We start from the raw sequence: 68,526 nt of genomic DNA, 5'->3' as shown, positions 1-68,526 counted from the left end.
CCAAGGAAACATTGTCTTCACCCCCACAGAGAAAGATGTTAGAAGGTTAATTGGTTGGGGTGTCACATCCAACACCAGACTGCTGTTGGGACCAGGCCTCCCTGAGCAGCACAGGAGACCCTCAGTGTAATTTGCCATTGCCCTCCCTGTGAGGCACAGCCCCACAGCCACGATGGCCCCTTGCTGCCACAAGCATTGCTTTGTCTTTTCCCAGGAAGGAGGTCCAGCACCTGCCCCTGACAGCCAGGTTGAGGGAGAGGAGCTCGTGTCTCCCTGCCCTGAGCAGCCAGGTCCAGCAGGTCTCTCCTACCCCCAGCACAGAACATCTCCTCCTCACCTGACAGGTTGCCCGACATGGCCGCATCGAGAGTGGACACGTGGAAGAGCCGCAAGGCCTCCTCAACATCTGCCTCGGTGGCAAAGGGCTGAAGCCTCATCTTCGCCAGGGACTCGGCAATGCGCACGATGGCCTCCAGCTGCCTGCAGCCACAGGAAACATTCTCTGCTTTCTACTGCAGCTAGGGCGTTTTCTTCCCCGACTCCTGCCTGCCATGCCCACCTACCCCACTCCAAGCACCTCCTGCCTCCCCCCGCACCACTTGCAGTGTTCAGGGCCACACCCTCCCATACCAGTCCCCTTCCTGGACCAGCCCAGTAAGGCAGCCCTAATCCCAGCGGTTTCGGGGTGCTGCTCACCGGATAGTGATGGGGATGCTGGAGCGGCGGTTGCTCTCCTGCTCGTGCTGGCGGGTACCGCTGCGCATCAGGACGTAGCGGTTCTTCAGCTTCTCCGCCGCCCCTGCCGACAGCCGAGGGCCACACTTCCTGCAAGGGGGGACAGGAGCTGGAGGCAGCGGCACTGGGGACGGTCCCTTGGGCCCCCCTCCCTTCCTTGGGTGCTGCAGCACCAGAGAGAGCCACTCTTGCACCCTTTTTTTCAAAGCAGGAGTTAAGAGAAAGGCCACCCAGAGTGCTGCATGGTTTGCCTCTCACCACTCTGCCCGTGCCTCCCGCTGCGCAGCCTGGGCGCTGCCAGAAAGACACGTGTGCCACTCACGTCCGACAGAAGGAGATGAGCTTCTTCAGCTTGTTCAGCTCGATCTCGCCCTCCACGGCCTGGGTCTGCGTCAAGGCACTCACGTGTAAGGACATCACGTGCTTGGCCAGCGTCTGGGAAAGCAGAGGGCAGTCAGACAGCAGAATGCCCCCACCTCCTCCTCCTCCCAAAGGAAAAGGAAGGGGCACCATGAGTCCCAGCTGCACCCGCGCGGCTCCACGCACCATGTCTCGCTCCTCATTGTGCTCATCCTTAACAATGAAGATCATGTCAAATCGGGACAGGATGGTGGGCATAAAATCAATGTTCTCCTCGCCCTTGGTCTCATCCCAGCGCCCAAAGACTGAGTTGGCAGCTGCCAGAACAGAGCAGCGGGAGTTCAGTGTGGTTGTGATTCCTGCCTGTGGGTGAAGGCAAAAAAAAGGGATGGTGTCAACACTACCTCCATGTCACAGCAGGTCATTAATTCATTGAAAGTTTGAAAGCCATTTCCAAGGACTCACTGTCCTTCATCACTTGCATTTAAATAAATCACTTGCATTTAAATAAAGCCCCATAAGTAGCACCAATTGCTCCATAATTGAGGGGCTGGAAACACATATCCTTTTGGAGTGGGACTGGCTTCAGCTGAAACTTGAGCACTGAGTAATTTCATTTAAAACCTCTTGATAAGGGCAGAGACACAGGAGACCTCACCCCAGGTTTGTGATCTGAGACGTACACTGGGCAGACAGGGCTGAGTCCTCCTGAGCAGCTCTGGCACAAAGCATGGGTTTGCAGGTACAGCCTGACAGCCACCAGCAAAGAGAAGCCATGAAGTTCAAGCTGCCCAAAGCCCCAGGCAGGGCTGACTGATCTCAGACCAGCAACCATCAATACCACTGCCTGGACTCTAAAATGGGCAGTTATGTCAAAAGATGTGTGACCACTGGTTGCTGGGCTCTCAGGTCCCCCCTCAGGGCAGCATGCATCAGTGCACAGCTCACCTTGGCAATGGAGATGGTCTGCTGCTCCATCGCCTCATGGATAGCCACACGGTCATCCTCCCGCATCTTTTCATCCCAGGTGAGAGAAACCAGGCAAGGAGAAAATGTCACCATCAGTCACCTCTGCCACACCTCTGCTACATGCTTACTGAAGTGACCCCCAGCAAAAAGCTCTGTGAAGACCTCTGCCCAAGAGGGCAGGATGTAACTGAATTCCCCTGCAGCCCCATCCCCCTGACCTTCCCTGAAAGAAAGTGAGGGTCTCAGAGGAGTTGCCCTTCCTTCTGCAGCTCTGGGTTCTCCTGGGACATGCTGGCATCCCAAGGGCTCTCCTTCCCTCTCCCACACAGGCAGCCCAAGTGGTACCTTGTCAAACTCATCGATGCACACCACTCCCCCGTCTGCCAGCACCATGGCTCCTCCCTCCATGAAGAAATTCCTGGAGACAGGGTCACGGATCACTGAGGCTGTCAAGCCAGCAGCACTGCTGCCTTTTCCTGAGGTGTACACCTAGTGGCATGCGGGACAAGGAAAGGGACAGCATATCAGCTGCAGCAGCACCCAGGAGCCCAGTGCCCCAGCCGAGAGACAGAACACCCCTAGCACCACAAAATCTAGAGCTCCTGGGGGAAGAACCTCCAGGAAAAGCCCTCAGCACACGTAAAAAGCAGACGTGCTGGGTAAAGAGCAGGACTACTGCCTTGTCCAGAGCCTTGGACTAAGCTTGACACACTGAAGGGCGTGCAGACACAAACACAGATATTAAGTACAGAACGGAGTGATTCATTGTTTGGTAGGCTGCTGCATTAGCTTTGTTTGCCCCTGGAGGGAACAATACAGTCAGAGGCTGAGTTTAATAGAGACTACAAAAAACCACAGCTGAAAACATAATTCTACGCCTGGGCTCAGGCTGGAGGTCCGTGCCTGAGATGCAGTCAACTCAATTTGTCCTGACCAGCCAGCCCCTCTGCTGATCAATTCTCAACAATAAACAACAGCATAAGGCACATCTTTGGACATCTGCGAACAGCCCAGCTCACAGCATAATAAAAAGCATTACCTTCTTCCCCTTCCCATCCTCATTCCCCATCCCTTCTAGGCTAGTACCAAAAATGGCAGTTCATGCCTCTGCCAGCAAGTCTACTTGGGGATGCACAGGCGAGTGTCTGCTGTGACCACAGTCTCATCTCTGGGGCTAGACAAAGAGCAGCAGAGAGAAAAGGGGTGTGCTACAAGTGGTACCTCGAGCCACGTACCCCAATGGGTGAACACTTCTCAACAAACTTCAGCAATTGGGATTTGGCTGTGCCAGGGTCTCCCAGCATCAGCAAGTTGATGTCCCCTCTGCGGGTCAGCCCATCCGGGAGCCTGGAGTGATGGGGTTGGAAAGAAGAGAGGGAGGAGAGATGGTGAGCCTTTATTTTGATAAGAAAGCACTGACTTTGCTAAGAAAGGCTGACTCTTCCCCACCTCTTGCGGGAACCTCCAAATAAGAGGCAGGCGATGGCCTTCTTGATGTCGGTGCTGCCATAGATGGAGGGCGCGATGCTCTTGGCAATGGTCTCGTAGATGTTGGGCGTGGCAGCAAGGCGCCGGAGTTCCTCCTCTTCTTGAGGGGTCACCGAGCCAGTGAAGCTACGTCCTACACAGGGATGAGGGGAGTGATGCAACAGTGAACAAACGGAGGTTTTAAAGGAAATTATATCATCCCACACTACAACCAAAATCCCCTCTTGAAGATCATGCCAAGTGCCACCACGTGGGAAAAGTGGAGAAGGCAAGCATCTGCTAACCCAGCAACGGAGGCTGTCCTTAGAGGCTGGTAAGAAAGAGCCTTGGGCAAAAGGATCTTGGGCAAAGCAGCTCTGCCAGAACCAGAGGGAGAATTACAGTCAGGACCATTGTTTTAAATACAATTTTAACCACGGACTTCAGCTGGGATCCTCAGGGATGGTTTAGCAGATTCTCACTTAAACACCCTGAAGGACTCAGGCTGAGACCTCCTCATTTAATATGACTGAGAAAAAGCCTTACAGGACATGACTATAGAGAGCCCAGGGCAAGTCAGACCCCTGAAATGGTTTGAACCTTCTGTTATATAAACAGCAGAGAAGGACCAACAAGGCTGCGATTTCAAACAGCTCTTGCTGAGGGAGCACATTGTTCAGGAACAGGGTAGGGAGTGTCTCCCAACACCAGGCTACCAGCACAGACCAAATGCACACCAAAAGCTGCCCTCACCTGAGCCCTCTGTGTCCACCTGGATGCCCACCACACGGATGTAAGCGCTCCGGATGCCCACCCCCACATTGTAACGGCTTTTGTTCTTGCTCTGCACAGATTTCTTGATGGAGTAGATCCCCATGATAGTGACCCTGTTCCCTGGGACAACTTTGTCACACAGGTACCTAAGGGGAGACAGGGGAAAGCAGAGGATGGTGGTGGGAAACGATGGCACCAGCAACAGCCAGCAGGGGCAGGGTGGGAAGGCTGTGCCAGTACCTTTCACAGTAGAGCTGCAAGTGCCGGGGCATCTCCCCGTGTGGCACGGCATCCGGTGACTCCTGCAGCTTCAGGACCTGGAAATCCACACACTTGCACTTATCTGGCATGATAAAGTAAGGGTCCAGAGGGCACCTTGGGCGGCCAGCTTGTTCTCTGTGCAGAGAGATCAATCAGGGAAGGCTGTTAGCACTGAGGAGTCACCCCTCAGAGCACACCTGTGGAGGGGATGGCAGGGATAGCAAGGGGCAGCTGCCCCTTCCAAACAGAGCCACATCAGCAGGTAAGGGTAGACATAGGGGGCCAGACCAAAGGCCACCAAGCCCTCTGTCTTGTCTTCAACAAGTGCCAAATGTGTACATGAGAACAAGCCAGAGGGAGGGTGACACTTGTCTGGGCACTCTCCCTGCCTCCCACCCCTCCCCTGCTAGCTATAAGCAGGAAAGTTAATTCATTAATTACACAGAAGGTAGTAGCACAGGCTCCGTGACATGGCAGGGCGTTTTTCCTTACAACCTCATGCACGAAGCAAACGTTAAGTGGTTTCTGGTGAGAAAGCAATTAGCAATGTGACAAGGCTGACATCCACCTCCCAGTCTCTCAAGACATATCTGCCTTGCTAGATTTACAAGCTCTCTGAGACAACGAGCAGCTCCACATTGTGCTGCTGTCTCAGAGCAGCATGACTGATGCCTGACTCCATGCAGGGCTTTCAGGGAGGGCAACACCAGAGTGCAGATGCACTCACGAAGTCAGGGATCAGGAGTGAGGTGCTGTACAGACCACACACAGGAATGATCCCCAGCCAAAACCCCTCTCAAGCTGCATTAGAGGTCAGGTGCAGAAAATAAATACTGGCAGGTATGAGGCCCAAAACCTAACCCATCAGGACTGGCTGCCTCGAGAGCTGAAGCACAGTGGACTCACAGTGAACTCAGTTCTGAGGCACCAAGAGCTGTAAAACAGGATAAAAAGGCTAGCAGAAAAGCATCCCTAAGGAAGGTAACACAAAACAGCCCCCTCAGGAGTGGAAATGTGGAAGGCAAGGAGCTTGTTTGGAAAAGAGAAGAGCAACTTAACACAGCTTTATGAGACAGCTGGAGTCAGGAATGAACCTTTAGGTACAACAGGCAAAACTCCCTATGAATAAAAGGAACTCCCTGGACACGCTCACTCAGCACTGCATGCTGCACTGACCACGCAGAGTCACAACCAGTATGTGCACAGACGGACAGCTAGAACTTGCCAGTCTCAGAATTGCACACTGGCACAGGAGCTGCATGAAGGGTGGAGGCAGAGCAGTGCAGATGCTGCTGCCTTGTGGAACAGGGAGCAGCTTCTGCAACGCACGGGATGTAGCAGGAGCAGGAAGGGGGAATGCAGTCTTTTCTCGCCCTCCAGCCCACTGGTGCACGCCCATGTCCTTACGTGTTGCATTTCCTGGGCAGAGCATAGCCCTCCAAGCCCGGGCGCACCGAGATGTTGCTGATGGTGTTGCGGCAGCTGCGGCACTGGATGGTGATTCTGGTGGCTTTGGCTCTCACAGGGGTTGCTGCAATTACAATCCCAGGGATCTTCACAAGGTGGGACATCTGGTCAGACTGAAAAGGGAAAGGCGAAGGGAAGATGAGAAAGCCATCAATGGAAGTTGGACGGGAAGCTAGAAAGCCTGAGAGCAAAGGACAGAACACTCTCTGCAGAACAGCACTAACAGCAATAATGTCCCTGCAGCAGGAACCCGCAATAACAGCCCTTTGCAGTCAGAGTTAGGCTGCAGAGTAACGCTGCTTGTTAATTAGTGAGTGGCCTGTGTCCTCGGCCATGTGACCAGGTACCAAAAGCTCCCCTGCAATCACACCCACCCAGATGCTGCTGTGCACACCAGCCAATTCACTTCACCTCACCTTCAGGCTGCGGATGTTGGCTGAGTTGGCATCTGACTTCAGCATCACTTGGATGTCTTGGAGAGTCTCCTCCCCTGAGGGACGAGGACGAGTGACCTCATCTGCGACTTCTTTTGCTGCTTCTTCCAACTAGAGAGGGAACAATGGGCTATCAGTGGGTCTGTTACAGCAGGACATCAGAGCTCCTCTCGAGACAATGTTCAAGGTTGCCAGTCTCCACCCTTACCAGCTGCAGGTGCTCTGCTGGTTGCTTGTACAGATAGTCCGCGAGATCTTCATCAAAGCTGGCCAAGTCTTCCATCTCCACCTCCACCCAGTACTGCCCCAGGTTGTAGTGCCGTTTGAGCTCATCCCTGGAAGGCAGGAAGCAGCAAAGGTTTGCAGGGTAGAAAGCACCAGTCACCCACAGTGGCCTCAGAACAAGCAGGGATCAGAAAAGGCAGGTCCTGCAGGGAGTCCTTGGTTTGGAAAGCAAGCAAGGGTGAGTTCCAGAAGTGCAGGGGAACTCAGGCAATCTTTCACCCAAGCCCACTCTGAAAGGTGACATAAGACCAGGGACACCAGTGCTTGCAGTGGCAATGTAAAGTATTTACTGGAGTTACATGACCAGATAAACAATGAGAAAATTTCTACTGTAGGATAATAGTGACTATACATAAGATCTGGTTTAAAACAAAGGAAGTAATAACAGAACAAACAACACCTTCCTTAAAAATGCCAGGATTACTGAAATTCAGAGGTGAAAGACCATTCTAGTCCTTGATTATGATGTATCTCCATGTTTTCTCAACATTGTGTTTCCAAACTTCACAGGCAAAGGGTGGCCAAAGGAATTCCAGACTTAGAAGGCACACGTGAGGAGCAGTGCACTGATTTAATGGATGCAGACAATTCTCCTGACCAGAAAGCACTACAACTTCAAAGACAGACCTTGAATCTCAGACCTAAGTGCAAGCCTGGCAGTGTGGATCTATTGCCACCTTTTCTGCTGGCTGGATGCCTAAAAAACTGTAAGAACACCAGACCTCTGCTTTTCTATCAGGTTAAATACAAACATCTCTTAATACAGAGCTTTTTACGGCCTACAAGAAGAGACAAAGTGGCTATTGTGTATGCGGGGTGTGCACTGCAGGAGGGAGGTTAAGAGCAGACTGGATGTGCAGGTGGGAATGGGTAAGGCTCAGAAGGAGAAAAGGGGCCACAGCAGCACCTGTATTTGAAAGTGAAGCCCGTCCGGTCCGTGCCCACCCGGTACTGCCGCAGGAATTCCTTGAAACGCTTCTGCAGCTGCGACTTCCGAACCTGCCCCTCGTCCACGGACGCGTCTCCCCCGAAACTGTCGCTGTAGTAAATGCCGGGGTCGTCGAAGCCGGACATCGCGGCTGCTGCTCCGCTGCGGGGGCGAGAGCGCTCGGTCAGCCCCAGCCGCCTCCTTCCCCCGCCCCGCACCAAATGCCCCGCGGGCCCGCCCCTCGCCAGCCGCCCCGCACCGCACCCCTCGCACTGGCCGCGCTCTTTCCCCGCAATGCCCCAGGGACATCCCAGCGCCAATCCTGGTGCCAGTCCCGGTACCAGTCCCGCTACCAGTCCCGGTGCCAGTCCCGGTGCCAGTCCCGGTGCCAGTCCCGGTGCCAGTCCCGGTGCCAGTCCCCTGCCGCTCCGCACCTCGCTCCCCGCCGGAACCCGCTGACAACTTTTTCGCGGCAAAAGCGGCGCGCGGCGGAAACCAAACCGGCGCAAGGCGCGCGCGCTGCCCCCGCCGCCGCGCGCTCCGATTGGGCGGCCCGCCGCGCGCCGCCGCCGGTTGGGCTGCGGCCTCCTCCTCGCCCCGCCCCGAGAGGGAGCGCGCGGCGCCGCTGCCGCCGCTGATTGGCCGGGGCGCTCCGCTCCCTGCCCGCCCCCAGCGGTGTGGCGCGAAATCCGGGAGCGAAGGGAGGGGGGAGGCGAAATGGCGGGCGGGCCGCACCATTGAGGCGGGGCGCGGAGGGGGAGCGGGTGGTACCATTGCGGGCGGGGGGAGCGGCCTGGGCGGCGCGGGAATAAATTCAGTTAATTACTGTTGCGAGGGGCAGCTGGGGCTTGTCGCTGCTTCAGGGCCTCAGGATACGAGTTCTCCGGGATGTCTTCCTCCTGGCTATTAGTGAGCTAAGGGGGAAGGCTGGCAGGTCGCTGTGTGCACATTTTGGCCCTTCCAAAGAGTGGAAATGAGCGCCCTAAATGCAGAGTGAGGTGGGAAGCGCAGTGCATGGCAAAGCAGGTTTCATCTGCAGCCCGTGGGAAATAAAGACGGTGTTGTTGATGCAGACAAACGAGATGTGTTCATAAAGATGACAGATGAGTACAGAACCTTAGTCTCCACCTCTGTGGACTCGAGGCTCAGTCTGGAGTGTGTGACAACAATGGCTGTGAGATACCCAAAGCACCATCTCTCTCCTGCAGTGAGCAGGGTGGGTGTGATGCCAGTCAGAACACATATTTTCCAACTTTGAGGTCGCAGTCAGGCTCTCTGAGCAGGGGAGAGGGGCTGAGTGTGGTGCAGTGTGATTCTGAGCTCCTGGGCATTTGTTTGGCTCTTTGGGATCCTAGTTATGTCAGCATGTTTGAATGAACAAAATGGTTTAGTTGGGGTGGTTTAGAGGGACTTAACAGGTAGAATTTAATTCAAATGTGAATGAACAAGTTCTTATATTTAAATAGCTATCAAACCTCATATCCCTGCTTTTCAAACACCCAACTGTCTTTCCCAAGAATTAACTGTTTGTTCTGGCAGGTGGATCCAAAGAGATAATTATTAAAGGGAGCTGGGGAAGGGATGCAGAGTAGAAAAGAGCCTGAGAATGATGACAGTCGTGTTTTCCCACTGCTCATTCTCAGCAGGACCTGCCTTCTGATTCTTGCTCTTTGAGCAGGTTCAGTGCTGGTCATTAAAACAGATCAGTAGGAACACATGTCTTCAGGATTAAGGTCACAGCCAGAACAGGCAGATCATGGGGACAGGTTGATCACAGAGGCTTTCTGGTAGAAAGAGAGGCCTCTGAGGTGGTGGCACGGCAGTTTTGTCAGTATCTGCAGTGCCATACCCAACCTGCAGCCTCTCCCGTGCTGGGAGAGCTCCTGGAGCAGGCAGGGCCTGTGGCTGGGCACAAAGCCAGCCCTCCCGATCTGCCTCAGCAAAAGGCAAGGAAAGCAAGCTGTGTGCATGGGCTGCTCCAGCAGTGCTGTGTGTCTGGAGTGTCTTTAGCAATGCCACGTGTGTGCCGAGTCCTGGGAGTGGGGAGGTTGGTTTGCCACCTGGGTGGGGGCAGTGGTTGTGTGCTTGATGCCTCCCATTCGGCCAACTCGACCAAAACCTGGGATGCCTTCAACTTCTGGGTGGTGAAAACACACTTGCAGTTCTGATTCACGCTGAAGTTCTTGCAAAGGCAGCCTGGTAACGCAGCCCTTTGCTGGCACTTCAGAGATCACCTTTTGCTTCTGATAGAATAGAAACCAGCTCTTATGTACCACTTCCAACCCTTAAAAATACTTTGCACACTGACTGAATTTCAGGCTGTTTCTAGAAATAGAGAGCAGTGTGTAGGAGCAGAAGGAGCCTGCCCCAGCTTATAACAGGTTATTGTTAGCAGTGAGTGGGAGCAGAGTCTGGCTTTGATGATAGCTCCCACTTCTGTCTATTGTCATGTCTGTGCAGGGAGTAGCTCCAAAAGACATAAAACTGGGAGGAAGACACCTCCTTTCTCCCTGGGTAAGGCTTCAATGATAGGAAACACCAGGCCTGAAGATTTTATGTTGAAATTTATTATGTGTATAAATTATACAACCAGACAAGAATGACACTGTATCTTCAATAACTGCCTTGTTTTTCAAAGACCAAAAATTATTGGAAAAAAAAATAACAAAGACCTGCTAGTGTCATGTAAAACCGTCTAGCCCATGGGAGCCATGTGGCTCCACAGAAAAAATGATCACAGTATTATCTAGCAGTATAAAAAATCCAAGCAGAGGAGCTCCGAGGAGCTCTGTCTTTCTGAGGAAAGACAGATGTCAAAGCTGTGTTTCTGATCCTGGGTTTTTGTAGGCACTCTGTAAAGCAACGACAATCCTTGGCCATTGCTTTTAGCCTTTTCTACCCTTGGTTTTTGGTGATAAAGTTAGTCTCTGAGAAGAGCTCACACCAAGCACAGGAGAGACTTTGCCCAAAACCCCTTACAACACTCTGATTTCTGGGGAGAAAAGTCTCCTAGTATTAGTGGCAGAACCAAGATCACAGTACCCAGTCAGGGGTAATTTCTCTCGCAAGGACTGGGAAAGTTGGATTAGTTCAGGGTGAGGGAAGTCACAAAGAGAAGGTGAAGGTCCTGCTTTTTCACATGGCAAATAAGCCCACGGCGACTGTCATGGCGAGGAAGCTGAGCGCCATGATCCACCGCACCAGGGAAGTGGTGGGTGTCGAGTCTGTGCTTCTCATCTTTGTCCTCTCACTTTCTTTCCCAGCTGCTGGACCTAGATCAAATAGGGAGAAAAAGCAAATACAGACGATTGAGAAGAGGTTGTGGCAAGAAGCTGCTAAGGTGCGGTGCTTGCTCTCCCCAGTGCCAGAGCACACCCTGCTGGAGTCATCCAGGGAAGAAGGAGAAAGCCCAGAGCCCAGCTGGGAGAAACCATGGCAGCAGGCTCTGCTCTCCCAGTGGAGAAGGGAAGCAGCAGACTTGACCTGGAAATCACAAAGGCCCACAGCCCCTCTGCCTGTAGGTGACTACCAGCCTCTTCCCTTGTCTCCTTACATGCACCGCCCAGCTCCATCAAACCCCTGATGTGTGCAGAAGACAGGCAAATACTGAAGCTAGAATTTTAAAAGGCATTCTGTCTCCTACTTCTCACTGATTTAATTAGTTAGGCGTCTAAAGACAGTGAGCAGTCTTTAGCACTCCAAGCATTTTTCACAGTACAGGAACTTCAGGATGGGATTCCTCATCCAACACCAATTTTTTCTGAAAATCTTACTTGTATGCATGTATTGGGAAAGGAATGACAAGGTTTCACAGAGAACTTTTAATGCCTCGCCCACAGAAGCTGCTTTGAGCTTCATTATCTAGAGATGCTTAAGGCAAGGTTTGCTTTTCATCTTTGCCATGGAAAAACTGTGGTTCAATCCATTATGCACTGAAAACAAATCTCCATTTTAGTTTCAGAAAGGGTAGGCCATAAGGGTTTTTTTATTTGAATTGCATGTCATCATGGAAACCACTCTGCTCTGTAAACATGTGAGCTCACTCCTCACTCAGGTACAAGCCTGACTTACGAGCTGATTACACTCCACCACCCAGAGCCCTGCTCACTATAAACCCAGCACACTCTCTGGAGAGTTTTCGGTAAATACTTCTGGAAGGCAAGAAAATGATCAGAGGGAGATACAGTCCAAATAGACAGGCTGCTGGATAGGGCTGTGTCCAGAAGAACCTTCTGTCAACATCACAGCACCACGGCTGATCTACAGCACCCAAAATTGATGCCTTTGCTTCTGTGAACTCAAGGTCAGTTTTGTGACCCTGTGGTGAACGAACCTTAGATTTGTTAAGGCCCTAGAGGTGGAGAGAGGAGTCTCTTTTTGTAAAGCTTCCTCACTGACACACTTTCTGGAGAGCCCCCGTGTGTTATCCTTGCTCTGTCATGTCTAGAAGAAGCTTTGCACACAGCAGTGCCTCTCCTTGCCCCACCTGCTGATGGCTGGAGAAGAGATGGGGCAAGCACCCCATGCTTGTTTCCCAATGGCTTTTACAAACAAGGACAGAGGAAGGGAGAAGGAAATGAAGGAGCACTGTGAAGCACCTGCCCTTAGAAGTGTCTTACCGTGCTCATGTGATTTGTTGACGTTCCTCGTGCGAAGAAGCTCTGTCTTTGGCTGCACAGGGTGACCATTCTCCTGGCCCTTGGACACCAGCTCCTGCAGTGCCTCAAACACCTGAGAAGAAGGAACACTGTCTCATTATGTGGCCTCCTCTTGTTCTTTCACTGGACCACTTGCCCCTTCCCCAGGCACTTTAGGAACTAGAGGAAGACATGAGGCTTCAGTCTAAGTCTCCTGGCACATTTTACATAGAACAAAAGCTGGCTGTGAAGTCAAGAGGATGTCTTTCAAACTCCTCATTCACTTTACAGGTTCTCCCTGAAGCTTTCAGCCAAGGAGAAGGCTATTGCCCATCTTCTGATGGGAAGGAAAGCAGGGTACCTGTAACCTAGTCAGAGTGCACAGGAGACCTGTGGAACTTCACCACAGAGGCAGGACAGATACTAGATGGTAATCCCCAGTCCCAGGGTTAACTCAAACACTAAGGGAGGGAGAAGAGCTTTTCAGAGACCATTGTTTTACTCAGCTCCCAGGTTGGAGAAGCATGGCCATCCAACTCCGACCAGCTTGCCCTGATCCACAACTTCTCATAAGTTCCCCAGTGGAAATACTAGCCTTGTATTTCCCCTGTAGCTATTTTCTTGTTTGAGAGAGGATGTGGGCTGGCAGGGCTGGCAGGCTGTTACTCACCTGTATATTTAACAGGAATGCTTTCTTGGCTTCCTCCATGACTCTTTTCTTAGTGGCAGGGTCCATCTCGAGAGCATTCATGCGGGAGCGATAGAGCTGCTTGAACTTGGTGGCATTGGAGACCCCATCAAAGGTGAAGAAAGCCAGCCCTTCCCCAGTGCTGGGCAGCTGGAGAGCCTTCTGGGCAATTTTCTTCAGCACCTGGCCCCCAGACAGGTCTCCCAAATACCGAGTGTAGGCATGGGCCACCAGGAGCTCTGGCTCGTTCTTGCCTATGTAGTGGAGCCTCTCGACATATTTCTGAGTAGCCTCAGGACATGGGATCTCTTCCCTCCAGTTTTGGCCATAGAAGTACTTCAGGTCTTCCTCCAGGGCAGCTTTGCGGTGCAGCTCCGCCGGAAAATACACAGGGGCATAAACTGGATTGTTCTTGTTACGTTCAATCTCTTCCTCCAGAGCAGAGTAGATGAAGTACAGGGATGCTGTAACCAGCTGAAAGAGAAGAAAGAGGATGAGCTACAGGTGCATGTGTTTGTCTTTTCAAGTCTGTGGGACAAATTGTACTAACAAAAAAGGTACTTGTGGGCACACCCACTATGAGTCACAAACATCTGTGATGTTGCAGATTTCCCATGTTGAAAGCAGTGCAAGGTACAGGGAGACACTGTTTAGCCCTTCCCCTTCTGCTTGAGACAGCAGTCAGGTGAGCCCTTTCCAGCAGGTATTGGTCTTACCTGCTCTTAAAGTCACTGCCTTGCCTTCAAGTTAAAGTCTTGCAGCTTGATGTAATGTAAACTGTTTAAGCATTCCTGGTCTCTTCCCATTCCCTCAGTCAATAGAGAGGGTATTCCCAAAGGTATCCTTTCTGGTACATTGTTCAAATTTGAATGCTCCAACATGTGGCTTCTCTTTGTGGGGCCTTGTGAGATGATGACACACCCTGGTTATTTTTCAACATATTCATCCTGTCAGCGTCCCACCATCCTGGGAACTGAGGCACCACCACTCTGCTCACTCAGGCATGCAAGTGGGGTTGCCTCCTCGGTTGCCCCAGGGAGACAAGATAAAAGGGATCTGGAAGCACAGCCTGCCTCTGAAAGATGCCTTTGTGAAGGAGTGCTGTGAGGCTGTGTTCTCCCCTCTATTTTGAAACCATTGTTACTGTTGTTTTTCCCAGCTTATGCGATACTTTCTTCTATCTGCCAGCTTTTCCACGTGGTCTGAGACAATATAGCTGTGTTCCTTCCTTCCCCAGGCATTGTTTTCAGAGGCTGTTACACCTGCACCACCCCTTCTTACCCTGGGACCCTCTGTGAGCAGCAAAAGGTAAAAGACGAAGGTGTTGCAGTAGAGGTGAGTCAGGTTTGGGTAGGGGGGATTATGCTGCTCACAGGATAGAAAGCAGTTTCCTTTCTCACAAAGCAGTCAGTTCTGCAGTGAGAGAGTTCCCATTTCAACCTTTCCCCGCTGTGCCAGCAAGTAGGGCTTTGATAAGCACAGGGGCAGTGACTGGCTGTGGAAACAAATATCAACCATCTGGGGAGTCACGTAGCAGGCCAGATATATAGGTCTGCCAAGAGAGTAAACAAAAACAGAGTTTTTTAAACAGTAACCTGTTACCGGAAAAGAAACAAAATATGGGAACATTGACTTACAAGTTAAGCAAAAATACAGCTCAACTGATGGTTTTCAGAAGCAGGCAGTGGTTTAATGAAAAACATGGCTTTTTAAAACTTGTTAATTATTAAAATTCATGTCCCATCTCATTTGCCTGACAACATGTAAAAAAAAAAACATCTAAGAAACAAAGTTTTGTTCCCGAAGGTCTTTTTACACTCTTGCCTGTCTCAAAGTTCACTGCCTAACCAATGCTGTGTTTCTAACAGCAGGAAGTCAGCACCTGGGATTGAATTTGTGCTTGGCTAAGTATTCTGAATGTCACCTGTCAGAAATAAATAGTCTCTTTCCTACTTTTGTGGATTTATTTGCCAAGGAACAATTCGACAACAAAGTAATTAAGCCACAGGTTGAATTGGTAGCTGTTATTTGCAATGCTGTGCGTCACATCCTATAGCCTCTCAGGAATTTCTGGCCCAGGTGTTTGCTTTGGTTTTGCTCATGGCTTTGTTATGTGGTTGAGATCGCAGGAATTGTATCTAGCCAGGTTAGGCTAATATGTGGAAATGTTGTCCTTTATCTTGAAAAAAGCAACAGGCTCATGCTTGTTAGTAGCAGACACAGATTGCTCAAACTCAGTCTACTTTTGAGTTATTGTTCATGATCTCAGCTGTGGTATAACTCAAGTGACAATGCAATGTTCAGTGCCAGCAATGATCCCATATCCTCACTTTCTCACCATCCCATCATTATTTCTAGCTGCAGCTGCCTAGAGCGTTGTAAATATAGAATTCCCCCTCTTTTGGGCATTTCAGCTGCTCAATATCTGAACATAGTTCTATCTCCATTAACTATGACTGGCAATAATTAACATGCAGGCATTTATAAAGAAAGAGAAAAGCAATAGCATTAGTCCCATCAACCTCTTTGTCCTTCTTCTCCTGTTTCAGCTTGGCTGCCCATCGTGATAGGCACAGTCCTTCCCCACCTTCGGCAAGAGGAGCCAGTAAGACCCCAGGGTGCACGAGTTTGATGTTTTTCATAGGAGATGCTGATACATCATGTCCCCATCCTCCTTACCTGTACTGGCCCCATCCTCCCCCCTTTAGTCCCCTCACAGCCCATCTGATGGAACTGGTGAGGAAATCCCATCCCCGAGCAATGCTGCTCTGAAGTACCTTAAACTCCTGGAGTGACACCTGCCCCTTTTGGAAATTCCTCATGAACGGTGTGTTCTCTGCCTGCTCGTGCACCTCCTTGGTAGCTTCCTTCAGCAGCTCTGACAGGTCTGTGGACATTCTGGGGAAGAACAGTGAAACGGGTGTTAGTGCTGTCTCCTCTGACAAAACACATCTTGGCTCCCTAGGGCAGAAGGGGGAGCCTGGGATGGCAGAAAAAGCAGCTGAGCATTCCCGAGAGATGTGGGTGGGAAGCAGAGAGCACCAGATTTCCAAACAGTGTCCCGAGCAAGGAAGACTGACGGACTCCATCCAGAGGTGGAGGCAGCAGCATACCTTCCCCTGCAGAGCAGGAACAGGAACAGGAACAGCATGCCTAAAAGCGAGGGGAGAAACACAACACTCCTCTGACAAAACGCTTCCCTCTCATTCCCGTCCCGCTCTCACCTCTCGGAGCTGTGTGCCTGGGAAGTTTCCATGTTCCTCCACGTCGTTCCGCTCCTCTGCTTCCCTGCTGTGGCTTCCTTGCTGTCTGTGCTGGCAGCTCGCAGGACAGTGAAGCTGTGAGCGGGGCAGCCCGGCTCCCACATCCAGCTTTATACTGCCAGCCCACGTGAGCGCGAACCGCTGACCTCCGGGCGAGCACACGCTGCTTGCGACACAGCAGCACTTCCCTTCCCAGCTGGGCTCCCTCCTGGCCTGCAGCCCCGAAGAACCAGAAGGAAGTCACCTGATGCATCTTGATAACTAAGCAAAAACAAGAGGATGTCCAGAAACTTCTCTTTTAAGGATGCGTGGCTCTGTAACCCTTTCAGTGCCTTGCCTGTGGCAGGCAGAGCCCGGGTACTGCAAGGGGTGCTCGTTGTCCTGGGACAGAGGGCTTGGACAAGGAGGATGGGTTTACAGGGGCACAGAGAGCAGCCTCCTCGCCCTCTGCCCCAGGCTGTGTGCCTTGCACCCTGCCTGGAGAGCTCACCCAGCACTCACGGTCACCTGTTCTAGCACAGCTCAGGTATAAACATCCCGTCTGCCACGTCTGTGCTCACGCACGCACCAGCTCTGGTCTGCAGGTGCCAGACCTGTCCTTGTGCAGCTGCCCCTTCCCTTGGCAGTGGGCAGCGAACCCTGTCCCTCTGCACAGAGCCAGCACAGGCATGCCAGCACCGATGTGCAGCGAAATCCCTCCCGTGCTTTCTTGCTCGTGGAAACCATGGCATCTGATTTGTTTGACGGCTGGCTCCTGTCGTCACCACAGCAGCGTGCAGGGCAATTTAGGAAAATAGCACACCATCTCCTGGATACCCAGAAGGGTGGGGTAGCTGAAAAGATACCATACAATGATTGGGGGAAACTGAGGAAGTCTGCAGAGACTTTCAAAGGCAAATAATTTCTCTGATTTGGGAAAAGAGCTGGACTTGGTGCTTCTGTCAGTAGCTGTTGCTCTGCTGTTTTTTGGGTTGTTTTTTTTTTTTTTGATAAAGTGGTCAGGGAAGCAGCCAGCAGATGAATCTGAATCTTCCTGCCCACCTGTAGCTATGCTGGAAGCTAGGCTAGCAGGGACAGATGACGCACTGGCTGCCTGTACTTTGGAAAAGCACGTATTTGTGCTCAGCCCAAAAGAGCAAGGCACTTCCAGCCACCATTGCCCTGCTGCTGTGGGTGTGAGAAACTCCTGGTTCACTCGTGCAGTGGGTGGTGGGGAGGCAGAGCCTGGGTGGAAGAAGAAGGACTGTGGCATCTGCTGTCCCTCTGCAGGCAGCCCTCTGTGTGGGTGCTGTCATCCAAGCCAGCAGCTCGCCTGTCCCCCTGTCACTGCACCCACACCAGCCCCAGCAGGGCTGGGGGCTGTAGGTTAAAAAGCTGTTCTGGAAAAAATATGCAGACATCTGGCATGCAGCGTTCAGGAAGGATTACTCAGCGTTTCCATCCTGACTCAGCCAGACTTTTCCTGTCTTGCTTTTGTCTTTTAAAGCAACAGTGCACACATCTGAATCTTGTGTGTGACAAAGCCCCAACCATCTGAGTGCAGAGTGCATGTGTAAAGCAGACAGCCCCATGGCCAGTCCCTCCTGAAAACATTGATACCAGTATGCCACAGGAATGCCCCCAAAATGAATGTTTCCCTCTGCCATAATTCTTTAAAGCTCTTGTTTCCTGTCGTTTTCAGTGAGTCCTATCCTGACAGGGGAAGCTGGAGCACAAATTGAACTTCTAGTTCTAGTGAAGTAGGAAATATATGAGAATTATATGAGAATAAGAATTATGTTATGACAGTATATTATTAATTTTGTGAAATAATATGAAAAAAATCCAATCCTCAATCCCTGCCCCTCCTTTCACCCACAGCCCTGGCAATTCACCCAGTTCTTCCTGAGGACTTTCTGGGTGCTTTCAAGCCAATGATTTTTTTCCCCAGCCTGCCCTCCTGCCTTCTTCCAAGCAGCTGTGTGCTTGGAGACTCCATAAAAGATACACCTAAAAGTCCTTTTCCCTTTCATCCAGGATTGTGGTAGGTCTGAATGAGACTGGGGGGGGAAGACAGAGAGGGTGTCTAGTCATGTTGCTACCATTCCAGGTAGGTTTTCTGGCTTTTAACCATACTGCCCCAGGACATGGAGCAGTATTTCCTCTGGTTCTTGGGGCTTTACCTTCCCCTGGGCAGGTCACAAGAGATGCAGCTCACCTCTGCCAGATGGGCAAAGGTGCAGACAAGAAAGCCACGCCATGTAAGTGATTTATGCTGTCTGATCTCTCTCTGATTTGGGTTTCTTGGGATGGGGCAGCTGTGAGACTGAGCCCAGCTCTCTGGAAAGGCCCAAATGCCCTGCAGCAAGATGGAAGGAGAACTGAAAGTGGGGTGTCATCATCTTTGCGGTTGCTGGCCTGGAGCATTTCTGGCCCCTCCAGTGTTGTACAGCAAGGGCTTGAGTTGCTTCTGCTGTGTTGTTGCTTTATGGTGGGTGGGAGGTCAGTGACACTGAGCTAGCCAATGTGCCAGCAGGTGTTTGTGAGGGACCATCTCCTCCTCAAAGAGAACTTTGCACTTGAGAGCAATGAACGGGGAGGGAGGTGAGTGCTTTCAGCAGAAGGAGCAAACTGTCTCCCAGAGCATAGTGGGCCATGGGAACTCAGAGGCCAGTCTGCATCCAGGTCACTAGGAAATTCTGCATGAAAATCACTAAAGTGTCAGAGCTGTGGTCTCCACTGTGCCTGCCAGAAGCCCTGCTGTCTCCTGCCCTTCCCATGAGCTGTGGCTGGGTAGTGCCAGAGCTACTCACTGTGAGGACACCAGCAAAACTGCCCAGGGGATTTCTAGTAAAGACTAATGAAGTGGCCTCAGGCAAGATATTTGTAAAAGTTCCTGCTGGGCTTAAAACCTGCCTGCACATCCCAGCCCCTGAGAAAGTTTAGTCACGAGATGGGAGATGAGTGGTTAAAAATCAACAGAAAGTTATTGAGGGGTCAGTATTTCCATGTGGAGCAGGAAATTTCTTCTCTTTGTCCATTAACAGACTATTTTGCCAGTAGATCTATGGCCAGAAATGTCTAGTTACACAGGCAGTCACGGGATGCAAAGCCAGCTCTCTTGAGTCCCTTGTGGGTAGTGCTGTTCCACGCTGGGCTCTGGCAGGCAGCTCCCAGCAGCTCAGCTCGGCTTGGCTTGGTTTCCATGGGGAAAACCGGCCTTAGCCAGCTCAGAGGGGCTAATGGGCTCTCTCAAACCGTGACACAGCAAAATGCAGCTGCCTGGCTTGCACTCAGCTGACTCAGTGACCAGGATTTGCTGAGTAATGGTAGCGGAAAAAGGAGTTACAGCAGCTGCTTAAAATAACTTGCTGGAGAAAGGAGTCTGTGCTGGAGTGTACAGGGATATCCTGTGTGTTAATCTGTGTTTACCAAAGGGAGATTACCTCTCCCAGCCCCACCTTAACAGAACTGACTGTGCTCACTGCACTCTCAGCATCCAGAAATCCCAGTCTAGAGCTAAGATACAGGTGGAAAAAAAGGAGGTCAAGAGTCCAGTGCACTGGAAATCCCTATGGAGAGCTCAGGTGCTGCAGCTGTCCTTGGGGCTGGCACTGCTGATACCTTTGGAGGGTTGTATGGACAGGCTGTGCTAGGCAAACCCCCCCCAGGAACCTCAGAAAACAGTGTGGTGGGAGATGGAGGTGCAGGCAGATTTCCCAGGATAAATGAACCAGCATGACAAAAATAGGAAATGGAGATTACAATAAATATTTTCATAGATGTATGGGTATATGTGTGCTGCAGCACATAGCTATGAGCCAGGAGAGAGCCTGGGCTCTCTGGAAACAGAGCGGGGAGAAGGAGGGAGAACAGATCAAGTGCCCTGCAAGGCATGTGCCTGGCCAGAGTCAGGCAGTGACCTTAAACACACAGCAGGTTATGGGTACACTGGGCTGAAATGTTGGGACAGGGCGTGCCACGCTTCCTAGAGCCTTGGTGGTCGGGGGAATCAATCCTGTGTCCAGCTAGGGGCTGCTCTGGCAGCCAAAGGGAGGTGTGGAAGGGAATGGGGCAGAGTTAGCAAATAAAAGTCCCATTTGTGCAAAGGTTTCAGTCAGTGCAGCTGCATCCTTTGTTTCAGTGCCACAACCGTGGAAAATTAAGTGTGCCCTGACTGCGAGACAGAACAAACGGCGCAGCTTTGGATTTGACAAATCACACGTACACAACAAAGAGGACCTTGTACCTCGCTGCTCGCACCCTTTTCCCAGGAGAAGGAGGAACGGGAAGCCAAGTTTTGCACAGAAAGCGAGACCCGAGCCCTCCCTCCCCGCAAGGCTTCCAAATGACCTCCGCGTGGTTCCCTGCTCCAGGAGTAAAGCTGGGCCGTGGGAAGGGGCTGTTTCTGGAGATTTCTCCAGTTGTCGGGAGCGCTGGGACCGGGGCCAGCAGCAGCAGCAGCCGCAATCTCGGCGCTGCGGAGGGAGCGCCCTGCCGGCAGCAGCGGCCCCGCCGTGACTCAGCACAAATCGCTCCCCGTGCCGCCCTTGCTCAGCGATCCCGGCCCGGCCCTGACTCAGCAGTTCGCCCACGCTGGGAAAAGCATGACTCAGCAGCCGCGGGAGGCGGTGGCCGCGGGCTTTGGGGCTCACGGCCGGGCGGGGGAAGCGCGGCATCGCTCGCAGCCACAAAATGTTGCTCTTCCAGCCGTCCTTCCCAGGGCCGCACCGGCTGAGGCGGGAAGGGCTGGAAAAGCTGCTGGTCCAGGCTGGGAAAGCTGCACACCTCTCTCAGCTGGGGACGCGCGGGGTTGCTGTGTCCATCTCCTGTGGAACTGCGACAGCCTCTGCTCCGTGCCGGGAATCCAGGCATGGGAACGCCGGGGTGCCGGATGGGCAGCCAGCTGTCACCTGTGCTGGTGGAAAACAGCAAACCCAGGAGCAATGTGTGGGAATGAATCCATTTTAGAGACATGGCATTCAGGATGCGCCAAATTAAATGACTTACTCGAGACACACATAGGGTGTCTGTGGCATAGTCTGTGCTCCCTCCTTCACTCCTCACCAAATATCGCTCCAGGGCAGCAGGCAGGACTTGCTGTCTTGAGAGGGTGACAGGTACACGCTGAGGAGGAGAAATAAGCCAAAGAAGGGCAGATATTACTTCAAAGACCTTAGTTTAGGGCAGAGTGGGCTCAGCATTGGAGAGCCCTGTGCACTATGTAGCTTATGGACTGCAGCCGGTGCAATAAAGAGCAAGAACATCTCCCTTTTTTGGGGGGATGCATCGCCTAGAACCCCAGGCACCGAGGAGTCAGGGCTTTGGGCTCATCCCTTCCCCTGAGCAGTGCCGGCCACAGCGAGACCTCGGAGCGGTGCCGGCAGCTCTTTAGCTAAATACTCATTAACAAGGCAACGTGGGATTTGAATGGAAGTGTTCGGCTGCCGGGTGTGGTCCGGCAGAGGCCGAGGGAGACCAAAGGTACTCGGCAAGTGGTGAGACTGAAGGTGCCTGGTGTGGGGTGAGCCACCGCCTGACTGCCCTGCTGGAGCTGGTGGTTCAGAACATGTCCCAAGGGCAGCGGGGCACTGCTGGCAGATCACCCACACCTTGACTTTTCAAATTTTCTTTTTGGTTTTTCTTCCTCCTTTTTTGGGCTAAGACTGCACAAGAGCTCAGAGAAATTGGCACCTCTCTCTCACTGAGACTGATCTGCCATTTAAGCTCTTTTTAATTTTTTTTTTTTTTTGGTCAAGCAGCTAAAAATACCACTGAAGTGCCTCACAGCAACCTTTCTAAACACAGATTTTCCTACCACTCTCTGCTGGTGAAAGAGATTTCCCTAAAGCCGCAGGAAGGCCGTGTCCTTGCCTCACCCCATTGTCAAATTTGCTTCGTGCCTGATCCATGCTTTTCTCCTGAGATTGGCCAGGAAAAGAAGCACCTGGATACAGGCACATGTACCTTTTCTGTGCTGCGAGGGAATTCCTGATCCCCTCAAGAAAATCCCTGCTGCAGAATCCCCAGCAGTCTCCGTGGCAGGGCTGAGCCCCCAACCTCTCTGTTGCACTGTGTAGCACCCTCTGCACACCCCATCCAAGAGCTCCTGGCAAGGGCCAATGTCCAGCCTTGCAGGAAGGCTGCTGGAAACAGCACTGCAGCAAACTTGTACTCATGGGGAGTGATCCTGCCAATGGCCATCTCTATTCCCTTGCTCCTGAGCACTGGAGCACCTACTTTTCCTCTCATTTGTTTATATGGTCTTCATCCACCCTTGGCAGCACCAACAGTAATCTAAAGGAAAGGGGAAGTGGCTTTATTCTCAGTTTGTGAAGGGAGGGAGAATTTTGTTATTCAAAATAAGCTTTGTGGAAGTTTTGACACGGCAAAGCAACATGAAAGTCCTGTGGAATGGAGAACAGCCTTCCCAGTGTATTGGCTCAGGACTCCTCTGTGCTGACTTTGTGAGACAATACTGTGGGAAATCAGGACATATTTTTGTTACCACCCTTTAAAAAAACATTCATGTACCATTTGGAGGTTAGGGTTGGTAAAAGAGAAACATGTAATTTTTTGCCTATATGAATGTGATGCTGGCATGCCAAGTGTCACGCTACCCAAACATCATGGAAATTCTCATTAACTTTTAGTGTCTATATAGTTTTTAGAGATGTCAAGCAACTCTGACCCAGTACTTTCTTCATCTGGCATAGCAACTGCTGTTCTGGGTCATGCAAAATATCTGTCCACGTCAGGAGCCTGTTCCCAGTATGGTTATTAATGGATGCTTAGGCTGAGCACAAGCACCCTTCCCATCCTCCGTGCAGTCACAACGTGTGGATAAATGCATGTGCTGGAGTGGTCGCTGTGCGAAGCTGCACAGGGCTGATGGTTGCAGCATAATACTGGAATACCGTAAAACTTTGTTTTGTTTCTGTCCCCGGGGGTGGCAGAGCCTGCTAAGCAGGTCACCGCCAAGGGAGGGGCTGTCCTCTGCAATCGGGAAGCCCGGGCTGGGTGTGCAAGGGACCACAGCCATCTGGTGGTCAGGGCGAGCACGCAGCGCTGTGCTTTTTAAAACAACATCAGAAAACTTTTAAAAAGGGAAAGGCATTTAAAAGAATTCCTTACAGTGCTGTCTTTTTTATTTTTTTTCCCAATCATGAAGCAGTTTTTGCCAATGCAAAATGCCCAGCCTCTGCTTAAAATGATCCCTTGCAGACCTAGCAGGATTTTTTTTTCCCCAGGTTTCTTCATAAAAGAAACCTTGCAAAATTATTCAAGCTATTACTGGTATAATCTATAATACAACAGCACTAATTTGGAATCTTTCCATGCCTTCGTCCCCATTCTTCATATTTTCAGTCACTTGAAAAAGAGATACCTCATCACTGTTGGATAAATCTCAGTGAAAAGCACTGTGACCATGGCTGGCTGCACAGCTGGGAGGGGACAGGCTCACCCTAAGGGCCACAAGCAGCTCTCTGAATTTTCACCTGTTGGCCATCGATTCAAACTGACCTCACTTGGCAGACACCAAAAATGCTTTCCATCTGTTTGTCCCTTGACAAAAATAGCAGCAACCCATTTCAGTTTCACTCAAGTCTTCCTTGGGGACAGTTCCCTCTTGGCTTTGCCAGGTCCCATACCAGCTATTTGGGGAAGTAAAAACAAGGAGAGGGTGAAGATGGGGTCTTTATCCTGAGGTAGGCTCAGGGCATCCCAGATGCAGTAAAGAGGAGTTTGAACTCCCCATGCTCAGGATATTCATTCAGGGATGTCTTAGTTTTTTCTTTTGGGGAATTTGCAGGCAGTGCTCCAAGGCAGCTGGAGGCACTGAGAACTTTAAGTGCTAGATGAGGCATGAACCAGTGTTAAAGCATCGCCAGTGTGAGCAGGCTGGTACCCTTCATAAACGCTGATGGGGCACCAGAAGCTCTTCCTTCCCAGCTGAGCCAGGCAGCCTGAGGCCAGGCACTGGCCAGAGGGCTTGGCCTTTCTTGTTCTGGATGGCTTTCTGGCCCCAGAGTTACAAAACCAGCCTGTGTTCCATCATGATCCTGCTCTCGCTTCCTCCCTTGCATGTGCCCCAGCAGGGGAAGCTCGGCCACTTGGCCCTTTTGTCTCTTCAGATGACATTTTCAAATCCACTCAACCTCCTTTTAAGAATCCTTCCCACAGCTCCCACTCAGCTAGGCACTGGAGAGCTGGTATAGGGACAACTGAGGACGTCCTGTGGATACCAGAGGCCCCTTTAGTAGCAACTGTATTTCTTACATGTCTTTTTAAGTGGCTTATGGGCTGCAAGGTGGGTCTTGAGATCTGGTCACAATGCAGAGAGGGAAAGGAGAGGAGGTAGCTCATCCTCTTGCTATTTTGAGATGGCCTGTAATCACCTCCCCACAAGACTGTAGTGAAAAGCAGGGAGCACCTGCCTTGGCTCCCAGCACCCTCAGCCCCCATGCTGTTCTCCTCTCAGTACCAGTGCCCTCGCCTTTTCATGGAGAGCAAATGTGGCTGCATGGTTTCATCCCTCTTCTCCCCACAGCATCCTCCCCTCCCACACCAGGACAGACAGCACACACCATCTCTTCAAGGGAGGCTCAAGTCTTTACTCCTTTAATGTGCAGTAAAAAAAGACAACTCTCCCATGCTCATCAAGAAATCCCACGAGCAGGAGCCCTGAGCTTGGCACCCTCCTCCTTGGCTTTCATTTACAAGTGGGCAGTGTGTGCGGTTTGCTCTGAAGGGTTTTTCTCCCCATGTACAGAGGAACTTCTGGCTGCTGCAGGGCTGTTGCACTGGCATGAGATGACTGATGTCTCACTTCCCCTCTGTGTTCACCAGCTGAACGAGCTTCTGCAGCAACAGCACGTTCCCATGGGTGTAACAGTGGCAATGGAAGGGCCTCCTGCTTTAGGGGGACGCAGCTCTATGACCCTGGCACACACAGCCATCCTGAGGGAGGCTGTAGCATTGGCCTGGCTCACAGACTCCCCACACCACGGCACGATGTGGTGGAAGGCATCAGTGGAAGTGAGAGAGGGAGGTAAGAGCACATTGGGAGGAAAGTATGATAATGGAGAATTAAATTAACTGCAAATAGTTTGCTGAAGGCACATCCTACCCCATGGGAGACAACCCCTTGAGCCTGGGGTACCGCTTGCAGTCCTGTCCAAGTCCGAGGGCTTGGACGACTGGCTGTCATGCAATGGAAGCATCTGGGCTGTGGGTAGGATTCTGGATAAACTGATGGGGAAAGGGAGGCGAGGAAGAGAAGGGGTTGTGAGTGGGAAGGTGTTGCATAGCACAAGCACTTGTGCAGGAGAGATTAGAGCAACAGGGTCCCTCTACCATTAGTGTTCCTCCTCGGCCACCAGTAATGCTTCACATCCCCGTGCTTTCCAGTCTAACACTGGCAGGCAGAGGGCTGGAGATACATTCTAGGGGAGGGGTGAGGAAAGAGGCAGGCAGGAATGATTTCAGCAGCAGACTGCAGCCTCTCCTGTTTCTTGGGCAAGATCTCTAACTACCTCACTGGAGAGTAGGATTGGGGAGCTTCTTCCGGAGCTTCTTCTGCTTTGCCCACACTGTACCATAAAAAGAAAAGCCCACTGAACTCCCACATTCTCTAGCAGCTTTGAAACCCCCCTTTACAAGTCTATTGTATGATATCCCTAAACACAACGAAGATTATCTGAAGTCTGAAAGCAACTTAAAAACAACTCAAAGGTAAAACAGGAAGAGAATGGAGGAAGGGGACAGAGTCCTTCCTCTGCTGGCCCCTGGCTGGAGGCAAGCAAAACAGCACACACAGCCTCTTGCTCCACAGCACACCGGTCCATAGCATTCACAAGGCAAACATAGCATCATCTTCCTTTGCTTGCTTCTGATGATGGCTGGCAGCAGGAGGGGACACAGACCTCCCTGCTGAGGAGCTGGACAAAGTAGGGAGGCGGTCCGCAACTTTCGCTCGCTCTTCCAGAAATTTGTCAAACTCTGAGGGCAAGAGAAGAGCAGAGCATTAGCGAAGAGGAAGATTTGTGGAAGAGCCAAAGTGCTGCCAGGGAGAGTTAAAGAAAAGGGTTGGCTGGCATGTCTTACCTTCACTGGTGACACCTTTTGGATCCTCTGATTCTCCCTAGCAAAGAAACAGAAGGGCATGGTGAGAAGGAAGGTGGGTAAAGGCATCTCACAGATGTGATTCTTTGTACACAGAGAGACAGGATAATGTTCCCCCCACTTCTACAGTACAGACATGTTAGAGGGGCCCTGAGCCTCAGTTCATTAGCTATGGCTCCCAGAAGGCTGACGATACTGTTGTGGTATCCCAAAGCTTGTGTCCCTGGCTTTTCCTTCTCTAGTCCCTCCCAGCAGCCTGTGCCATACATTCAGCGATGCCAGCACTATTAGTTGTACAGTAGTTATACACTGCCTGAAGTCTAGCCCCACAGACAACTCTGGCTGGACTGCTGGCTCCAAGAAGGCAGCCCCTCACTTACCACATCAGTGGAGAGCCACTTTTCTATGTCTTCCATGAAATTGGCTTGAGGAACTGGTACCTGGCATCAAAAAAAAAGGGTGATGAGGCCAAGAAAATAGAGGATGTTCCAGTAAATCCACTATGTAAGAAGAAAGCCCAACCCAGCAGCTCAGCCTCTTGCTCCACTGTTCAGTCAGCTCAGGCCCCTCCAAATCCAGCCACTGCCACTGCAAAGCTCTCCCAGCTACCAGTGCCATTGCTCACCAGCATCCTCTGTTCCATCCATGCCCAGACACACAGTTTCCAGGATTCATGCCATTAAAAGCATCTGTGGCTTGCTGGTTGGCTTTGGTATAACGACTGGAACAGAATTTACTTTTTGGTGAGGACGCACTAGGTGGAAGTTGGCTGCTTGTGTAGGCAGCCAGAGAACAAGAGATGTGCATTTCTCTGCACTTTTTCCCTCTACAGACCAGTGACAGTCTGATGTCAAAGTCTGCAATGCTGAAAATTTGGAGATGCCAGGTCTGACAGCACAGTAAGGGGGAAAGACACCTGCCAATAACTGATTCCCTGGTATGATCATGGAGCACAGCAGGATTTGATATCTCACCAAACTACTGAAACAGACCCATCAAAGAGAAAGTAATTAACAATTAAATTTTACTTCCAGTAGGGATGAGGCTAGCTCAGAAAAATTCATGGCTCTGGTCAATTTAAACAGCAAAGAGACATATTCCTAGTGGACAGAGGTAACTTTGAAAAAAACAAAGCTTGATTCAAAACCTCAGATCCTTTTCTTGAGTCAAGAGCTTCTGAACAAAGCTGAGCAAGAAGCAGCCCTTGCTAGAGGCTCCCCAAGCAAAAGAATGAGAGTATTTGTGGGAACTTAGTTATTAGTTTTCTAATATATACAGCTCCCTTGCCCTCAGGAAAACACCAAGACCAAGAAAAAGAGTAACACCTTCGTACCAAAGACAGGCAGATTTCCTCAAACCAGGGAGCAAGCGCAGATAGTTATCACAGCTGGCAGATGGATAAATGGGAACGGAAGAGGATGTGTGAGATTAGGGAAGTTTCAAAGCAAACTAGCTTTGCCTACCCAGAGAGGATCTCTTTGGGGTAGAAGTGCATTCAAGCCAACTGTACAGCATGTGGGGAAACTTCTTAGAGCAGACATCTGCCTGGGCTGTGCCCATTACAGGAAGACAAGGCTAACAAGCTTCAGACCCATGAGCTGTCAAAGCCTCTGTGTGCCTGAGGGAATGTAATTGCAGGAATTCCTACTGCCAAAAGACCAAATTCAACTGCCTGAAAGCTCAACCACTGGCTACAGGAGGAGGCCTTCAACAGAGTTAAAGTTGGAATGTGTTTCCCTTCAAATGAGGCACCTCATGCTAAGGAGGAGAGACTGCAAGGAGAATGAATGGTAGCAGCTGCCCTCATGATGCCACCAGCTATTGCCTCTGCCTCAGACATGCACCCCAAAACAGGCCATCCTCTAGCTCAGAGTGGCACATCTCTTTTGGCCTCAGAGCTCCTAGGATTTTTTCTTACACATAGGTTTACTTGAGGAAGGACTGGCACACTGCCTGCTTCCTTCCCAAACCTGGTCTCCACTACTGGCCCAGCCCAGGGTTGCTCTATTTCAGTTAGCAGTATCTGCTGATGTCTGCTGTGCATCCTCATGTGCTGTGCCAGTGACACTTCTGTTTCAGCAGCCCCAGCCTCCTTCTTCCCCGCTGGTGCTCCACAACCTCAGATCTCACCATTCCTTGACGCATCATCCACTTTGTCAGCTGGGCTCCATCACCAGAGGCACCAGACTCCCCCTGGATGACAGAGAGTCTGCATTGCAGTGTGAGGGAGAGGGGAGGCAGTGGGTTTCAGATGAGGGAAAGAAAATACTAATAATGGTGGCCTACTTCTCTGATTGCAGAGAGAAGGCGACTGGACTTGGAAATTTGCTGAAGAGGAATAAAACATACATTTCCAGGTGGAAATTTCCCTGTGGGGACATCTTTCAACTGCCTGAGGCAACCCCAGACTTTTCACAGCTCCTTACCTCAGGGCTTTAAGGAATGAGGTATGCAGCCCAGCTAGGAAATGCAGGTTGATGGAAACTGGGAGTTATCATCACTTGACTTTTTCCTAACAGACAGCACCCTTAGTGCCTTGGTGAGGCAGGAGGTTACTCCCATTCCTGGTGATGCAGTAAAAGCTGTGGCCACTTACCGCTCCTGTGTTCTGCTGCCGGGCATCCAGGGCACCAGCAAGGCCTTTGGTGGCTTGGGGGTCTTCGTACTTTACCCTGGAAGCAAAAAGAGAGACAACAGGCTGATGAGATGCCTGAGAGTGAAGAGCAGAATATATCTTCTAAACATACATTCGGTTCTTCTGACTGCACAACTTTTCATCCTTGTCATTCTGCTCCCAAGAGCTTCTAGAAAGGTGTGCAAAGCCCTTATTAAAAGTGTAGTCCACCACAAAAGAGACTAATCTGCTCAGTGGAACATCATTGTGCGATACAACATCCCTGGTACAGGCACAGAAGGCTGACAAGGACGCATCTGGAAACCAAGACACAGACTTACAGAGCTAGGTGCATTAACCATGACACTCACCTTCTTTAGGGTGGACTATAAAGAGAGAAAACTAACACGGACTGACCAGAATATTACAGATATTTTAGAAAGGATTTGAGGAACAAGCCCCTACATACATATCTTTATGGACACAAGCAGCTCAAAAACATCTCTTTAACTAACGCCACATACCAAGTGATGGTGGCAGAGGCTCACTGGCCTATGCTGGCCATAGGCGAGACTGGATAATCAGAAGAGCCTAATGTTGCTTCCAGGTCTCCAAATGCACCATTACAGCAATCTCTTTCCACACACAGTTTTATGTCACCCATAATTTCCCTCATCCCAATCCTGTGTCCCCTCTAGGCTGCTACCACACATGACAATGCCACACGTCACCATTTGATCCATGCCGAGTGGGGAAAACTCTCCATGCTAGGAAAACGAAGCCTTTCACAGGAACTCTCCACAAGTTTCCTCTCCAGCTGCTCCCAGGCCCATTCCCACAGATCCAGGAGACCATCAAGTGGAGCTGTTTTTGTTGGGGGCCAGGGGCTCGGGCCACCGCCGCTCAAACTTCTCAAAGAAGTGTTCATCAGTGAAGGGGCCGCTGTGGACAATGGCATCCAGGATGAAATACAGCGCTGCTATCATGCCACTGATGAGGAAGAAAGGCAGGAAAGGCTTGAAGTGCCTCAAGCACTGCCTCACCGAGACACACATGAAGCGAGGGGGGTCAGGAACAAACCCTGGAGGATCTGCCAGCACAGTCCTGTTCGGGAGCTGTAGAGCAATGGGTCTTTTGAAGTGGAGGGAGACACTGAGAGCAGAAGTTTGTGAGTGAAATGTGAAGCCTGAGCCACGAGAGGTTACCTGGCAGGAGTGCAAGTAGATGAAGGGCAGTGAGGAATAAATAGATGTCTTGTTACTTGTGCAGAGATCATAAGCCTCAGCCTGTTAGGGACTGTGCTACAGCAGAGAGGATACAATTCCACCTCTGTCCAGAACTCCAGCACGGAGCGCATACCAGTGGCTCCGATTTCAGCCCCAGATTGGGTGCTGTTGGTACAACTGTTTCTGTGCTGGACTGCCTCTGTCCTCAGGCAGCACAACCCACAGTAAAAGCAGTGGGGAAACCCAGGGACAAAACATATGAAGTCGTGAAGGCCATGGGTTTCCCCGCTACATTTACCAGAACAGTCTGAGGCAGAGGAATGGAAGGAGACATTGTTAAGAGACCTTAACTTGCTACTGGCCAGCTGCAGGATAAGACACTTCAGTGGCTGCAGGAATGCAGGAGCACAGGTCTTGGAGGGCTGGAGGCAATGATGTACCCATGGGCTCTACTGCTTGGTACTCTATGAAGAGCAGCAAATGGCCTTGCCAGGCAGAGCAGCATGAGATCAGCCACAGTCTCTAAACCCAGAGGATCTGGTCAGCACAGCTCTTGTCAGCTCCTCCAGAACAAGGATTCAGGAATCCACTCTGAAGTGGAGAAGACCTCTTCAGTTCAGCCAGTACTGTGGAGACTCAACTATTAGGGCTTTACACCAGGAGGTCTCAAACACACCATGGAGGAGGAAACAGCAGTCCCACTTGCCAAGAGGGAAGCTGAAGCACAGAAGAGTGCCCTCTTGCAAACCACAACTGACTGCACCCTTCCTGTACTCCAGCTCAATATTCTGTTAGGCTGAATCAGTAATCCCCAAATCCAGTATCACCCCAGTCAGCATGCGAGTTCAGAGGCAGACAAGAAAACTGAGCCAGTCCCACTTCACACCTTCATCCCCAGACACTGAGTCTCCCAGAGTATGCGGCACTGCAACGCTCACATGCAGGGACCAATTCCATCTCCCCATACCCAGAAGGATGCCATGAAGGGGAGATGATGGCAGCAGGAACAAGGACTGGGATCATAGATCTCATCCTACAAACACTGTGTGTGTGAAGAGTGCATTTTTGTTTCATCCTACTGTCTCCCAGGAGCTGCTCCCAGGAGCTCTCTCCAGGAGCTGCTAGTTGGGGCATGGCCCCATTTTCCCTGAGCCCTCATCCCTTGCAAGAAGGCAGGACGGGACAGAGCGAGCTGCTCCACTCACCCTCTGCGCTGCTCAGCCAGCGAGCTGCCACGGGTCAGGGCAAACATGTCAAAGTCTTCTTCCAGCTTGCCAGAAGTGTCGAGGGAGTGCAGCCCTGCACTTACACTGCTTGAGCCCAGGTCTGTGGGAGAGAGAGCAGGGTGAGCAGGCAGCACAGAACAGCAAATGGAGGACTGTGGGCTTAGAGAGTGTTGGATGGAAAACTGTCATCAGAACAGGCTAAACTACTCTAGGCCCACTCCTCCATCCTGCTCCTCAGCTGCAGCACAGTCTATGCATGTGTGCAGTTGTAGGTGAAGTAACAGAAGCTGTTTCTTTGCCCACTCAGTAGATATTTTTGGCTCAGTTTCAGACAGAAGCAGCAGCATCAACTTACTGATGCTGAAGGCCAGATATTCCTGACCATCTTAGACAACTCCAGAGGGAATTACTCCATAACCTATGGAAGAAAGTAACCTGTGCTTCTGGGCAAACACCTCTGAGACAGATGAGTGGATTTTCATGACTCAGGCATCATCTGAAAAAAAACACTTGATTTGAAAAATATCTCAGCTGGCTTGTCTGTAAAAACAGTCTGATGCCAATTTTCTGCAACTGCATCCAGGCAGTGCTATGTAGGCTGCTGGTATGTCTCGAAGAACTCCCAGGACCCATTGGGCTTTTTGAGTAAACAACCTGTCAAATCCTGCATCCTGAACCCAAGATGCTCATGGCTGCCTTTGCAGCATAACTTCAGATGCTCTGCTTCTCCCAGACCTCAGTGGTCAGCCTGACACCACGCAGCAAGAGAGGCAAGCAGGCAATGCTGCCAGGCATTGCAGAGGGAGCAGCTTTATCCCCAGTCCTGCTGGAAGGCCAGGTCCTTAGCCACAAACTAATGGCCACCTTCTGCACAACATGAGATGAGGATGCCAAGATATATGCTTGAGTGCCTTGGGGCATATACAGGTTTCTTCATGACTTTATTAGTTGAAAACACATGGCATTTTTCTAGGTTACTCTAGGAATCTGACTAAATAATTTTGGGAGATGAGTCAAGGGCAGGAAAGGATTTTCAAAGCAGTGCAGGAGAAAGACTCGGGAAAATCACATGGCAACATACTCATTCCAGCCAGCTGAGAGGAAAGGTTGCTGGTGACTTCAGGCTGTTTCAGTGCTGAAGGAGTACTGGGTCCCAGGTCAATCAAGCTGTTCTCTGCCTCATTTGGTGCCTTTGGAAGAAGAAAAAAGAAGCTGGTGGAGAGTTTCTGACCCTACAATCCTAGCTCATTGATACTGGAGAGGAAAGCCCTTCTGCACCTTCTGAAGAAGAGGGACAGTGATCAGAGAACTGGTTGGCAGTAGCGTCCCAGGGCAGCATATACCTTGGTAGCCAGCCTCCCAGATCTGCTGGATGTCAATAAGTAGGGCAGATGCTGGTTCAGAGGACAGGGTAGTGCTCAGAGAATGCTCATATGGGAATGGGAATCTCACTATTGAATAACTGCTGCTGCTGCTCTGCTCTTGCTCTTTGGGCAGGGCAGGAGAGGTTAGCAGTGGCAAATGGTGTGTCCTGCACACCAGGTGCCCTGGTGCAGCTTGGCTAGGACAGCAAAGCCCACTATTTCTAAGTGGGGCAGACTGAACCTCCCTCCAAGTCAGCAGGGCACTGCTGGACCTGCAGGATGCAAACCAAGCTGCACAGAGGGGCAGCTGCTCTGAGTTACCTTAACAGGCTGTCCTGTCCGAAGTCGCTCAAACCTGTAAGAAAGATGACAGGACGCATTTCAGTAGTGTAGGCTCATTCACCCACAGCAATAAAAAGAGATTTATAAGATTTGGCACACACTGCCCTTTCCTACCCACTAGGAAAGGGGAACAATGGCTCAGGGCCCAATTTTCCCTCAAGATACCCCAACAAGACCCACAGAGTTGATGTCTCCTGAGAGGTGGTATAAGAAAGTTTCTTAGGATCTTTCAGAGTTACTCCTAACCAACAGCTCTCCATACAGTTCATCTGAGGACGAACTCCCCAGACTTCATCCCAGCAAAGATATGTTTGTTGAAATGGAAGGGAAAAAAAAGATATGCTGATCCCACCTGGGCGATTTCTTTCTGTACCCATCTGCCTCAGAGCTAGAAAACCAGCTCTTTCCATGCACTTGCCTCCTTCTTTTGGATTATGCCACAGGGACATCTTTATACCCCATCAGGAACTGACACAGCAGCTTTGGAAGGACAGGAATTAGTCACCAAAAACTGAGAAGAGGCTTTGTTCTCAGAGATGGATGATACAGACAGATACATCTCGAGTATTATACTCATGGGCAGATCAAAAGGGTTGGGATAGGCAGCCTTCAAGGGCTTGTGAAGTCTTGTGGGAGAGCAGGGAAGAGAAGGAAGGAGAGAGGTACCTTTCATGGCGTAGAAACACGTTATTGAGGTTGTCATTGATGATGAGCAGCTCCTCAGTGAGTTGCTCATGGAGGACACGGGGAATCAGCTCCAGGACTCGCTGCTGCATGGCTCTGCATGTCCGATTCAGCTCCTGTTCAAAGCAGGGCAAGTCACCACAAAAGTCACACTATGGCTGAGCACTCACAAATTTGGAAGTCTGACTGGAACACAGACCCCAGAGGCTACTGGGATCTATCAGGGATGGTTGATGGGCAACAAATATTGGTGTGAGAGATAAATTGAATCTGAGCTTTACATGAAATAATTGTATGTTTTTTGTGTAACACGTAATCCAGAAAGAAAGGTCCTTGGGGATGACAAGTTCCCCTGTGAGATATTTCCAGCCTCAGTAATGTGATTTCCATCCACCACTGAAAATCCGCTTTCCTCGTGTCTCCCTTATCCCTTCACTCCCTGACAAGCTCCACACTAAACTGTCCAGTCATTCCCCACACCTGGCATGCATTGGGCCCCAGTCCATCAGGTCATTGCTAAATTGTGCTGCATGTGCCAGCCCTCCACCCTGCCCAGTGTTCCTTACTTGCAGCAGCTCCAGGTCAGAAGGCTCTGCCTGGGACGGCACCAGCTCTGTCAACATCTCCGACATAACCTTTGTGTTCCCATTCACCACTTCCAGCTCACTGCGCAGCTTCCCGATCTGCAAAAGCAAAGTGAAGTGACAGCTCTGCCAGGGGAGGCTGGGACATAGCTGAGGTAGCTCTGAATGGCAGGGAATGGCACCACACTGCATGCAGGTGTGTGCATGCCTGTTCACAGAGCTGGAGAGAACAGTCTCCAGGGAGTTCATTTGTCACCACTCATTTTAGCTCTCAGAAGCTCCCAGCAGGCAACCTCTCCATTACTTACCATCAAATTCATTTGCTGGTAGCAGATGCCAGGCCCTCACCTGGGATCTTTGGCAACTAGTCTAGCCTTGATTTTTAATAGCCAGCACAGGCTGCTGGTGTGATTCAAATCTCTCCTCAGCTAACAGCTCCCATGTGGTAGTCATTTAAATTGTATAATTTTGAGAGTGGTGTAAGAGAGGAGAAAACAATTAATTCCCATTCAACAGGAGAGCCTCAGCTAAGTGTGCAGTTGAAGCTTTAGTCCTCTGGTTTACAAGGTGCTAATGAGCCTCTTTAGAACAGACCCTCTACCCTCTGTTCTGTAAGGGAATGCAAAATACTGGCAGCTGGGGATTTGGTGCTGAACATGGTGTCATATGAAATCAGGGTGAGGAAGGAGAAAAGAGGATGAGGAAACAAGTGAGGAAGCCCTAGCCTTTGGAAACCACATAGCCACACAAGGTTGATTCATATAAAGTAAGCAGTGAGGCAAGACAAACAAAGATGATAAGGAGGCATCATGTCTCAGCTCCCCACTTCCCTCTACCTGCAAGCAGCCCTGTCTGAGGGAAACATAACCACTCAATTTGGGTTGCAGTATCCCAGTTCATCAGTGTAACCACAATGGAGTTCTGGGGACCTCTTGAAGGAATGTGCTTTAGAGGAACAGCTCCTTGAAGACAGAGGCTAGAGCGGGAGCAGTACTGCAGTCCCAGAACAATGATTGTGAAATAGACTCAAACACAGGAATAGTCAGCAACGTCCTGGGACTTGTGTCCAACTCACCTGCTCTGGTGTGGGTGTGATGGGCCCATCACTGGATGTGCCTCTCCCAGGGGGCAGGGTGACAGGGTGGAGGATGGACTCCATCTGCTGAGGGGAGTTGACTGCAGGTGAGTTCTGCCCAGATTGAGAATTGGAGCTATAGACAGTCTACAGACAAAGGTGGGGAGAGAGACAGAGAGAAGGAGATGTTAGACACACTTGACAGGGCAGTGCAACTAGAGGAGAAATACTGATGTCAATTCCCCATCTGGTTCCAACAGCTCTTGGCTGTCCTGGAGCTTCTCACCACCCAAAAGCCCTCTAAATTCAAGACAGAGTTCCTGAAATCCCCTCACTGTTCCAGAATGGCAGCCGCCCAACATTCTTCTCTTCAGCAATACTCACATACCCTCTGTGGTGTGTGGATGGGTGACAGCATGTCCAGATCAGTCATGGGGAACTCCAAACCCTTCCGTCTCAGGTCTTCATATACAGCAACAACACCAGTCAAGTCCGGAGAGCTGCGGAAGGCGTCTGCCCAGGACTGGGGAGAAGGAGACAGTACAGCCCATCACCAAATACAACAGCCTTCTGTACAACCACCTAAAGACACACACTCTCTGGACTGGTGCAGATGCTCACACTTCTTGCTCACCTGGATGAGGGTCAGCACCTTGTCATGCACTATGGCAGGTGGATTGTTCTTTGGCAGGATTGTTCTCACCAGGACACCTTCTACAAAGTCCTGGCTGGACACAAGGATGTGGAAGCGGTGGCCGCAGTTCTTGACGCAGGTCTCCAGGACCTTCAAAGGCAATAAAACATTAGCTGTAGCCTTCTCTGCCCTCACGTGTTACCCTTGTTGGCTTTAAGTACATGTGTCTGTTCAGCATGTGTGCTAGAACTTGTGTTCAGCACCTAGCTTTACAGCAGGGTATCAGAGAGCAGAGAAAGAGCCCTGACCGCTCACCGTCAAAGCCAGCATAACTTCATGGAAGTTCTTATTCCCTACAATTCTCTTCTTAATGGCTCGGAAGGCATCTTTGGGCCTGAAGGAGAAATGAGATGAAGAAAGATCATCAGAAGGTTGAGGCAAAGGAAAACAGCCACAGGTTCTGGATGCCTCATACTCAGCGAGTGTCCCTCCTCACCATGTTTTCAGGATGGCTTGAAGCAGTGACTGGCAAAGCAGCTTTTGCTTGTGCTTCTGCAAGAGGAGTGGGGTTGGCTGATCACAGAACCATTTAGGCTGGAAAAGACCTTTTAAGGTCATTGAGTCCAACCATAAACCAAACACTGTGAAGTCCACCATTAAACCATGTCCTTGAATGCTGTTACTGAAATTAGAGGCCTCTGTGTTGATGTCTGCAACAGCTCAAGGTGTTCAGGACACAACAGAGAACACAGTAAAAACAATACTAGAAACTCCTGGGGGATAGAGCAAAATCCCATGGCAGAGAGACTAAAGAGGAGATCACAGAAGAGCTCGGTGTGGATTAGAAACAGGAAGGAGAGCTCAAGCTGTGGCAATTCCTGTGTTACTCAAAGGAGAGCCGTTTAACATTTCCATGGAGAGAAGGAGGCTCAAAAGCTGCAGGGGAGATACAGGGGCAAAATCTTGTGTATATTGGAAGTGTGTAGGAGAGCAACAGCATCGCAGGGCCTCATTAACCATTCTCAGAGGGGAGAAACCCCATGGTCTCAGACCATTGTGGTCTTAAGAGGGCACAAATGAACCAACATGTTCTTGCAGAGCACAGGAAGAGAAGCTGAGCTGGAAGAGAAGCTGCAGGAGAAAAGTGGGGTGGAGATACTGAGGCAGTGAGGAGGGCAGAAGTGTATTGGCCTGTGGGGCAGCAAGGTGCCAATGGATAGGCACTAGCAGGGCAACAGGAGAGCCTGTCCAGCTGTGTTATCAGGTGCTCAGACCTGAAAGAAGTGGCCACAGCTCAGGCCTGAGAACTGTGGACAGACACAGGTGTATTTGCACTGTGGGGATAGCGGAGAAAGAGTGCTGACTGATTTTAAGTAGAGATGTTTGACTTTGTTTCCATACAACTGTGAAGATGAAAACTGGGCTCGCTAATCCTCTGTCAACATCACTGTGGGGTAGGACAGCAGGAGTGAAACCTACATGTTTTATTCCATGTAGCACCTTCTTTTTTAAATGCTGCTCTTGACATCTCCACTGTGAGAAGGAGCATTCTCCCTTGAATTCACTGGCAAATCCCCAGCTCCTGAATTACCAAGTCTGGCAGATTGATGAACATCTCCCTGCAGGGAGAGGGAGACAAGATCTCCCCCACTCACTTTGTGTGTGTTTGAGTGACTGTACATGAAAATACCTGAGAAGAAACTCAAGAAAGACTGGCACAGTGAGAGGACTGAATATCAGCCTGAGATTTTCCCCTCTTCTCAGTCACCAGCCCATAGATTTTTACATTCCCAGAGGAGAAAAAGAGAAGGGTATGAAGGGGGAATAAATCAAAGTGGAAGAAATGCAAATATGCCTTCTGGAGATGGGAGGCAGCCTGGCTTGAACAGAAGGTTGTCTGGGGACCCTGAAGGCCCATTTGAATGGCTCCTAGTGCTCACCAAGATAATACAGAAACATCTAATAAATGCTCTGACAGCTTTGCTATGTCTCTAGGTCTCCTAGCAGAGCCTTGTCTCAGGGATTGCTGGGAAGCCTAGCTAATTACCTCCATCAGTGCAAACTACCATTGCAGCCTAGGGATGTGGTGTTACAGGAATGCAGGGACCTGCAGCTGGATATGGGCCCTTGTCAGCTTTCTTACCCTTCTTCAGTCTCATTAATGATGTCACAGATCTCCATGTTGAGAGCCCAGTCCTCACTCCGCAGGGACCCATCGGTAGCTCTCTCTGGAAAACAGAAACCAAGACAAGGTTAAGAGCAGCCCTGGCGCTTTTCAGTTAAGCTCTCACAAGACCACAGACCCCAGCCTGCTTCTCCCTGACTGCTACTACAACATGCAAGGAAGCAAATCCATATGCAAATGCCGGGTCACCAGGTGTTCCCCACTAGGTGTCACCAGGGCAGAGCACACTGCTGGGATGGTGAGTGCCCAGCTCTGCCCATGCCACCAATGACCACTGACACACAAACACCTCTGGTGTCCTGCGCACGAAGAAAAGGGGCTCAGCATGGCTTCAGTTCCACAGATGGAGAAAAGGGGGCTTGTTTGCTTTGTTACTGCAAGGTGAAAAAACGTGAGTTCAGCCTGCTCACACTGATACAGACCAAATGCCAATAGCTCCAATTCTTAGTCTGTACCACACAAGGAGACAAAAGAATCAACCCCCCCTTTTTTTGTACACCAGCTCTATAAAAACAAACAAGCAAACATAGAAAGCCAAAGCAGAGTTTCTCTTGTTTGACATTTACACCTCTCCCCTGAACTTCTGGCCTCTAGGGAGTGTGGGCAGAAGCAAACCGCAGGCTGAAGTTGAAGCAATATTATTCCAGCTTTGATTGTGTCCCTTTTAATTAGGAATTCCTCAGTCACCCTTGATGTTATTTATTCAAGGCAGAGATTTGGGAAATGAGCAGCTATTACTGGGAGCACCAGTGTCTCCACCCTGTAATCATCCATGTCTCTGTGCTAGCCATGCCATTGACTGATGCTTTCAGGGACACCACCAGTAGCTAGGGAAAGAACTGCCAGTGGGGTGAGCAGGACCCAGGCACTCCCCAGACCACAAGGAAACACAGAGACGCAGCAAAAGGCAATCAGAGGACAAGAACCATCCTTTCCAGCTCTCTCATCCTACAAAACACTTAGCACTGGGGCAAGAGAATTAAAACTGGCCAGACCAGTTTAGCACCTACCAGGTGCTCTTCAGGAGATCTCAGTACCGGCAAGGTACTTAGAGAAGTGCCTGCATTTTCAAAACTGCTGTCCCTGCAAAATCTGGGGCTGTCCCTTGCTGCTGTGGGTCCTCTACCCCTTTGAGAGGTCCTTCCTCTGCAGAGCTGCCTTTTTCTACTTTTGACCCAGCAGCTAATGATCCCTGTGTGGGAATGAAATTAAATTCCCGTTCAGATAGTAATGGGATAAGGCCATAACGCAGGAAGAAGACGACTTTTTAATTCCTGCCTGGGTGAGCACATCCATCATGTCCTGTTAAGGGTCAGGCACAGAGCTGCTCACACCACTGTGCAATGCAGCCTCTTACAAACGTGTCCCTTCCATAGACTGCACACCACAGTGTGAAGCTATCTGGATCTTATCACAATTCAGCCACCACCTTTTCTGTTGGCTACAGAATGCATTGATTACACAGTGATTATGCTGATGACATTGTGACCACAGCCACATGGAAGAGAGCAGAGAGGGAAGGAGAGTGGCAGAATGTTCTTGATGCTCTTCCACCTTTTTAAAGGTCTGGCTATTATTGGAATAACCTTAAGGCTCCTTGATTCAGGTAATCTTTTGTCACTTTGAGTATTAACTTTACATAGGGATCCTGATCTCTGGCAGATCCAAGCTTCCTCAGTGAGGCACAGGAGGAAGGATTGCACTGAGAGATGTGGTGGAGAACACATTCAGGGCAATAGGCATGCACCAGGGCATGTACCAGTCAATGGGGGAACCTGTGGTAACACATGAGGGAAAATGTTTTCCATTGGGGCTCCTTTGTAATCAGAACTCACAATGTCAGAGCTCCAGGTTTCCTCCTGCCCTGGGTCACCAGCTTTGCAGGTGGGCAGGCAGGTTGTGGCTCAGGTCAGTCTGGTGGGTTTGGCTGACATGGTCACAAAGCCCCCCTCACTTGTGCTCTCCTCCAGGATACCCTGCTCATGACACATCACGGTTTGAACAAGCCAGAAGTTTCCCTGCACTGCTGGAACTGCCAATGAATCACAGAAATCCACTACACAGGGGTTGCTCTGCTGAAAAGGTCTACATCCACTCTTTCTCACTGCACACAGAAGGAAAAACCCACAACTTAGGAACAGGGCTGAGCCTTCTTGGAAGCTCTGAGCTTTAGAAGAAACAAAGGACAAAATAAAATCTTCATTTAACCATCAATCCTTGCTGTTCAAATCTCCCCAGCCTTCCTTCTCATTGTACACAAACATGAACTGAATCTGCAAACACCCTTACCTTGCTCTCCAATGTTAGGTGGCACGCTGTAACCCGCTCACCACCACCCTTTCCCTCCAAATGCACCAATCCTGCCAAGGTCGAGCAGCAGGTTTGCTTTTCAGAAAGGAATGTAAATAAACCATGTGTGCTCCTTCACCTGGCTGGCCACCTAGGGGAAAACTGGGCTTCCTAAGAAGTGACACACCTGTTACCTGCCCCTGTTACCCCACAATATAGTGATCATCCTGCTACTGTCACCCCAGTTCATACACTCATCAAGGGAGAGCTGCAGGAAAGCAACAAAAGTGCCACAAACACAACACAGGGTCACAAAATGCAAAGCTGGAAGAGCAGTATTAGAGCATATGGGAAACAGGAATGTGACCCTGAGGCAATTCCAAGGACAAAATGCTTGAATTTACCCAGTACAAATTAAGGCCTGGCCTAGCTGGCATTGGGAAAGCTGGAGCTAATGCCCTTCTAATCCTCCTTGCTCTCTTCCAAGCTGTAAGGGACTGTCCAAGCCTAGTAAGATATGGAGTTTTCTCCAAAATCCTGAACTTTGCTCTTTTGTAAAGCCTGCAGAAGGGAAGGAAACAAAGCCTAATTAGTCACATGAAGGATCAGGGTGGCTGGCCCCATTTCATGAGCTGTAATTAGCACATGAGCTGTCTGCTCCGCATGAAATCTGAGCCCAGGATGGCTGGGGACAGGGACAAGTCCCTAAAAAGAGCGAGCACGGGAGGCAGGGCACTGCCACACGCCCAGCATTCTGCTTGGTGGGACGCATCAGGCAGCACCTACTTTTGTGTGTTACCAGCTGAGCCTGACTTGCAGCAGAGAATTCCCCTGGCAGAGGTTATTGCAAGCCTGTGAATGGCATCCCCCTCCAAGCCCCAAACCAACTGGCTGCTGAATATACAGGAGGCCCTTCATGGGGCTGCTCCAAAGCCACATTGTTCTGGCAGCCAGTCTGGCTCCCCGGGTGTGACAGCATTGGGGTTTGTCTGATTCCAGTCTGCTGCCTCACAAATTGCTCAGATTGACCCAGAACCGCGCAGGACTGTGGTATGAGTTGAACCAGAGCAGCTCTTTTCCTGCATGGCACTGGATATGCTCCTGCTGACTGCAGCTAGGTGATAAAAGTTATTTGGAACCAACAGATAACAAAGAACTCCAAACGCTTGGCATAACTGGCACAAAGGAGCTGTACATTGCTTTGTGCTATGAGTACATTTCAAAATTTGCTTCTTTTCAAGGTTATTGTCCCTGGTGGCAGGGGAGAGCACACTGTGGGGTTGGGGATCCCACTCAGCTGTCCCTGCAGCAGCACACCAGCACTGCAGTCAGTAGTTTGGGGGAGTACAGGAGCCAGGGACAGAAGGTACTGTGCAGGCTCCTGTCCCCTTTGCTCCCTATTCCAGACCTGAAGCACCCATAACCAGCCAGATGCTGCTCAGAAATCCTTTGCCAGTGGTATGCTCTCCCCTCCTCCAAGTGAAGCCTTCAAACAGTGCTCCCTGCAGTGCTTCTTGCTGGCTCTAAGTTCCTCAGCAAAGCATCAAGCACCTTCTCACGCATGTCAACAGGTGTTTGAGGGCACCAGCAGTTCATTGCATGAGACAGCTTAAGTTCAGCAGAAAGCAATGCAAGATGTCCCTTCTCCCAGCTTCCCTTCAGTTCACAAACTCACAGGCCCGAATCAGCATCCTGTACAAGCCTCATGCTTTTACTTCCTTTGAGGGAACTTCAGCACCAGCTCTGTCAGGACTTTACCATTTAGCTGTATCCTTCCCCAGAAGCCTGAGGACAACATGCATTCTAGAGAGACCAGAGATACGACTTCAAACCTAATTCAAGGATGGTGATGGACACAGACTGCACTGACATAGTGGTGTGGGTATTTGTGTCTCTGAACTCCTGCTCCTTTCCTGTGAATCAGCTCAAATTCTCAGGGATCAAGTGACTTCAACCGCTGCCTCTGCTGCTTTTCCTCCAGACAGAGCAGGCACAGAAGACAAGGCAATGCCTTTTTGAGAAGCACAGCCTTGCAGGGATCCACAGAGGGGTGCAGGAACACCTGAAAGGGGGGATCCAAAAGAATTGTGGGGATTTTTCTGGCACATTGTTTTGCATCTGCCTCTCTTCCTCACCCAGGAGCCTTTCTTATTTGCTCTGTCTTTACAGTCTCAACTTTTCCTGGTCCTCATGCTTGAAATAACTCCCATCCATAAAAAAATCTGTGTCATCTCTGCGCTACACCGTTACTTCTATCCCTTGCCTGCCCTCACTCACTGAAATAACCTGCCTCTGTCCCTTTTGGTATTGCTATAATTACTAGTTATTTTAGACTTCTAGGGTGAGGAGAGAGCATTGGTGGTTTCTTCTCTATTCTCTCATTCAGAGAGAATTCACCTCCTTGAAATTAGATTTTCCATTTTGAAAATGGAAAAAAGCTTCTTCTAGATGGAGACATAGTGGATTTCCCTTCTGAGGGGGGAATCTGAACTATGATGCTTTATCAGTCTTTGGAAATTTTCCCAGTGGTGTTTAAAAAAACCCAGAAATAAATAAAAAAAAAATCTAAACAAGCAAGTCTGTATTCCTCTTATTTGGGAAGAGACATCATGGCACAAAACCAGGACAGAGACAACTTTTGTGACTAAATCTCAGAACTGTGAGTAAGAAACTAGAAGACCTACTCCTCTGCAAGTGACTCATTCTGTCACAGATCACTGAGATTATCTGAGCATTGCTTTCCTAGTCAGTGAAAGAAATGGGTCTTACTAGATTAACATTAATGAAGGAATTTGAGAACGTTGCTGCAGTGTGCCACAGAGGATTTTTTTTTTTTTATTCCTTAGTCGTCATCTAAAGCTATTTTAGACTTCATAAGCTATATCAAGCATACATGACTTTGCCCAAATAATTTACAAGGACGCAGCATTATCTTTCTGTAGACAGCCCAGGGCAGCAGCACTGTGCAGGTTTGGTGATCAGGCTCACAGGTTGGACATGCAGCTGCCACAGACCTACCAAACGAGTTTGGGGAAGTTGTGTTTGCGTCCCAAATTAAGTAGGGAAGATAGCATTATATCCATGTTCCCAGGATGTTGATAAGCAATGTACAAAAGGAGAAAATATTCATATTTTCAATCACCAGCCCTTTCAAGTTGTCCACAGAGTTCCTTTCCCATATGCTGTACTCCCATAACCCCAGTGAACCCCAGTCAGTAAGATCTCCCTAGTATCACACCTCTGCTTCTCAATTCCTCTCTGACAACACTTTTGAAATACCTTTTCTTTTTTCCTCTTCTTTCCTGTTGCTTTGTTGCTTATTTAATTGAAACAAAGCCTAGAGGTATAAGCCACCTACAACCTGGTTACTAAACTGACCAGAAGATCTGTAAGGCAACCTTCAGATTGCCTCCACCCAAACACAAGGACACATCTGATACACTCACCGAGGGAACAAAGAGCATTCATTCGGGAAAGGGCAGGATGAAACATGTGATGTTCTTCTGGGGGTATGCTGAAGATCATCTGGAGAATTTTGGTAACAGAAAGTCTTCTCTGATGATTCTTCCACCACCTAACTATAATGCATCTCACCTATCTGTCCCAACACCAGAGTAGCACATCACAATGCCCCTGACACACTTTGGGACAGTGTTAAGGTAGCCCCTAAAATCATTATAATAAAAGCATTACTTAGAGCAGCTCCTTGCTCTCTTCTCACCTCAGGCAGAGCCTCCTATTTACCCACGTAAGGACACCAAAAAGACTTAATGTGGGACTGGATGTTCACAGCAAAGAGCAAAGTCTGACAAGCAACGAACAGCAAGAATGAGCAAGTGAATAAACTTACAAGTGGAGAGTTTAAATGGGCATCAACCTTCAAGCACAACTTCAAGACCCTTAGACAAAACAACATGGGAACAGAGTCTTCATCCTAAGCATTTTAAGAACTGCATCCCTGTCCTGACTCCAGTGCAGCTGTTGACAGTCTTCTTCTCTCTAACTGCGGCATCTCTGCACGACATTCTCAGGCCACATCCTTCTCCCACGTTCCACAAGCTGCCCTGGGCACAGGCACTGCAGGACACCACAGTGTCCCTGGGCCTGACAGGTGACAGGGTGGGTGCTGTGTTCACTGCCGGAGCTGCTGCTCCATGCTGTGAGCCAGCAGGAGCCAGGGCACGGCACTGCCAGGCACCGCTTGTCCCACAGCCCAGTGCAGGGAGGCTCAGGGCGGGCAAACACTCCCAGCTGCCCAGCGCCTGACTCCTTCGGGTAGGGGACATGGGTCCGACTGGGTGAGCTGTGTGCCCCAGGGCCAGCCCAGCCTAAGGCTGCTGTCCCCACATCCCCGCAGCCCTCGCTGACCCTGTCCCACATTCCCGCTGTCCCCACATCCCTCGGTGGCCCTGTCCCACATTCCCGCTGTCCCCACATCCCTCGGTGGCCCTGTCCCACATTCCCGCTGTCCCCACATCCCTCGGTGGCCCTGTCCCACATCCCCGCTGTCCCCACATCCCTCGCTGACCCTGTCCCTCAGCCCCGCTGTCTCGCGGCCGCCCCTCGCGCCACCGCGGGTCACGCAGCCCCGAAGAGGCGCGGGCGGGAATGGCCCCAAGCCAATCACGGGACTCGGCGGTGCCGGGGGGCGTGGTGCGGACCACCGGCCCGCGGCCCCTTTAAGTGAGCAAACTTCACCTCGCCACCCCGAGACCCCCTCGCACCCGGATTGGCTGGCGGGGCCCCCGACGGAGCCGCCTCGGGCAGCGCGCCCGCTATTGGCCAAAGGCGCCCGTCAGTCAGAGCGGAACTATCCTCTGATTGGCCAGCGCGCTGCCGGTCCCGCCGCGGAGGCGGGGGCCGGCGTTTCCCCGAGGAAGGGTCCGGCGGACGCCCCCGGGGGCGCAGGGCCGGACGGGCGACCGGGGGAGCGGGGAGGTTCGGAGGGCGCGGGTGGGGCTCTTACCGATGCGCTGCCCCACGGGGGAGCTGAAGGGGTTCCCCAGCAGAAAGTCCATCGCCGCCGCCGCCGCGCCGCGATCAGCTGACGCCGCCGCCGCCGCCGCTCACGTGACCCGCGCGCCGGCCGGGGCGGGCCCCGCCGGGCCCCGCTGTGACGCCACCGTTCGCCGCCCGGACCGGCCCCGCCGTCAGGGGCTGAGTGGGGCGCGGAGCGGCCGCGGAGGGGCGGCGGCTGCCGGCGCAGGGCGGGGGGGGGGGCGACGGGTCCCTGGCCCTGCTGGCCCTTAGCCCCCGGCCGCAGGAATGGAGGGGCTCCCGGCGCCGAGAGCCTCCGCCGCTTTCTGCAACCACGCCGAGCTCGTGCAGAACACTCGCGAGCCTGAGCGGTGCCCAGACCCTGGAAAGCCCGTGGCGATGGGCTTTTAGTTTTGCACAGCCCGGTGTGGGAGCGTACTCGTAGGAGTTAGGAAGAAATTCTTTACTGCGAGGGTGGTGAGGCACCGGGACAGGGAATTGCGGATGTCCTATCCCTGGAAGTGTTCCAGGCCAGGTGGGGGCTCTGAGCAAATTTTTTTGTGGAGATGTCCCCTGTCTGTGGCAGGGGTGTTGGAAATGATCCTTAAGGTGCCTTCCAACCCAAACCATCCTATGTCTCTCCACAGGGTGGTTGGCACGTTCTGGGACGTGTTCCTGGCCTAAGCAACTGCCCTGCCCAAGCTGAGGCTGCAATCAACCAACACCCATACCTGGAAAATGGGGACGTGTTAATAACCGGCACAAAACCTGCTCTAACACTGCCACGCCTGACATCCTGAATAACACACTCGAGTCCTGTGTATCGGTGTCACCTGAACGCCATGAACCCAAACTGAGGTAGCAGGGAAGACAAATGCCCTGGTGTTACCTGCAGTGCTCCATGCCACATCTCCCTTCTGGGGGGTCCCAAGCAGTCAGGAACCTGAGCCATACTTGGAGTGACTGCTGCTGCTGGAAACAGTACAGCTTGCCTGCTAAGGGAGTGAGTTAAGCAGGTTTAAGATTGGATGTGTTTTGCTGAGAAACTCTAAATACAAGTAGTAACAACAGCTGCAGAAAACAGCACATGCCAGAAATGAACGACAATACTCCAGAAGTTAAAAAAAAAATTATATTGTAAGTACAGTACAAAAAAGTCTGTGTAGAATTGTAATGTAATCTGGACCAAACAGCAAAGAAATAACAAAAATATAAAAACTGCTAAGTCTTGACAAAGTTTCCCTATAGTACCAAATACCACAAGATACAGATTATACAAAGTGTACAAATTTTAATAAAAATACAATACACCAGGGTCGTGCGTGTTTTTCACTCCTCAAGAGTTTTCTGTTGTACAGAGGACAAAGCTAAAGCTGATCCCCTTCTGTTTCTTCAGAAGCAGATCTACCCCTTCACCACAATGCTCTCAACTGTAAGGGCTGGAAAGAGCCGGTTATTTTGTGCTGCTCACAACAGCAGATGCTTTAATATGGGCCAGGACATGAAGCACGACTGGACTGCCTCTCTCCTGGGCCCTTCCTATTTCCAGGCTCATTGGGATTTGTCCTAAGCTGTTAAAACATGTGTTCTGGCCTGGTGGTCTGAGAACCTTCTGCACCTCCCCTGCTGAGAAAACCCCTCACTGCACTGAGAAAAGATCCGTAGGAGACAGACTACCTTGTACAGGCACATCTGTGGAATACGTGGCAAAGAGGCATGGGGAGAAAAACCCTCTTCCACACCCCAGGATTTAATTTACTTCTGATTTGTGGCTCAGCCACAGTGAGGGACAGGTTACTTTCAACTGTCCTAAAAAACAGAAACTAGACTTACTTGGAAGTAAAAAATGCCTCTTCTGTAATTTTAAAACTTTTCTGTTACAGAGCTGATAATGCCTGAGTCAAATGATATTTCAGTTGTTCTGCCTACCTTCACAAGATAGCCTGTTTCTACAAACATTTAGAATCTTCCTGGTGTTTCCTTACACAATTCCCATGCTTACTACTATACATAGAGTTGATTCCTGCAGGAAATGAGGTGAGGCAAACTTGATTCACATTTTTCACACACTGTTGGCTGAGGGAGGAATTTTTGCTTTTAAATTATGTATATATATATAAATATATACACACACACACACAGAGAAATATACAGGATAAATTAAAATCTGTTACAGATATTGGTAAAAGTTAAATACATGTGATATGAACACCACATACACATACATACACACAGACAAAAGCCTAAACAGGAATCAAGTGTTCTCCTGCGGCTCCTCTTCCAGAGGAGCAGAAAACCAAACTCCAAGTATGTGGCTGGAAGGAAGGGAAACCGCCCCAATCAACCCACATGTGCCTTACGTGGCCGTAACTGCTTCAAACTGGCCACTGGCTACTGCCTTGCAGCAGCACCACAGCTCCTGCAACAGTGCTGGTGAGAGGGATGGGGGATGAGCCATTTCACAAAACAGGTGCAAGACAGGCAGAAACAATCCAAGTTTATCCCATCTGCTTCTCTACTCCTTTCCATCAAAGCAGACTGACCATGCGGTGGAAGAATCAGCAGGAGGTTCATTCTCTCAAGCCAACACAATGGGTTGATACATTGTGCTAATGATGATTTGAGTAGGAGTCCACAGAAAAAAATAAAATTTCTTTTCATCTTCTACTTCACTTCAAATGCCAGCTACCAGACCAGCCAGCCGACACTGACAACTTTCAGTTATTACTGACTGAGGAGTAGGGGTTGGAGAAAGTGACCAATAGAAAGAGGCAAAAACCTATCCAGCTTTCCGCTCAAGAAGTGGGTTTTAAACAGAAAAAAATTACAAATAGGGCTGGTGAAGAATTCAGTTCTATTCCTTGGTCCAAAATGTATTATCATCTCTACCTGCCCATAGAATATCAGAATACTTTAGTTTAGGCAGGGATATCAGGAGATCATCTGGTCCATCTCTCCGCTTAAAACAAGTCCAACTACAGCAGGCTGCTCATTCAGTTTTTGAATATCATCAAGGAAAGAGACTCAAGAATCCCTCTGGGCCACCTGTTCCAATGACCCCTCTCATGGTGACAGCTTTCCTCTTTATATCAAGAAGTCCATTCTCTGTTTGCTTCCCCCACTAAATCTGAATTTAAGGCGAATATCTCAAAAGCTTTCTGAATTCTTCATACAAAATACTTTCAGATTGTAGGACATTTCACCCACCAACACAAAAGGGTTTTCTCAGCTTAACTTCACAACTTTTCATAAAATAGAAATCAAATAGTTACAATCCTATGTATATACTATACATATACAAAACTTTAAAAGCCTCCACACGGAGCCCTTTGGGAGCGTCGGTGTAGTGCATGTACACAAGTCAGTTACACAGAGGTTGAGTACATCCCAGGATGCTTTCCCATCAAAGTCCAGGCATGATGTAGGCAATGTTGTCTAGTGTGTTTGACTGGGAAAGGAAATTAAGTGGTTTTTAGTGTCAGGAAACAACTCAAAATCCTTAAAAAATGGATCAGGTTAGGGTTCTAAGCACAGTCACTTGTGTTACAAGTTATGATAGGATAAGACAACCAAATCTGCCTATTGATCACTTTTAATAGCGTGTCGGCAAAAAGAAGCGCCCTTCAGTTTTTCTTGGAAAACGTAACAGAGTTCTGAGAGTAGGAACCCTTCTCATGCACATCAGAAAAAAAGACCCAGCTGTATGTTTTTCAGGTGCAGTGTTTCAGTAAGCTCAAGCCCGTGGCTGGACAGCTGAAGGAGGCCTTAGAAACAGCACCTTTAACTGAGAGATGGAGGAGCTGACCTGCACCAGTTGTGATTCTAGAACTTAGCAATGCCATCTACTGTCTCAAATATAAATTGCAACACAACTGCTGGGGTTTATCCGTGTCTTAGAACACTACTGTTGTATCTGACTGTGAAAATCAGATTTATTATCAGCTTCTGAACACTAGTTTACAGAAGTGAAGGGTAGCTGCCATAATTCACCTAAAGCTCTATTCCTCCTCATAACAATAAGTTGATCGGGTTTCTAATAAACGCGCCACTGGTCATGTGGCATCGCTGCTCTGAATAAACTTGGCAAGCAGGAAGGAAAAAAAGCATCAGAGTTTTTCCACAGCTTAAGATGGGAACACCCCACTGACTCAGCTTTTGTGCACAGAGCCAGTTTGTGGGTGTTCACAGACTAAATTGTCAGCTTTGTTCCTGTTGTTGACAACCCATTCTCTTAATGAATACATGTTTGGGCTGCCCTGTTATGACATGTCAATTCATGTCCCATTTGCTCCCTCTGACAGATGTGTTTTTAGTTTCTGAACTTCTGCAGACTGTATTTTTTTATTTTTGCTCCTCTCCTTTGCTGCTTTATTCATGTATCCTGTAGGAAGTATGACTCCTGATGTCTGCTGTCGTCTTAATCAATGTCCACGTCAGGCTACATAGATGCCATAAGCTGTTGCTAAACCAGGGCTCAATGGTAAGAGTAGCTAAAAGTGGAAAATAAACTGTAGTCATGAAGCTCCTTAAGACAGAGAGTACTTTTCTTTCCTCAGAAAAGGTTTTGGCCACTTGTAAAAGGTTCTACACCATCACATTAGGAATTCTGAGATCACAAATTGCTTTTATGCTATGATACAAAGCAGCTAGAAGGTGGGTTTTATTTTATGGAAAATTAGAACTTTCAAAAATACTGGTATACTTTTATTTGATTCAGATTGACTGACTCTATCATGACTAAAACAGGACCTACCCACACTGCAATCAATTCTACAAATATTAGGTCAGTTGCCACTGGGAGAAAAAAGGTTGCACAGTATTATACAACGGTAGTATCTGTAAGAATTTCAATAAATATTCCTCTACAAAAGCCCATGACCAAGACAAATTTTCTAACTTTTTTATAGCATTGGAATTATAATTACATGACACTGTAATGATTAATGATTGATCAAAAAAGCTCTGTTTGGACTCTACTGAAATTAACAGTGCTAGAAGGAAAATAAACAGAAAGAACTCACCAAAACATGCTTTGGGCAGCCATTCAGCTCAGGCAGTTGTGTGGTCAGACATGCCAACGGGCCCAAAGCACAGATTATTGAATCCAGGAGTACTGACAAACTTCCTGAAACAGCCACCATTCCCTGGTAGTGAGAAAAGAAAAAAATTGGATAGGGATGAGTAGTGGAAATTTGGCTTCTTTCTCAACTGTTTCAGTTCTCATGCAGATACTGTATCTTCACCTCCTCCAGTCCACTTTCACTATTTACACAGTAACAAAACTGTGCCTTGTGCTTCACAGAGAGACTGTTAGTTCAAAAAATTGAGAGTTCAGTAGGCAATTAAATGGTGCAAGGTAAAGGTAGGAATCAACAGAAAACAGCAGAAAGTTGTCAGCTGCATAAAAAACTGATTCCACAAATTTTTGTAATATATTTTCTGTGCCATTTTGTACCATCTATGTTGTTAACCACGTAAGTCCTAATGACAAAGTTGTTTTATTTTTGAAGTTAAAGGAATGCTAAGCCTGTAGCAAATGCTTTAGTCATTGATATACTTTCAGGAAAAGGAATTTGTGTGCTTTTCTGGGCTCTGGTCATTCCTCTCATGATCTCAATCAGTCATACCAAACCCAAAATGCAAGAACATTTATTTCACTGTTTATAAAATAAGCAAGCATAGTGGGGTGAGATTATCATGCTACTCATAAAATTCAGTGATTTTATTTGAGACAAATATGTTTTCTCCTTAGAGGCTGGGCTGAGTTCTCAGTGTACAGGTGTGAATGTGCATTTACAGAGTCACTGTCATTTAACAGTAGGAAACCATTAAAAATGTGACATTAAGTTACCAGGTAAGTTGAAACAATTGTAGCCCTATCCAAAGCACTGGCAATATGATACTGCCAGAAAACTAGAGGGCATGCAAAAAACTTCTTGGGAAAGGCTGACAGTTTTCAAGAAAGTAGAACAGTAGCAGAAAATGACCAGAGACTGACAAAATAGCAAGGAAGTACCAAATCCAAGGTGAACATACAGTGAGAAAAGACTGAAGAGTTTGCTGAACTACAAATTGCTTTCAAGGACCTAGAACTGCAAAGCACCTGTCCTTCTTTGATGCCTACTGTTTACTGAAGCCTTTTATTTCACTGAAAATAAAGAGTGATGCATCAAAGAAACAGGGCATGCCACCTCTAATTTATCTTCCTAACAGGAAACCATTGGTTAAACTTTTAAGAAAATGAAAGAATCATCCCCCTGAATTCATTGTGCAGATTATAGGACATCACTGTGACATAGCTGGTTACAAACTCACCTCTGTTTCCTGCAGTCTGTGTCCAATGAGGCTCAGAGATTCACCCAGCAACTGTAAATGTGCAGCTACATCAATGGGATCTGTCTCAGGGACTTTGGCTGGTGAGGAAGGCACCACCACAGTGCTGGTGGGGGATTTTTTGTGAGGAGAAATAACTCCTGTTGGAGAAGCTGGAAAACACACAAATTAAAACTCCATACTCTTCTGTTACTCACAAGCCTATTCAGTTGCTACAATTCAAATCTCATAGGCATGAGATGCTTAAATAGTTCTGCTGCCCCAGTTGTGTAGTCTTTGGAGTTGAAACTTTTTTTTTCATGCACAGAACATCTACCTCAGCTGAATGCAGTTGGGGAGATTTGGTATCAGAGATGCTAAAACAAGAACCCATCTTCCCTCTATCAGCAAACTAATCCCACTAGAACCTCCTTTCTGCCTCTTCTTACTTTACACTTCAATTCCTAAACTGCCAAAACCAATACCATTCTACAAATCAGATGAGATCTTTATGAAAAATGCTGACATCATTCTCGCTCTCACAGAAAAGTTGATTTGACTAGTGATTTAAATGTCATGCTTTGTGAGAAAGCAGGTAAGGACCTTTGTTTTTTATTCTACAGGCAACACTACCTCCCCTGTCCAAGAAAAGACATGAGACAAAGTGCAACAATTACCTTTCATTTTCGGTGCACCATCTGAAGATGATGCTTTTCTCTTCACAGTGGTGGCCTCTGCTTTATTCTGCTTATGTTGGAGATATTGAGCTTTCTGTTTCCATATCTGTAGTTACAATGGTAAGAAAATAAAGATTCATAACATTAGGTAATTCTGTTACCTGCTGCCAGGACCTGGAGGCAGAATGATGTTACACAGCTAGAAGGTGAAGCAATCACATGAGAAGAAAATGAATGCTTTCATGTTTGCAAGGGAAAGATTTCCATACTTTCCACCTTTACATGCTTTAGGGATATAGGTAACATATTTCAAGGCATTGTGGCAATGCTGCCAGCACATTCTGATCTAAGCACCTAGTTCACAGACATCTTTTCACAAAAACATTTCACACAAAGACTCACCAGTTTATCCTTCTCAGGTAGCTGCTTCCACACTTCTGCCAGTTTTTTACTTAGCTCTCCAAAATCTGGCAGAAAGAAAGAAAGAAGAAAAATGTTTAAATCAAATTTGATAATAAAATCCTGGAGAGAACATAGGAAATTTACTGGCCCATCCATACACATTTAGGAAGCAAGCCATTATACAACTGGAACGCTCCACACTGTCCTGAAAATATGCATTTCTGTTATTCTGTTACTCTTTAAAATGAAAAAAAAAAAAAAAAAAAAGCTGATAGCAGGAAGATGAAGTCAGAGTGTATTTACAGGAAAGGGACACAATGAAGGTAATTCTTTAAGTAAAGAAAGACCTAGAAAGTTCTTTATCTAGATTCACAACTTGGTTAAAATACAATTATAATACAATAATGAAATCCACTCCTGTCCCCTTTGCCACCTCTTATTCTAAATAACATTGGCAGATTCTCTGCATTACGTCAAAATTAAGAAGTTGGTCTGAAACAGATATAGTACGTTCTGCTAGTTAATCTGCCTGGTGTAAAATCAAAAGAAGAGAAGGTTGGATTTTTCTCTTACCTATTCCAGGGTGCTCAGACACAATAGTTGTACGATATTCCTTACAGAACACCTGATAAGCAGACATATTTTTCTTCTTTGGCTAGTCAGAAGAAGAAAGGAAACAAAGATTTTTAATTATGATGAGACCGTCACCAATTTAATACAAATTTGGCATTTATTAAAGACTTAAAGAAAGATATGGTACTTAGATCAGGAACCTTAAAAAGCAGTCCTTTACATCTTCTGGCTGAATTTAGTCTTTATGAAAGCACAGGAATCAGCCAGAACCAGTCTTAGTACAAGGCTTATCTTGCAAAACTCAACAAGCTTCTATTCTAAATTCAGGGTCAACATACATGTTAATGTATCTCAGTTTTAAAACCTATAATAAAACCCAGTATCTGTTATACTATTCACAGTACCTATTATAGATCTGTCAAAACAATTTAGTCCTCATGATGTTTTGTTCCGTTCCTTGCATACTTAAAAAGTACTTCCATTAGGCAGGAAAAGAGACTGTGTAGTTAGTACATTGACAGCAAAGGCATCACAATTGCTGAGCTATGATCAGGGAAAAATTCCCAAACAGAATAGGATAATGGCTGAATAGACTTGAGCTCTGTCTGTCCATTTCCTCACACAAAGCATTATTTCTCTATATGAACATGCACAAGCTGCTCTTCCCCATTTACTTACACAGCTACAGTTATCTCATTTGCAAACTTGTTCATATGCTAGCTACCATTTCTGCTACTTGTATCTTTATGCAGTAACCATGGAAAACTGAATATATAAGTACAGGACAAAACTGGGAACAGGGTAGTCTATTAGAATTAGAATTTCATTTGAATATAGGAGTAAATAGGTAAATATCTTCAATTTTCAGGTAACAGCTTGATTCTTTTTTACAGGAACTTTGATCACTAGTCCAAAAGTCTGCCTGGGAATAGCTAGAGCCAGTCACATTAGAAAAAGATGCATATGTGCTTGGTACATGACCTGCACCAAGCAAAATTAAGTATAACTTTCCCAGAGAACCTCTATTGGCTAAAGACTGTCTGTGCCATAAGGCCAGAAGAACATATATTCCTTTTGCTACAAATAGAAATCACAGTGTCTGACACATTTTTCCAAACATGCTTCAGTTAAACCAGTGATAATTGGCATTAGTGATCCTTTGTTTCAATTTAACATGCCTTTGTAATGGATTGCCTAATTCACCATTTCCCACCACCCAATTTCTATTTTCTCTACAATTTTTTCTTACTTTGTCTCTTTCTCTTTCCTTTTCTCTTTCCTTTTCTTTTTCTCGTTCTTTTTCTCTTTCTTTTTCCTTTTCTTTTTCTCTTTCCTTCTCCTTCTCTCTTTCCTTTTCCTTCTCCCTTTCCTTTTCTTTTTCTCTTTCCTTCTCCTTCTCTCTTTCCTTTTCTTTTTCTTTTTCTCTTTCCTTTTCTTTTTCTCTTTCTTTTTCTCTTTCTTTTTCTCTTTCCTTTTCCTTTTCCCATTTCTCAGCCTTGTCCTTCTCCTTGTCTTCCTTTTTCCTCCTCTTCTCACCTTGACCATCTGAGTGGAAAACAGCAGGAGGTGGAGGGACAACATAGGGGGTACTGGGAGGTGGTGGTGACACTCTTACTTCTCCTACTGCCACAGGAGAGTGCCCAGAACTCTTTTTAGACTTGGAGTGCTTCTTCTCTCTGTGTTTCTCCTTGTCCTTTTTTTTCTTACTTTTTTTTGACTTCTTCTTCTTCTTGATCTCCCGGTAGGAGTCGTCTATCACCAGCTCTCCAGCCTCCAACTCTCCACCAGAAGAAGAACCAGATTCTGGCGGTGCCTCCATACCTGAAACTTCGTACTCACTTCCATGGCCCTCTGAATGAAGGGAGGTGTCAGCACCAAAACTCTCAGAAGGTGGATGTGAGTCTGGAGGAGGTTTGTGCTTTTTCCGGGATGACTTCAGGAAGCTCTGCAGATCGTGCCCCAGCAGGAATGAGCCTTGCTCATCTCGAGCTGATTTCTTTGAAGATTTCTTTGCAGCTGCTGGTGCTGAAGAGTAGGATAAAGAATCATCATCTGCTGCACTACTTTTCTCTTTTGGTGAAAGGATGAGCTTCATCTTCAAGCCGTCAGGTTCACGAAGAGTAAGTGTCTCCGTGTTCACATAAAGAGGTTTCATCTTTTTAGATTTGTGGGAGCTGCCATCATCCACTGAGTGCTCCCCACTGCTCCCACTCAGCTTCTTCTTGGGATGCTCCTTTCTGCTTTCAGAATGGCCAGAGGAAGAATGAGATGATTTTTCAGAGGTCCTCTTTGAAGACTTTGAGCTTGTGGCCAAAGGTGAGTTGATAGCCTTGAGTAAATCCATGGTGGTATCAGCTGAGGATGGGCTAGAAGCTGCTTTTTTCTTCTTCTTTGATGGTAGATCCAAAGGCGAGACACCTGAAAAAGATCAAGAGAAATGTACATTGAGATGATTCCCTTAAAGACAGCGAAGGAGGTGAGAATCCTGAGCTTTACAATTACAGGGGACAGATTTACATCCTGGCTGAAACAGAACCACATCAGCACAGTCTTACTGATACAATTCAGAGGATGTGACACCTGCGCTGGTCAAATAATTTAAGGAAGGGAGAGACAGGAGGAAAATTCTTGAAGTTTTGTGAGACTCCATTTCTGAGTTGTGAAATAAAATGTTTTGATGAAAATACATCTAACTGAAATTGCATCTCAAGTGCAAGGTTTTCATGATGTTTTTAGAGAAGGTGAGATCAATGAGTCAAAAATGTGAGCTTTTCCATCCTGTAGACGGATTTTGATGGAAGATGAAATTTCAGCTTGGCTTTCTCCTTCTATTGGGCCAATAATAAATCCTAAATGTGTTAAGCTTTTATGAGCCGAATTGTCATTTTCTGGCCAACTTATTAATTGTGAGAATAACTGAACAGAAAAGCACTAATTTTTCAACCTCAGACATTCTATTTTTATAAATTCAGAGCAAGTTATACTACCTGTAAGTGTAATTAGTTTGTAGTGCAATAGGAAAACAAGAAAAGCAAATGTCAAATCTGAGGCTGTGAGTTAGAAAACTATAACTTGTCAATGAAAAGGGAGTGGAAGATCTCTACCCCCTGCAATGGCAATTTAAAACTCTGAAAATATAATTCCCTAATCTGCTCTCTGGTGCCAATCAGTGTCAGGTTTCTGATTACATGTTCTAAGACAGGTTGATGTACTGTCCTATAAAATGCTAACCACAAATCTTGTTTACACTGGTTTAAAAGCATCCTTTCCTTAAAGTCATGATCTGTTAGCCCCTTCCCCTGCTTGATTACTACCTTACCTCTGTAGCAGAACTCATCGGAGGAATGCTTTCTCTTTTTTTTATGAGCTTCTGTCCCTGGAAAAAACTCACTGTCCTGGAATAAGAAGAAAAATTTTGCTGAACAAAAGGAGGGAAATAATATGAGAGTCACATGGATGATTAACATGGATAAAAATTTGTAGGAGGTATCAAAAGTTATTTCTACCACTGTAACATCAAGGAACCATAGGTATGAGCTAGGATCATCATTCTAGGTGCTAAAAGAAAACCTACTCTGTCCCCAAGAGCACACAGTGTAGGTTCAAAGTAAGACAAAACACATGTTACAGACAGGTGTGAAAATACAAAAAATATCATTAGTCAGGACTGGTTTCAGCACAACAGTCATCCAATTAACATTGAGCTTGCTGTAGGCACAGCAGCACAACAGGGCTCCAAGGAAACTGAAAGACACATCTCTGTAGGGAGACCCCCAAGTGAGAGGAGCAACATAAAAGATAAAGCACATTTGCAAAGTGTTGAGATATGGGCAATAAAAGCCATCACTTGGAGATCAGCTGTTAAGCTGACAAAAGACAGAAATCTACCCTTTAATAAAGCTAAAAAATAACCTTAGATGCACAGACTGCCAAGCCTTGAAAACAAAGGAGAGCAGTTCATGCTTCCTATGCTGAAAAAGAAGCAACAGGAGGTACAAAGAGGTGACAACTAGAATGATGGGGCAAAAATATGTCCATATTATTCCATATCACCTAATTATTATCTGCATCTTGATCAATTTATAAATCCAAAACTGAAGCTCCTCTAAAGAATTCCAACTGCATGGTAGAAGATTTTAATTTTAAACAAGAACTTGCTTTTGAAATTAAAAAAAACCCAAATCACTAGATAGCCACCTCTGACCTAACAGCAGAAACTGTAGCTCAAAGAGGAAAGCTTTGAAGAAACTTAAGTTGCAACTATGTGATTTCAAGAGGTAAGGCCTCAAAGAAGTAAATAGGGCAAAGTTCATTCTTCTCAAGAGCTATGGTTTCAGTCTGTCTGCAAAATTAGGAAGACAAGAGTGCATCAATTAATATTCTATCCATCCTTTGCTGGCTATTTATACAACCGTAAATGCTATTTTTTAAAAATGTAGGTAAGAAGTTATTAATAGAATTTTCTGACTTGCAAGGTTCTACATCAACACTAGGACAACACTCCTACTATCTCATTTTCTGAGGCTAGAAAAATCAGAATCAGGGACTGATTCCCTCCTTTTCCCCAGGAAAGTTACTGAACAATACAGGACATGATTAGCTGCTCTTGCTCTCTTCTACGCACACTTCTAAATAAAAAAAAAATAAAAAATCAAGAAAAGGACAAGAAAACCATTCCATCCCATTAAAGATGTCCTTACATCTTGAACCTTTTCTCTGAGGGTTTCTACCTGAGTTGCTATCTCATCTTCCTCTTGCAGAAGATCCTTGTATGAGCGCTTTTTCTCTCTCTGTATCCTGCCAGGTGCCAGCACGTCTTCAGCACTTCGGTGACTCTCTAGGAACTCTGTGATTTATGTGAAATGAGAAATAGGGAAGAAATTAAATACCACATTAGGAAGGACAGACAGGTGGACCACTCATAAAATAAGCTAACAGAGAACATTGGCACAGAGTGATGCACAAAACCTAACAAGCACAGAGGCCTGAAACGTAACAAACAGTCTGTAATGTCTGACTAGAGGGATGGGACTCGGTGCTCTAACACAGGCATTCCAGATTTAATCTCTAATGCTTGTATGTTCCTTCCTAAAGACTTGTGGACCTAGAAATACAATGACTAAATGTATCATTATACCTCATCCCCTGTCCCATTGACCTGGCAGAGAGAAGAAAGGCTGCAGTGGCAGAGTTCCTGATCAGGGTGTCTGCATTAGGAAATACCACCCATTTCTCTCAAATTCTAATCCAAGTACTTTACACCTGGAAGTCAAGGGCTTGGGATCTTCCAGTAACTTGGCCAGGTTAAATTTAAGGGCTTCACAGCACCCTAACTTCTTTCCCACTCTGACTGCATGGTCTGGCAAGGGCTGCAAGGGACACCCTTTAAAAAAATCTATTTTTATTTTTTTTTTGCAAATCCCTCTGAGATTACAAAGCAGTCATACCTTCTTTCTTCTTGGTGCCATCATAAGCCATGGTGGTCCTGCAGGAGCCTGTGAATGAGTTGCCACGTCTGGGCTCCTTCCCCCGTTCCCATCTATAGGAAAAGGTCTGAGAAACAGAGAATGAAAATAACCTTCCCATAAAGAAGAATCACTATGTAAATGGGGAGACTTTTTCTGAACCAAATAAGGATTCTTTGGAAGACAGTGGGAAAGGAAATGAGTGACCTGAAGGGTCACTCTTCAGGTTTGACAGATTTGTGTTTTTTAATCAAAATGGATGTTGCATTGTTTTAAAGACAGAAAATACCATCTTTTTCTTATAAAATATCTGAATCACTGAACTAATTTATTTACAAAAAAAGAGAGAGGGTGAGAAGACAACTGAGTTTGATTTTCATGACACACAAAACCTCACACAAACTGTGTCAAAGCCATTTTTTGTCAGGAGCCACTGTAGCAAAGAGTGGGATATTGAAATAGATTTCAAGCCCTTGAATCTCAGATGAAGAAAAGAAGGGACCAGGCAGAAGGAACTAAATTACAAAAGAGTTGTTATTTTTGTCTGTTTAGTTGTTTTTACTGAGGATCACACATTCTGTATTAGAGGTGTGTATCCTTCTGATGTGTTTCCCAATGCTACCACTGCAGCCATTCTGAATGCCAGCCCGGGAGAGGGGATGGAAGAGAGCATTCCATTTAGCTAGGCCTGCAGCAACCCAACCTCTGCCCCCAGGCTTCAGGCCTCCTCTAACTGAGTCACTGTGCCAGCTAGGGGCATACAACAGGACAGTGCTGCTGTGAAATAGCTACACTGATGTTCCCTCAGCCAGTGACCAGCTCAGCAAAAAAAGATCCGCGTTCTGCTCCGACAGGATTAATCCAATCGCTCCCAGCTGCCTTTGTGTGTTTTTGTGTACGTGCACATGTGTAAACACCCAGCCACAAAACCCATGAAGTCTGCTTATCCCAGCTGTCATGGTAATCTCACCACACTGAAGCTACATGGCAATACACCGGGAGCGGAGAACTTGTGCTTGTACGTGCAACACAATTTTATAAACAACTGGCTGATGCTGACAATGTACAACTTGCTCATCCTATAGCGGTTACTTAGCTGATGCAACAATGTCACAACTCAATCAGGCTTGTGGGTACACAGGAGATGTTTAAATTCATAGGAATACATGTTATTTCTTCAGGTTTTGAGAAAACACCCACTGCAGAATGTCGGGTCAGTGCTCTGACCATTATATATTGCTGGTAGTAAACACAAGGATTCTACCTACACACAAAAGCACTGAATGTGTATATGCAGAGAGCACTGAACTCAGCAATAAAAAAGAGCATCTTGCCACTTGTGGGCTCATAATCTTAAACCAGACATTGTCAACATTTTGTGCTGTTTGTCACACAGACTTCAGTGGGAAGACACACAACACCAGAGTATTGTGTTCAAGATGGTAAGGGCCTAATCCAGATACTGCTAGCAAAACAAAGCTGAAGAGTCATTCATGAATGGAAGGCTTGGAGAGCCTAAGATTTCTTTTGTACCTACATGCATACCTTTTAGTCTCTTTTTAAACCTTATCTGCTTGGCAGGTACAAAGGTTGGTAGATACCGCCCTAAGGCGCTCACAGCCTAGACCTCCAATCCGGCAAATACAAAGCATACCCTTAACTACTCTCATCCTGTGAACCTCAATTAGGTTCCCCTACTTCAAACTCCCAGGTTGCAGCAGCGATGGCACAGGCTCAGTGGGGAAGCTCTCCCTTCGCCTCTCCCGTTCCTTAGCGCACAAGCCTGCGGGTTCAAGGCCCAGCCTTGCTCTTCTGCAGCCCCGGGGCTCCGCACGGAGCCCCGCTGCTCACTGGCCGCGGAGGTGGCTCCCTCACCCCGTGTCCCGCCAGCGCTCCCAGCCGGGGCCGTCAGGGCAGACGGGACCGCCGGGAATTCCGGGACCGCCGGGAATTCCGGGACCGCCGGGAATTCCGCGCGCAGCCGAGGGCGCCAACCCCGGCACCGGCCCCTCCGCGGGCACGCACCGGCGGCCGGCCCGTCCTGCGCATGCGCCCCGACACCCCCCGGAGCCCGGGCCCCGCCGCCACCTCCGTTCAAAGCGGGCTCGTCCGCCCCGCTCCCGCCCGCGCGTTCCCTCACCCGAGCGGGCTCCAGCCTCACGCCAGCCTACGGCTCCGCCCCTGTAACAGGCCCAGGCGTGCCCCGACTGTGGGGCCACCCAGCGGTGACAAGGTCCGCCGGCGCCGAGCCGCGGCCGCGGAGTGGGGACGAGCCGCGGCCGCCTCACTCGGCCCCGCCGCTTCCCGCCGCGCCGCCGCCCGCGCCCGCCATCTTGGACAGGGAGACAAGGGAACCGCGCCGGCCAGCCGAGCGCCGGGCGCCTCCAACGCTGCAGCCTCGGGGCGGGACGCCGGCTCGCCGAGCGCATCGATGGCCGGCGCGGCTCCCCGGGGGCGCCGTGTCCCCTCGGCGCCGTGCGACACATGGGTGGCATCTGTGCCCGGCGCCGGGTCTGACCCCGACCACCACCAGTGGAGGGGTGCGCACCTTCCCCCTGGCTTGGCGCAGCCTCCTCTTCGTGTGTGCGGGTGCTGCGAGGTGCCGGCTCAGCCGTCCGTGCCTGTAAGAGACTGAGCCGGCTGCGCTCGCAGCCCGCGCTGGTTGTTGGCTGCTTGTTGCTGCCGCGGTGGGGCAGTGGGAAATCCTGTTATTAAACAGTTACAGAGCCAACAGTTCCGAGAGATTAGTCACAGACGCACACGAATGCGCACATCTCCCCCAAGACTGATTCCCGGAGGAACTGAGTGGATGCGCGGCACAGGTGGGGATTCGGGGCCAGCTGGGGCAGAGATAATGCTGTTCACGACTGAACTGCACACTCGGGACTACTGCCTGTGAAGGCATCACGCAACCCTCACGCCCGTTCCTATCGATTGTCCAAAGGTGGCAGCCAAGAGAAAGGCAAATTGTCCCCAGCATCTTCTAAAGAGCTCATTCATTGTTGCAAAGGCTTCAAGACAGAGGTTAACAAAAAGCTCAGGAAACAGCCAGGTCAGAAAATAATCCTTTTTCCCACTAGGTTAGCCCTCCTTCGCTCTGACCTGTTGGGAGGTTCGACAAACCTCATTTCACTGTTACCTTAGATCCCATAATCTCCACTGATGCAAGAGCTGTCCCGTGATTTAGGTGCCGGCAGATACCCCCGTGCCTCTTTGGCAAGGCTGCTCACACTCACATGCTGTCTGCAGACTACCATTCCCAGCCGTGCCTGAGGTTAGACCTGACCCAGGCCATTCCCCAGCCCCTACAGATCCATCTTCTGGTCCTGCTGATGCTTTTGTGTCCTAACAAGTACAGAATGATGACGGTAATTATTTGCAGTAGGGCTAGAGGGATTTGAAGAGAATAGAGGCCTATGCCTGTTATGCTGTGGGAAAGTGTAGTTTGATCCAAAGTGAGGGGTACAGCCTGCACAGACAGATCAGTGTCTGCAAGTGCAGCAGCTGTAACACATCAGGGTAAAAACTCACCAGCCCCTAGGCTGAGCACAAAGCCTGTGCAGATGTTCTCATGCATGTATATGTGTGCTACTGGCAAAACCAAAATCACTCTTTGCCCTCCAGACTGAAACTGAGGGAGGAACCACCAAGGTGGACAAGTGCCTCTTCAAATTTATGACCAGGATCTTGCTGATCAGAGCTGAACCTGACATGATCTGCTCCTTTACTTCTACTTATTGGTGATGTTTCTAGGTGTCCCAGTGGTGGATTCATACCCCATTTGACAGTGCACAGCACAACAAAATCACAGTTATTGTGTTTTTATAGTTTTCAGCTTTCTTGCTCGTATTAGAGGCTGTACAAAAGCATCTATGGACATAACAGAAACATCAGTTAACTCCTGGAGGCTCCTGGCCTATGGGTCAGGTGGAGGCAGAGTGGGAGGAATTAAGAAGCCATGAGCATGGTTGGGAGAGGCTATGTGCAGCCCAAAGAAACAGGGATTCAGATTGCTTTGAAAATTGAGAGCTTAAATTAGTCTGGTATTTGATGATAGCAAGTCTTTGGTGATGATAGCTAGGAAATGCGTGGGGATGGTATGTTTAATATTCTGCACCCTAGAAAGGGAAAGCATTTGAGCTCCCCTGCAGTTTAATGTTTTTAGTGCTGGACGGTTCATAGATATTAGATTGTGTCAGGGACTGTGTGTGTATGAAAAAGAATGAATTTGCAGGTTTATTTGCAAAAATGGGCATCTAGCAGGATACTTGCACATAAAGCCACTGAAGCACCAATCATTCAGACTTCCCCTGCTGAGATCCATTCACGTTTCTTTCCTCCCACAGAACAAACATAATAGTAATAATAATAGGAATTGTAACAGTAACAACAATAACATGTAGTCCCTGCTACTGCACTTCTCATCAGTAAAGAAATGCTCAGAAAAATTCATTTCAATCATTCCCATTCTTCAGAGCTCATAAAGGGAGCCAGCTACTACAAAACATTGGCATTTATTGTGTGCTTTCAGACAGCTTAGCCTTTCACTTTTCTAGAAAATCCAGGAATCTCTTTAGAGTATACATCGAGATTAAGCAGGTCAGGTGGGGAAAATGTCAGAATGCTGATAGCAAATTTAAGGGAGTCACAACCCCTTCAAATCCTTAACACTTGACAGAATTGTTTCTTTGTACTCGGGAATGAAAGAGGTTGTGGCAAGGGAATCAGAAGATCAAACAGTCCCTATAGCTTTTAAGACCTGTAGTGCAGCTTCAGTCAATCTCAGACTGTTGTGAGAATATTGCTTATTCCTTTTGCTCAGAGCGTCTTGCATTCTTTTGCCTAAGTCCCTGGGAAAGAAACTGCAAAAAGGTACATTGTATGTTCCTTCAGGTGTCCTCTTGGCTGTGAGTTACATATTGTATAAAATGCTCTTGGCAGTGCAGAACATTTCAGGATGTGTGTATAGTTCCCTATGCTTAATGCAAGATTAGTTATGTACTAAAGACTTACTGCCCATGAAGCCACCCAGTCTGGTCTTGCTTTCCCACTTTATTTCCACCATGCATCCTTGTTGGCTTATTTTCTCCTGACTGAACAGCCCAAACTGCTAGATTTAGTATCCCTCTTTTGTTTCATTGGGTTTTAGTACATAGTTTTGTAGTGTCTCAAGTGCAGTGAGTGTAAGAAGAATGAATAATAACACGAGCATGAGCTTACAACTAAGTTATGTGCTGAATTAAATTCAGCACTCAAAGCTGTGTGAACAGTTATCAATTTTACCTGTCATCATTTTGCAACTCATAAATCTCTTTTCACTCTTGCCCCAGTTTCTCATATTTTTTCCCTAGATTCTGAGATGATTTGGCATTAACTGGAATGGGACCTGGTTTAAAACCTCTGCTCTTCACCTAAGGAGAAAAAGCAGCACACAGGCACTGCTACTCTTGTAGCACTTGTTAGTCTTGTTGCTTGTTTTGTGAAGACAGTGTTACTCTTTGTGCACATTACAAAATTTGTGGGTTACTGGCTACCAAGCTCCCCTTAAACAGGAAAGTGGAGGAAGTAACCACGATGCCACGGTGTCATTTGGGTGTAATGAACCTTGCTTGCTCGCTTGCCAATTGCCTCACTCATACAATTTCCTTTCTCTTATTTATAAGCAATGCTGCTGACTCCTCTTTGGAGACAAGGACTCGCTTCCCAAGAGGATCAAAACTTCAAAAGATTTGTTACATGCATTGTTTTGGTGTTGGGGCTTTATTTAAATTACTTCCCATTTGTCTTTGCTTTTTTTTTTTTTTTTGCAGGATGCATTCATTTTCATGCCTCTTCATCTGTCAGTTCAGTCATTAATGAAACCACAAAGGTGTGTGAGTTCATTTGTAATGTCAGCACAGCCACCTGAGTGTTCCCCGGAGCCACAGCATCTGTCACAGTGAGGGACACACCTTCTCCCCCTGCTCCTCGTGCTGCACCCTCTGTATTCATGCTGAGAGAGCTGACATGAGATGGGAGGTCAGTGTCCATCTGGTAGGGAAAAAGTACAGTGAACTACAGTAGGATTTGTGTGGTCTGGAGAGGAAGAGCCTGTTCCTGGAAGTGGTTAAGCAAAGGGGAAAGGACTACACTGGGTTGATAAACAAAAAGGAAAGGCTAAATGCAGGTAGTCAATCAGAACTGAATTTGCCTCTTTTCACTGATTTTGCCGTCTTCTACCACCTGCCAGGGAGGTAGAATTGGTTTAATCTGAGTTTCACAGAGCCATGCAAGGCGTATTGCATTGCTTTCAGTGCTGAGGTCGTCCTCCATGCCTGTTCCCTGGAAACCTTGTTGGTGTCTGCTCACAGCCCTGGTCCCATAAAACAGCAGGCAATCAGCTCTATCTGTATTCTTAGTTTACATTTTCCTCTTTTTCCCTTGAATCTGTTAATTTATTTAAATTCCTCCTCTCATACCTTGATTCCATTATAGGTAAAGGTCAGACTGACTTGCTCTTCTCCTTTTAGACATTGTAGCATGATCCTTCACTTTTAGGAAAAAAAGCCTGCAGCTCTGGGATGCTTCATTCCTGCAGCTTTCTGTTTATGACAGATCAGAGCGTTGATACCTTGTCCTGTACTGGGTAACAGAAATTGCCATATTACTAAGATTTCTCTCCAGATTTTGTAGATGGCTCTGCTATTTCTGTGGATCAAGACTGTATGTTGCCTCTGCTTCTGGCTACATATGCCATTGCTGGAGATCAGAACTCTCTGGAAAAGCAGGAGATTTCACCATTACCTGAACAGCTGGAAAGTGGCAGTGGAGTTTGCAGGGGCTGGCAACAGGACAGTGTTGCCTGCAAAATTCTTGAGATGCCAGCTGGGGTAATGCCAAGCTTTTGACTGTAGTGTGCCGTGGACTATGGAGCTGCTGCAAAAATATGGGCAAGAGACAACACGTGTTATAAATGCAATGGCAAAATAGGGTTAATACAAAAAGCGATTTATTATAAAACAATTTTAATCACAAACAACGAGAGAAAAAACCACAATAAAATAAATCAGCGCAGCGCTGGGTGGACAGGGAGACGTCTATACCCAGAGGTACAGATTTACTCAAATCCACGAAGGAGGGTAGACTGTCCGGGGTTTTTATAGGGATTTTGTGTCCTGAGGCCAAAACTCCAAGCAGTTACTGTTCAACAAAGAGTTTAGATGGCTGGTTGAATGAATTTCCTGGAACCATGGAACTGAATCAATAGACGACTGGGCAGAGTCCGCTCGCATGTGAAAGGTTCTGAGTGCTTCCTGATTGTATCCTCGGTTGGACTCTCAGGGTGAAGTGTCCAGGTCCGGAGCCGATGGATATCTCGGCTGGGCTCCTCTCATTGTTTAGCCTGATTGTCCGTGTCCTGCTCTTTCTTTCAGGCTGATGAACGTGCCTAGGGTCGTTACCGCCTGAATGGGTAGTTACTGCTGGGTTTGGGGGAAATCCTTAGGCTGCGCTATATTTTATATAATTTTTACATTGTTACAAATACAGTTATATACTTATTTATTCTTTCACAAATTTTTATCCAAGGTTACATTTATCACACGTGGAAAGGGCTCCAGACTTACCAAGGCTTGCGTGACACTAAAGGCAAGAATTACTTGATGTGATGAGAGGTGAGGAATAACAAAAAGCTATGAATTGCAGAGTGGTATGTGTTGGGAGAAGTTGGTGGTGTTGCAGGACACTTCATGTGTTTTACATTACAGGTAATTTTCAATGTTTTCAGGGTCACTGGATAAGACAACATTGTCTGAGTCATCAAGTGCTGTTTCCTGCTGTTGTAGGCCCATTGTCATTCAATCCCTTCTTGTAAACTGATCAATCTTTAAAGTATCAAGTCTCATTCCCCCACAATGCTCACTGGGAGACTGTTCCAGAGTCTCTTTTGTCTGATGCTTAGGAACCATCTCCTAATTACCAGCTTAAATGTATACATGGTTAGCTTGCATTCTTTTGTTCTTGTGCCAACATCTTATTTTAGCTAATATAATTATTGTCTTTTGTTGCTGTTTTTGCTCAGAAGTATTTCTAGAGAGCTGTCATACCTGCACTCATTCTCATTTTGCAAATTGAATATGTCAGTCAATGGAAAGAAAAACTGTACTTCATGGAGACATCAACCCTTCTTTCCCCGAATATGTAAAAGCAGTTAGCCCTTGGTATGGGGGTAAATATAGCTGGTCAGGGATACAGTGACTGGTTTTTGTGATTGCACTATTGTTTGTTTGCAAACATGCTTAAAGAAGCCTCACCTCTCACTGCTCACAATCTGAAATAAAATTAAATCAAGCTCACTTTTCTGGATTACAGAAGAACCTAAAAATAATGACCTGTGGCATCACAATCTGGTACAAGAGAACAATCTAATGGGGGATTTTGCAGTCTAGGCTGCAGCTGAGCTCATGCTGGGAAAGATGGAGGAATGAAAGGCCTCTATAAAATGAATTTTAGCTGTTCTTTGCACCAAGCAGACAGAAGAGTCATAAAAAATTTTTGTGTGAAGACAGTATTGTTCTGAAGTGTAAGTACAAACGTGGGATAAACATAAAATGAGAACATTTTCTTTCTAATGCACATCAGAAAGCTTCAGAAGAAGTTAAGGTGCTTCAAGATGAATCAGAGTGGAAGCTTCTTCAGCTCATAACTCACTGCACCATGCAGCAACATTTTGAAATTTCTTCTTTTCTTTCATTGGTTGCTCTCCAGATGGAAGTTGAGGGTTTTCAATATTGTCTGGGGATGCTGAAGCTGTGACAGTCTGAGAAGCAGTTTTGACCAGCCTCCTGGTAATTCTCAAATCCTTATCATGTGCCTGGGCTGGGCACTGATCACTTGTACACAAGGGGGATAAATTGTTTTACCATGAAGTGCTGGTCCCAAATAAGGAACCAGCATGGGTTAGTTCCAAATGGGGAACCAAATGGGTCTTCCCCCACATTTATTTTGGTGAGAAACCTAGGGAAGAGTTTGGTGGGTTTCAGTCATGATATCAGAATGGGGGAAAGTAAAAAAAAAACAACCCAACACAAAACCTGTTGTTTGTTTCTATGCAGGATATAACAGTGTACTTGTATAGAGAGAAGCAGAGAGATTATACCAGTGTATATCCCAGTCATAACTAATTTCTTTTCTTAGCAGTACCAGCCAGGGAAGGCTATTGAGTATTGCTGCTGCACTTGGAGTACAGAAAGAATGGGCTGTTTTGCAGTCCTAGATTCAATTCATGGTTAAATGTCTCAGGTAATGGAAGCATTTACCACATCACTCAAGAGCATTGTATTGTCTGCTAGATTTCATAAGCAAGGAGTTTTCTTTTTTATTTGGTTGGGCTGCTTGCTTTTTCTGAAGAAATAAATGACCAAATAAAAAACAAATCTGAAAACCTCCCCCATTGAGCCTATTACAGTTACTGCCGTTTTCGTCACATTTTCCTCCTTGAAATGCATTAGTTTCCAATTGAAGGAACCTGAAGAAAAGATGATTATT

The 68,526-nt window shown here is 48.1% G+C and overlaps 4 protein-coding genes and 1 long non-coding RNA gene across 14 annotated transcripts in view; 1 reads left to right on the top strand and 4 right to left on the bottom strand.

Annotated features, from left to right (window-relative positions):
• Window positions 1-8,220, bottom strand: part of MCM5 (minichromosome maintenance complex component 5) — a 9,356-nt gene extending 1,136 nt beyond the window's left edge. The window contains exons 1-15 of one of the 3 annotated variants that reach the window (XM_005527551.3): window positions 8,115-8,220; window positions 7,660-7,842; window positions 6,676-6,802; window positions 6,450-6,578; window positions 5,974-6,146; window positions 4,546-4,701; window positions 4,285-4,451; window positions 3,514-3,685; window positions 3,300-3,411; window positions 2,410-2,553; window positions 2,044-2,109; window positions 1,282-1,458; window positions 1,058-1,170; window positions 697-825; window positions 338-480 (exon numbers count right to left, since the gene is read on the bottom strand). In XM_005527551.3, coding sequence (XP_005527608.2) covers window positions 338-480; window positions 697-825; window positions 1,058-1,170; window positions 1,282-1,458; window positions 2,044-2,109; window positions 2,410-2,553; window positions 3,300-3,411; window positions 3,514-3,685; window positions 4,285-4,451; window positions 4,546-4,701; window positions 5,974-6,146; window positions 6,450-6,578; window positions 6,676-6,802; window positions 7,660-7,826 — 1,975 coding nt within the window. In that variant the 5' untranslated portion in view covers window positions 7,827-7,842; window positions 8,115-8,220. Of the gene's footprint in view, window positions 1-337; window positions 481-696; window positions 826-1,057; window positions 1,171-1,281; window positions 1,459-2,043; window positions 2,110-2,409; window positions 2,554-3,299; window positions 3,412-3,513; window positions 3,686-4,284; window positions 4,452-4,545; window positions 4,702-5,973; window positions 6,147-6,449; window positions 6,579-6,675; window positions 6,803-7,659; window positions 7,843-7,944; window positions 7,965-8,033 lie in introns of those variants that run through there. The other 2 variants (XM_088055297.1, XM_088055298.1) reach the window with 2 other exon arrangements.
• A 2,005-nt stretch (window positions 8,221-10,225) lies between these two features.
• HMOX1 (heme oxygenase 1) lies at window positions 10,226-16,389 on the bottom strand. The gene is made up of 5 exons (XM_005527550.3): window positions 16,230-16,389; window positions 15,783-15,903; window positions 12,988-13,479; window positions 12,300-12,411; window positions 10,226-10,952 (listed from the first exon to the last, which is right to left on the bottom strand). The coding sequence occupies exons 1-5, from the start codon at window positions 16,370-16,372 to the stop codon at window positions 10,816-10,818; spliced, it is 1,005 nt and encodes a 334-aa protein (XP_005527607.2). The 5' UTR covers window positions 16,373-16,389; the 3' UTR covers window positions 10,226-10,815.
• An 8,452-nt stretch (window positions 16,390-24,841) lies between these two features.
• Window positions 24,842-45,687, bottom strand: TOM1 (target of myb1 membrane trafficking protein). 6 transcript variants are annotated; one of them, XM_005527547.3, is made up of 16 exons: window positions 45,562-45,687; window positions 38,265-38,349; window positions 36,437-36,515; window positions 36,122-36,271; window positions 35,876-36,010; window positions 35,488-35,634; window positions 34,395-34,511; window positions 33,811-33,944; window positions 33,124-33,157; window positions 32,520-32,628; window positions 31,418-31,538; window positions 28,969-29,044; window positions 28,503-28,565; window positions 26,753-26,812; window positions 26,355-26,391; window positions 24,842-26,249 (listed from the first exon to the last, which is right to left on the bottom strand). In XM_005527547.3, exons 1-16 carry the CDS (start codon window positions 45,611-45,613, stop codon window positions 26,101-26,103), a joined length of 1,548 nt encoding a protein of 515 aa, XP_005527604.1. In that variant the 5' UTR covers window positions 45,614-45,687; the 3' UTR covers window positions 24,842-26,100. The 6 variants fall into 6 exon arrangements, with proteins under 6 accessions (XP_005527604.1, XP_087911450.1, XP_087911448.1 ...); XM_088055324.1 differs by lacking the exon at window positions 45,562-45,687 and adding an exon at window positions 45,124-45,142; XM_088055322.1 differs by lacking the exon at window positions 45,562-45,687 and adding an exon at window positions 44,042-44,060.
• Window positions 45,688-45,772: 85 nt separating this feature from the next.
• LOC148184295 (uncharacterized) lies at window positions 45,773-49,021 on the top strand. The gene is made up of 2 exons (XR_015772568.1): window positions 45,773-46,107; window positions 46,220-49,021. It is a non-coding gene; the product is annotated as an uncharacterized LOC148184295 (long non-coding RNA).
• Window positions 48,899-61,318, bottom strand: HMGXB4 (HMG-box containing 4). Of its 3 annotated transcripts, XM_014256551.2 has the most exons (11): window positions 61,142-61,269; window positions 58,984-59,089; window positions 58,267-58,382; window positions 56,856-56,931; window positions 54,786-55,954; window positions 53,537-53,618; window positions 52,964-53,028; window positions 52,562-52,667; window positions 51,888-52,057; window positions 50,594-50,716; window positions 48,899-49,020 (listed from the first exon to the last, which is right to left on the bottom strand). In XM_014256551.2, exons 2-11 carry the CDS (start codon window positions 59,012-59,014, stop codon window positions 48,976-48,978), a joined length of 1,983 nt encoding a protein of 660 aa, XP_014112026.2. In that variant the 5' UTR covers window positions 59,015-59,089; window positions 61,142-61,269; the 3' UTR covers window positions 48,899-48,975. The 3 variants fall into 3 exon arrangements, with proteins under 3 accessions (XP_014112026.2, XP_087911758.1, XP_087911757.1); XM_088055632.1 differs by lacking the exon at window positions 58,984-59,089 and having other exon boundaries at window positions 61,142-61,318; XM_088055631.1 differs by lacking the exon at window positions 61,142-61,269 and having other exon boundaries at window positions 58,984-59,137.
• Window positions 61,319-68,526: the final 7,208 nt, after the last annotated feature.

This window comes from Pseudopodoces humilis, chromosome 5 (assembly GCF_049639895.1).
Source record: "Pseudopodoces humilis isolate 2021_Gansu_Grassland_sample_001 chromosome 5, ASM4963989v1, whole genome shotgun sequence".
Classification (NCBI taxonomy): domain Eukaryota; kingdom Metazoa; phylum Chordata; class Aves; order Passeriformes; family Paridae; genus Pseudopodoces; species Pseudopodoces humilis.
Note: the sequence above shows the minus strand (reverse complement) of the source record. Positions and strands in the feature narration are given on the sequence as shown.

Bases quoted from the DNA above. Each gene is read 5' to 3' on its own strand.
- HMOX1 (XM_005527550.3), bottom strand. From the start codon at position 16,372: ATGTGGGAGCCGGGCTGCCCCGCTCACAGCTTCACTGTCCTGCGAGCT. The intron at 13,480-15,782 runs GTACTTCAGAGC...CTTCTCTTTCAG, and splicing joins TGTCACTCCAGGAGTTTAAG to CTGGTTACAGCATCCCTGTA. The intron at 10,953-12,299 runs GTAAGACACTTC...TATTTGATCTAG, and splicing joins CAACAAATCACATGAGCACG to GTCCAGCAGCTGGGAAAGAA.
- HMGXB4 (XM_088055631.1), bottom strand. From the start codon at position 59,122: ATGGGAAGGTTATTTTCATTCTCTGTTTCTCAGACCTTTTCCTATAGA. The intron at 56,932-58,266 runs GTAGAAACCCTC...TTCTTATTCCAG, and splicing joins AAGATGAGATAGCAACTCAG to GACAGTGAGTTTTTTCCAGG. The intron at 50,717-51,887 runs GTGAGTTTGTAA...TCTCACTACCAG, and splicing joins ACAGACTGCAGGAAACAGAG to GGAATGGTGGCTGTTTCAGG.
- TOM1 (XM_005527547.3), bottom strand. From the start codon at position 45,613: ATGGACTTTCTGCTGGGGAACCCCTTCAGCTCCCCCGTGGGGCAGCGC. The intron at 35,635-35,875 runs GTATGTGAGTAT...CTTTGTCTGTAG, and splicing joins CCATCCACACACCACAGAGG to ACTGTCTATAGCTCCAATTC. The intron at 33,945-34,394 runs GTAAGGAACACT...TGCTTTGAACAG, and splicing joins CTGACCTGGAGCTGCTGCAA to GAGCTGAATCGGACATGCAG.